General features: G+C 38.0%; 1 protein-coding gene and 1 pseudogene across 12 annotated transcripts; both read right to left on the bottom strand.

Moving 5' to 3' along the window:
* Window positions 1-28,417: 28,417 nt before the first annotated feature.
* LOC147499342 (SNARE-like superfamily protein) lies at window positions 28,418-67,943 on the bottom strand. Of its 11 annotated transcripts, XM_086561166.1 has the most exons (10): window positions 67,667-67,943; window positions 67,524-67,570; window positions 65,281-65,533; window positions 52,091-52,148; window positions 43,962-44,067; window positions 43,715-43,800; window positions 41,643-41,704; window positions 40,909-40,994; window positions 40,496-40,605; window positions 28,418-28,828 (listed from the first exon to the last, which is right to left on the bottom strand). In XM_086561166.1, the coding sequence occupies exons 5-9, from the start codon at window positions 44,040-44,042 to the stop codon at window positions 40,513-40,515; spliced, it is 408 nt and encodes a 135-aa protein (XP_086417292.1). In that variant the 5' UTR covers window positions 44,043-44,067; window positions 52,091-52,148; window positions 65,281-65,533; window positions 67,524-67,570; window positions 67,667-67,943; the 3' UTR covers window positions 28,418-28,828; window positions 40,496-40,512. The 11 variants fall into 11 exon arrangements, with proteins under 11 accessions (XP_086417292.1, XP_086417291.1, XP_086417296.1 ...); XM_086561165.1 differs by lacking the exons at window positions 65,281-65,533; window positions 67,524-67,570; window positions 67,667-67,943 and adding an exon at window positions 61,547-61,706; XM_086561170.1 differs by lacking the exons at window positions 65,281-65,533; window positions 67,524-67,570; window positions 67,667-67,943 and adding an exon at window positions 61,547-61,607 and having other exon boundaries at window positions 43,962-44,072.
* LOC147499343 (cytosolic sulfotransferase 12 pseudogene) lies at window positions 33,271-40,499 on the bottom strand (annotated as a pseudogene). The gene is made up of 2 exons (XR_015195823.1): window positions 40,293-40,499; window positions 33,271-40,162 (listed from the first exon to the last, which is right to left on the bottom strand). The product of XR_015195823.1 is annotated as a cytosolic sulfotransferase 12 pseudogene (transcript).
* Window positions 67,944-72,089: the final 4,146 nt, after the last annotated feature.

Genomic DNA, 72,089 nt, shown 5'->3' with positions numbered 1-72,089 from the left:
GAGTGTTTCTCTTCATCAAGTATTTTGGCAATGTAAATAATCGGTGACAAAGTTACAATCTGAGTTTGAAGTAGCCGATGCAAATCCGAGAAAGATTGTAAGCTTCTTCAAGACTTGGAAACTAAAGAAAGATGTTTAATCAATGCAGAATCAAATAGATTCCATGGCAACTATGTCCCAATTGAAATTCAATTACATTACTATTGAGACATCCGCACGGCTAAGCCATGAAAATCCATGAAAACCTATAATCAATCAATCATCATGTATGCTGAATTGTTCGATTCCCGAAGTTTGAAATGGAGAAGGTTGATCGACTTGGATTTCCTGAGTAGACTCAGCAGCTCGGTTAATAGACAAACTGGGGCTTGAGCTTGGCCGTCAGTTCGTTCCTTTGTTTTTGCTAAATGTATGTTTCTTCTTTTTGCTTGGTTTCCTGATGCTTTGAATGTGACATTCCTTATCTTGCTGTAATTGTCTGGCCTTGTATGCGACCCTTGATAAGAGTGGGTGAGGCTAAGTAATCTGTAAGCCTGAGTGAGCGTCTATAAGCTGAAGGGTCCTCTATTTTAGAACGTATGAAGTGTCCTCTATTTTAGAGCTGAGGGGACGTTAGTACGTTTCGTGCGTGCGTGGCACGTGTAGGAATATGAACGGCTGGTCTCTTTTTGATGCAGGCATATTGGTATTTAACATTGCCCTTGAATCTTGGACGAGGATTGGGCTACCACAGACTAAATCCCCACCAAAGTCGTACAAACTGTTTCAGTTTAGTGGTACTATTGCTATTATGTTCAGGTTCTGGGGTGAGGAGAACAATGCTACTGAGAAATTAGAACTTAGGGTTTTACATGATTACCACAACAGGTTGTGGAGTGAACCGAGGACGTATTCGTTGGACAAATTGTATTCACTACATTACCGTCACCCGTATTTAAATTCGACTACTCACGAGAAAATATTGCAGTTTTTGAATGTAACGGCGGATCCTTTGGTGCGATTTCAGTCTAGAGAAGTTGGTATTTGTCAAAAAATCCCAACCTTCGGCAATCACTCCATTCTCCCATTCATGTCGGACTTCACTCGCAACTTCGGTTTAACCCATAGTTGATGTCACCATTCATGTTATATTTATCGGAGCTTATATTTTTATTTAAAATTAAGTAATATCTTGTAATGTACTACATATATTTAGGGTGACATCAATCTTTCTAGTTTATGCAAGCGTTGATGTTCATGTTACCTTCGAATTTATTCTTTGTAGGTTTATGCTTGGTTTACGTATTAGATGGTAATGCTTATTACCTACTTCAACAACCTATTTCGACGAGAAAAACTTACAAAAACTTATCACCATAGTTAACACACAATAATTTAGGTTCGACAAAAAGTTCCTAAGAAGGACGATTACTACCCAAATGTAGTAATTCAACAAGAGTATGAACATTCAGGTGTTAAGTAGATCCATTGTATGAACACTGAATATTCATAGTCCAACAAAGTATGAACATTCAATGTTAGTAGTTCCATTATATGAACACTGAATGTTCATAGTCCAACAAGAGTATGAACTTAATTTCAGTGTTCACACTTGTAAGACATGAGTGAGAACAGATGATAAACATCAATAACTAGAATTTAACCCGTGGCTACGCCACTCGAGTCATAATTAAATGAATACACGTAAATTTAACTTTTACAGTAGAATTACCATTTTTTTTTTCTTTGACATTTAAATTGAACTTGTTAGTGTCATTGTGATACCCTTAATTGAATATGCCTTAGAAAATCATCTTAGCCGAGTATATGTATTGAGAACAATTTGTTCATCCAGAAGTGGAGTGTACGTAGACAACTTTAACTGTTTATTCATTGTGTAATCCATATTCAATTTATACACGTTTCTCAAACGGTAGGAGAAGCTATAGTGGTATTTAAACAATGAAATAATTATATAATTTAATATGTGAAATAACTACACCTGTTTACGTGAAGAAAAGGGGTTTTGGAGGTTTTTAGTCGGGGTTTTGGAGGTTTTTGTCTATTTTAGAGTATTAGGTAAATAGAACTCTTCAAGCAGACACTTTAGTATTAGGTAAATAGATTTTGGAGGTTTTTGTCTATTTTAGAGTATTAGGTAAATAGGACTCTTTAAGCATACTCTTTAGTATTAGGTAAATAGGACTCTTCAAGCATTAGCACAGATCCCGAGGAAATCAGGACCACTACTTAAGCCCTTATAACTCAATTTATACACGTTTTTCAAATGGTAGGAGAAGCTATAGGGGTATTTAAACAATGAAACAATTATATAATTTAATATGTGAAATAACTACACCTGTTTGGTGAAGAAAATGGGAATTTGCATGAAGAAAAGGTTTTGGAGGTTTTTTAGTTAGGGATTTTAGAGGTTCAAGTATGTTTTGGAGGTTTTGTCTATTTTAGAGTATTAGGTAAATATGACTCTTCAAAATCATTTACACTTTAGTATTAGGTAAATAGATTTTGGAGGTTTTTGTCTATTTTAGAGTATTAGATAAATAGGACTCTTTAAGCAAACTCTTTAGTATTATTTTAGTATTATGTAAATAGGACTCTTCAAACATTAGTATGGATCCCGAGAAAATGAGGACCATCACTTAAGCCTTTAAAAGCGGAGACTCTTTAGTATTAGGTAAATAGGACTCTTCAAGCATTAGCACGGATCCCGAGGAAATCAGAACCACCACTTAAGCCTTATAATTTTGCTTAAAAACTGAGTTGTTTTGTATTATAGATAGTACACTTTCATAACAACCGATATACAAATATCATGGATTTTTTTTTTGTCTTTCATAACAACTGATATATATACGAGAAATCTTGGCGCACTCACTCACTCACGATCAAATATCGGTTTCCAATGTTGAAAGTCATTGCCAAAATCTTCTTTTCCAAAACCTCAACAATCAAATTTGGGTGGGTAACCAAATGAGTTTTCTCACCGCCTTCCACATCAACTGAATTCATATCAAGGAGAAAACCAAATGGAAACTTTTTGAAATGTTTGGTTTCATCTTTGTCAAATGTGGAAAAATAGTTTGCTTTTCCAAATGAAAATTGAAGTCAACTTTTCAACCAACATTTCAACCCAAATTTATGTCGTTTAAATCGGATTTAAATTTTGGAAAATTGAAATCACGTTGTTCCAAAATTTAAACAATTGGACTCTGAACAATGATTGTTCATAGTCATCAGCTATGAACATTCTTTTCATAGTTCATATCGCGAATGGACTATGAGCGATGATTGTTCATAGTCCATACCGTACTGAACAATGAACAATCAATGTTCATAGTCATGAACTATGAATATTCTATGTTCATACCACAATTGGACTATGAACAATGATTGTTAAGTAGTCATGAGATATGAACATCCATTGTTCATAGCTCCAATAGGGATGAACACGCTTTGTTCATACTCTAGTAGGTACATTATGGACTATGAACAATCATTGTTCATAGTACGTCTGGTATGGACTATGAACACTCATTGTTCATAGCTCAACGACCATTTAGTTAAAAGACCCTAAATTATATGTCGTTTGAGACATAGTGGACTATGAACATTCAGTGTTCATACGTCTTTGCACCTGAACAGAGGAGGGTTGTCAATCTGGACTCCCTAACTAGTCGAGCACGAATATCGGTTGGGGAGCAATCAATGAAGAGAGTGGTACGATATATGCTAATGACTGTAGATGTTGCTTATTTTGGGACTACGACTATGATGTTACAAAGTAAATGTCTCCTTGATTGTTGCGTTGACTGAGCTCCCGGATTGGGTCGTTAGTACGATCGATGTTGTTGTGGGGCGAAATGGGAGTGAGACGTCCCGCTTTGTGGACACGTGCTCTGTAGTGTAGAAACGGAGGGTACTTACACAGCCCCCCTTATGTTCTTTTTTGGGCCGGTATTTGCGTGGAACAAGAACGGTTTAAAAAGTAAAGTTCAAAAGCACGTGTCTGACAGCTGTTTTGTTTTGAATTTAGGATTTAGGGAATGTGCGGGAACTGTTGGGCTGGATTCGTGGGCCTGGGCCCGGAGTTACGGCGATTTTTGGGCGTTAACCAGCAATTAGAGCATTCTCATTATTTTCTAATTAATAATTAAACGGCTTATTCAATTTAAAAAGTTTAAAATTAGTCCATCTTTTTCTCCACAATTATTTATAATGTAATGTTTACTCTATTTATAATGTAATGTTTACTCTTAAATATAAGGATCCGTAATTATAATTGCATTTGGGAAGTACATTATATAAACATAAATTACTTAAAAAAAAATTAAAAGTGCTCCACTTTTAAACAAATATTTTCGTTGTCGAAATCATCCGCGGTTGTCACATCATCATCAACCTTTTTTAACTTCTCCGTCCTATTAATAGATGAAGAAAATAAGGATACAATTAGTACAAATAAGTCGTTGAGTCAACACTACACACTCTAAATAGTGGAAAGTTTCAAACAAGTAACCTTATGTCAATCTAGAACTTTTCGTTAGCCAATGCTTCGTACTCACTTTCTTTAGCCAATCATTCATTGCTGCATACATAACCCTTTCTTTTCACGGGGAATATCGGGTTATTTTTCCTTTATACTCTTTACCCCATGCAATGTGCAAAGCGGTGTAAAACCTACTTTTAGTTATGGATTCATTCCTCACATGTTTAAAAGTTCACCTGCATACTCTTACACTGTTTTATTGCAGCATCGAAAATTGATGTAACAAGACATACTATCTCTACCCACACTTTCGGCTTAAGCCAATTTTGTAATGAGCACTCACGGTCCCGGGCGAATCGTTAGCGATATCCATGTGCGCATTCTACAAAATCAACATTTGAGCTTACAACAGTTTGAGGTCAAAACAATTGAATTTACACTTCATAACTTGTCAATATTTAAGACAAAAGTAGATAGAATCCTTCAAACACAATAAACCACCCACCCCTTCATCATAAATTGATGAGTGTTCATAGTCCATATTGAAACATGAGTGTTCATAGTCCGTCTTGAGCGTTTTATGAACAATCATTGTTCATAGTCCAATTGTGGTATGAACAAAGAATATCACAATGTCGTCATACATCAAAGGCGAGTCAAGAACGACTCAACTACAACAACCACGCGGTGGTTAGTTATCAAACAATTCAACCCAAGGTCCCCAAAAGGACCTAAATCAACTTAACACCAACGCTGGGTTAAGCATGATTCATCTGTAATTGCCACTCAAATGCCAATTATCAGACAAATACAATCCAGGGGTCCTCCAAAAGGACCCCAAGCCAGCTTAGGACCTCGTCATGGTTTAAGTTTAGACTCAAGTATAATGGTCGGTCAAAGGCTAATTATATCAACTAGTCAGTGGCACGTGCTATGCACGTGTCTCTCTTTCTCTCTCTGTTTTACGGTCTTTCTTTTTCTCTCTCACGTCTCTCTACTTTACGCAGCTACTGTTGACATTGGAAACAAAAAGACAAAAGGACGAAGTGATTGCCCCTGTGGTGGATGATATTAACGATTTTGCCATACCAAAAGACAAAAGGACGAAGTGATTGCCCCTGTAGTCGACGATATTAACAATTTTTGCCATACAAAAAGACAATGAGTTTTAGAGATACATTAAAAAATATTAAATCACTATTGCCTACTGTAGCTGAGGGTCGCGAGAATTAAAGTATTTTAGAATTTAGATAAGAAGTTCCCCCAAGAAGGAACGACTCAGCACAAATTAAACACCTGAGGGCATTAGAAAGCCTAGGTGTCAACTACGCAAATATATCAGGTCATACACGAATGCTCCACGACTGTTACAAATAGACGACCTAGCAAAGTCCAACAATCATCAAATTCAAACACGCAGTGTCGTCATACAACAAATCAAAAAGCAAAAGCGATCATCTACATGCAAACATCAAGCACAATCTCAGCAAGTAAGTAATTTAAATATTGCTACTTAAATACAAATTAGGATGGATACTAGAGGCCCCCAGATTATTCTGGGAAACCGACCTCAGTATCCCCATCAGTAGCAAAAACACAAGGCTCAAAACACAAATGTTTAAATATTGTTCAAACTTCAAAGAACCTGCAAACACAAACTCAAACCACTGCAACTCCACTTTCGACAGATCTTTTCAGGGCGTTGTACTTACGATCCAGCTCCATAAAATCATCTATCAGAACGTACTCATCCCCACTCTCCAGCAAATCAACCAGGTCGTTGTACTTTCGGCTGACCTTTTTCAAAGAACGGCTTGCCTTTCTGAACTCACCACCGATCTTTGAGTCTCTAGCTTTGAAGCATCGAGAGCAGGTCGCAACAAGGCCACATCCCCAGCCAGATCATGCACCTGAGCCCTCAGCCCAACAACCTCAGCCCTCTCCAACTTTTGCAGAGCCACCAGCTTGTCATAGGCCTCTTTGGCGGCATCCAGCTCCTTTTTGTACTGGTCGGAGATGGTTGCCATATCCCTCAACTTCCTGTACATGGCCACATTTGAATGGGCAATGGCCTCATAGTCTGACATGACCTCATTTGAATGGGCAATGGCTTGACCAAGGGTCTTCATCTCGGTGTCCCTCCGGTGAAGCTCCATTTGGACCTGGTCAAGTTTTGCTTGCAGGGTAGTGAACTGGGCGCTCAGTTCCAAGAACTTCACTTTCCAAGTGCCAGCATCAGCAGCTCCCTCGTGGGCTTTCTCCAGAGAGCTCCGAAGGTTGGAGATAGTATCTTTCATTTTCTTGAAGCCAGTATCAGATTTCTTCTTTTTTAGCCGAGTTTGTCAACCCGGATCTGCAACTCCATGACTCTCTTCTCGGCGAGTTTCTTTTGCCCGAACAGCATTTCACTCACGGTAGCCATGGCATCGGTGGATGTATCGGCGGTGGCGCAAAGATGGGATCTTTCATGGCCAAAAGTTATTCACTAACTGGAAAAGAATATAGGATGTGTAAGTAACCTGATAAGAGAAACCGAACATTGAACGAGAAGAAAAGTCTTACCTTGGCAAGGTGAACAATGAGATTGACAATAGGATGGTCCAAGGTCCCAGCTATGTTGGCTTCAACTTTGTCAGCGGAAGACGCGCGCACTTCGAAACTCAAAGCGATATCAACATCTTTAACAGAGTGCTTGTTGTTGGTAACGGTAGTTTATCGGTTAGTCCCCAACGCCGCATCTCCACAATCATCTCCCTCTCGGGGGGATCGGAGATCTTGGCGAAAAAGGAATGTCGTCACTCACCCCCCCCTATCAACGGATCGAGGAGGAGGAGAGCAACGATTCTGGCGATGGTCACAAAGCAATACCACGCCCCTTTATGATTATCGGGGAGGGAATGGTCAATGATTCTGAGGACATTCTCACCGTTTGACCCGAGAACACGTAGTAGGATCCGGGCTGGAAGGGGTACATCTATGTTCTTACAAGACTTAACAGTGGGGAATAGTAGCGGGAACCTTAAAAGGTGTTTCTTCATACACGATAAGAGGAGGAAATCTCATTTTCTTACCGATGGGGCAATATCGAGTAGAATCGGCTCTCTTCAAACTTATGACGATTGGGCGACGCACCTCCATTTTAAAATTACTAGAAGCCGTTTCCGTTCGAGGCGATTCGGGGCCTCTCCCACCGTGATTACACTATCATCACCGACAGCAGGCTCCTGAATTGGGCCCAATGCCGCAAAGATATCATCACCGAGGCGACCCGCGAGAACTCTTCTCCTTGCGGTTTCCTCCTCTTCTAGTAACTAAGGAGGAATCATCCTGAACTGGAGGAGGAAGAAATCCAGCACCCTGATCCACAGGAGGGGGAAGTATTGTTCGCCCAGAATGCACAGTACATATCCCAAAAGGGGAAAAGCCAGGAACAAGTTGCAGCAATTCTTCAGTAGACATGTTGAAGTATTCAGAAAGACGGGTGGGATCAGGAACTATCACCCAAGGCATCCGTTGTTCCCTGGGGATCTTCTTGATAAACTTCACCGTAGCATCGTCAGTTGCTTTTAATTGTTTCCAGGAAGAGTCATCTAAGGAATAATAGCAAAGAAGTTCAGGCAAAAGACTCTTATATCAAGTTATATAGTACCTGAGTAAGAAAACTTACTGGTTGGAGCATGGGTGTGTTTTCTGGGAACAGGAATTCCCACAGGCTCACCATCATCATCAGAAGGACGAACGTCCCACGCATTACCCAGCAACACACGGAGTAGGTGGTCAGTCCAGCCTTTGTCATACTGCTTTCCATCAAAAAAGACGATCGGAGAGTTCTTGTCTCTTGTCTTGAGGTAGTAGAAGGACTGACCTCGAATACGCCGGACCTCATAAAAATAACCAAACACCCAATGGTTCAGAGCGAATCCAAGTCTCTTGGCAAGAAGGGCAGAATACATAACAGTTCGGTAAAACAGGGGTGCTGCCTGACCAAGAGCAAGATTAAAGTGAATCAGACACTCTCGTAGCAATGGATGGGGGGGAAGAGTGAGTCCGGCCCTAAGTTGACCAATGGTGATGAGCGCCACTTCCTTGTAGGCCAACTCATCAGATAACCTCCCCCACTCCACACTAACATCTTCAGGGATGTGAAATTTTGAGCGGATCAAGTCCAGGGAGGAAAGATCTCCGAAGTTTACAAGTGACCAGCAGTGGTTCATGGTCAAGAAAGATGAAAAGTTTCAAGCTTTGGCCAAACCCTAACGGGAGATCAAAAGGTTCAGTATGCAGAAAAAAGTAGCAGAAGAGATAATGCAAGTTCTCTCACCAGATCTCTTATGTACAGGAGATAAGATTGAACTGCCATCATTACCTTTTTTGGGAAATGGCGTGACTGTTCGAGCCGTCTTCTCAGAGCCTTAATTAGTTGGATACGTCAGCAGTTCCCAACAACAGTTTTGGAAAAACGAGAACATAATCAATCTTTCTAGTTCTTACTATCGATGCTTGTTCTTTAAATAAACAATGTAGTTTGGTTATACGCCAATGTAGTATGGTTATACTGCAGTTAAAAGAGAACATAATCAATTTTTTTGTTTGTAGCAGTCCTAATCAAATAGCAGTCATAATGAAATAGCCTAATCAATTGTAGAGGTTTGGTGTTTAGGGGACAACGACCTGATGACTTGGTACGAACTGGTGGAACACGACCTGATGTGTGGACACGCGTGTCTTGGGTGTAGAACGGAGAGTACTTACACAAGCTCCCTTTATTTTAGGGCTAAATCTACTGTGCGCGAGATGTATGGTACGCCCTCACATCTGGGCCACTCATCCACAGGGGTTGCGTGTGTATTGCATCACGAAGTACTGATCCAAAGGCCCTCACATCCTGCGCATGATACATCTTAGAGATCATATCTAAGCTGTTGGCTAACAGATTAAAGGCTCACATAAATAAGATTGTCTCTCCTTTTCAAGGAGCTTTCATAAAAGGTAGGAATATAGGAGATAATATAGGCTTGGCTAGTGAGATTTTTCATAATATGAAACATATGAAATCTAAACAAGGTTTTGTAGCTCTTAAAATGGATATGCCTAAAGCATATGAATATATGATAGAGTAGAGTGGTCTTTTATTGATAAGATTTTCCAGTATTTAGGGTTTAATGACTTCTGACAGTATTCAGTATCAACAAGATAGAATTCTTAAATATAAGGATAAAAATTACAACAGTATAATATAAGATAAATGTGAGTTAGTTGCACATAGAATAGACCTTATACTACATTGTCGCACAGGTAAACTACATTGTCTCACAGGAAAACTACATTATCGCAGAAAAAAATAAATATTTGATCTGCATATACAATTGGTTTTGAGTTTTTCCCAAATTGTACAGAGATAGTATCACGTCCTAGTTCTTCAAGTGTAGCATTCCTTCACCTGTAGTACAAATCATCCATGAGAATAGCCTGTTGCTTTCCCCTCAACTGAGTCAACGGCTATGAAACGGTAGCTAGCGATAAAATAGCTTCATAACCAGCCTACACTACATTGTGGCATACATACAATCTGATGTCTCACTTAAAATTTACCCACCACTCCAAGTTTTGAAACCAAAAATGTAACATGCATAATGTTTACTCTTAAATATAAGGATCCATAATTATAATTGCATTTGGGAAGTACATTATCACATACTTAAAAGTTTAAACAAATATTTTTTTTTGTCGGCATCATCATCACGGTGGACTATGAACATTCGGTGTTCATACTCCTAGTGGACTATGAATCCCGAATGTTCTTACTCTTGTTGAACTATGAATATTCAGTGTTCATACTCCTAGTGGACTATGAACATTCAGTGTTCATACTCCTAGTGTTCATACGTCTTTGCACCTGAACAGAGGAGGGTTGTCATTCTGGACTCCCTAACTAGTCGAGCACGAATATCGGTTGGGGAGCAATCAATGAAGAGAGTGGTACGATATATGCTAATGACTAAACGAGAACATAATCAATTTTTTTGTTTGTAGCAGTCCTAATCAAATAGCAGTCATAATGAAATAGCCTAATCAATTGTAGAGGTTTGGTGTTTAGGGACAACGACGATGACTTGAATACGAATTGGTGGAACCACGACTGATGTGTGGACACGTGTACTGGGTGTAGAACGGAGGGTACTTACACAGCCCCCTTTTATCCGTTCTTTGGACAGCTGTTGTGGAAAAAAGGAAGGGTAAAATAAAGTTTTGGAACACGTGTTGGACAGCTGGTTTGTTTAATTAGGTTTTGAAAAATGTCGCGGGTTTGTGGGTGAGTTATCATTCTTTGTCATGGGAATCACGAAAGGTTTTGTCGGTTTTGAGGTTTGTGCGGTAAGGGTTTTGCAACATTCACTTGTTCATAGTCCAACAAAAGAGTATGAACATTCATTGTTCATAATTCAATGGTATGAACACTGAATGTTCATAGTCAAACAAGAAGAGTATGAACATTCATTTTTCGTAGTCCAATAGGATTATTGATGTTGAGAAGAACTTATAAGTTGCATTTTCACAACCTACACTAAAGCTGTTGATTTCTTGTGAAATACCAGGGATTAATGGCTTCAAGGTTTGTGGATTCACACACAAGGAATACCAAACAATGGAAACAAGAGAAGTAACTCTTAATATTATTAACTCTAACCAAAACGGAAAACCCTAATACGGACTACCAGCTTTTGTATAGGCGGAATACCACTAATTACCACAAAACTTCGAAATTTTCCAAAAATGGAAAGTTTTGGGATAACCACATATTAAGAAACTACTAATCAAAATAGAACTAACCCAACTGACCAAATCAAAAACGGACTCTCCTATCAAAAGATATAGAAAAAACAAAACTTTCCTAAAACGGCAAAAACGTGATTTTGAAGGCCTAAACGATGGATGCTTCACGTGGGTTATGCTTATTTTGACGTTTCCAATCAAATATGGCCGCGTCCATGTCTTTCCGACTTTGTTGCCCGCTTTTCCAGTTAATTATTGACATATGCATCATATGCCAAGTTCATTGACATATCGTTGGCAAAGCATGTTTGCGTCAACTATGAACACTAAATGTTCATAGTTCAACAAGATATGAACATTCAATTGTAAATAGTCCACTAGGAGTATGAACACTGAATGTTCATGGTCAATTTGAGATACCCCCTGTTTGAGCCACTAGGAGTATGAACACTTAAATTCCACTATGTAGTATGGAGGACAATAGAGTAGCATTGAAGATAAGATAATAAGAGTGAAGATAAGATAAGGGTATAGCCATAAAATATATTTCGACCCGCCACAAATTTTTGGCGAGAGAACAACAAATTCTAAGAACATTCAACAAGCATTAAAAATGTCATAACTAAATCAAAATGAAAGAGAGATGAACCTACTCTAAGCCTACGATGGTTGGCAATGAAATTTCTAGTGGAGGAGTTGTCAACAATGGGAATTGGTGGCACTTCGTTACATTTTCTTTTTCGGGTTTGGGTGCTTGATCCTCCTCGTGTTTGTGGAGGCATGTTTAAAATGACGGTTTAGAACATTGATAGTTAGGGTTTAATGATAATTGTAATCTCCATGAAGTCATTGCTACATATGATATCCCAAACTTTATAAAAAATGTTATAAGAGAATGTTTGAAAAACAAAAGTTTGTGCAAAACGTGATTAAGAAACATTTGTCAGAGATTAAGATGTGTATTGGACTCTGGGTTGCTCGTTCCATTGCCAATTCACTAAATTAATGCAAGTTCAAATAAGTCCAAAATTAGCTATAAAAATGGATTCAGAGAGTACACTGCAGAGCATCATAAACATATTCTCGACTTATGTTTACAAGAGAAAAAAAAAAATCTCTTTGCATTTCTTGTATGGCGGGGAATATCCTTGCTAGTTAAGCCGATCCTGAATTCTTATTACTTAATTAAGATAGCTTGTTCTAGAACCCATCAGTCCCTCGTTCACTTTGTCTTTGTAAAGGCAGGTGGTGTTCTTTTTGTCACAACACAAGTGATAAAGCTCACTTTTGAAGCTCGATCGCCTTTGGTTCCTACCTTAAACCGACAAAGCACTTACCATATTCTTGCATTTTAATGCTATTTACAGAGCACTTAACAAAAACTAGTTAATACCATTTCGACATATTCTAATACATTCTGCAATTTATGGCCGGTATATACACATACACAAAATAGATATTAAAGCCAAAAACCACAATCGATTACAAGGATAGTTATGAAAGGTCTAAATCCATAACATTTTTTGGAACCCTTTTATACCACTTCCACGATCCTTGGTTCCATTATAGTTGCCCAATCCCAAGCTTCTGTCCATGCAAATGACTCCCACCCTGGAGCAAGTGGCGGAATAGGACTATCATCTTCAAGCACGAGTTTCACAAAATGTGTGCCTCCTCCAATGTGGCCTATTGCCGCTATCTGGACCACGAGTTGGATCGGGAGGCGATCCCACAAAGGAAAGTATGACATACATTCTTTCTCTCCAATGACGACAGGGACACACTGAAAAGTATTAGCGGCTAAAAATCCCATTGAAGGAAGTTCAAACCATTCTTTGGGGTTCATCGTATATGGAACTGTACATCGTAGATTTGTCTTGATCGCTTCTTTTCGTTCTTCTCCACCCATCATTGAAGTATAATCTGCCTCATGGGAAATCATCTCTGTCAACATAAGAGCCCTCACAATAATCCATGCATCACCTCCATTAGACCCTAAGCATCGTGCAATCGCGCTAAATCCACAATGTCCATTCGGTTCAACATCTTGCCAATCCACAATGAAGTCTCGTATCAATGGATTTAAGTCCGTAGCCCATCATCCCATTAGACCCAATTTTAGGTAAATCTACAAACACTTGAATATGAGTTCTTCTTGGTTTTCTTTTGCATGGTACCAACTTCTTGGCTTTACTATTCTTGCTTTCTTGAGTTACAATTTGTTCCTCAACTTTGTTTGTGCATACTTTCGAAAAGTGAAGGCTCTCTCTTTGTGTCCCTTTTATCTTTACAAGTCTTCACACCAATTTTTATTCCGTGGCCTACCCCCTCACATTGGTGTTGACCGAGGCTCTCGCCGAAAGTTGCCTTTGGATCACCTAGTTCTACACACTTTTTCAGCATCAAAACCTTTTGTTCATCCGAGAGCGGTGAAACTTCTTCGAATGCACTGTGCAAGCTCGGGCTGAATATCAAAGGACCCATTAGGAAGATCAATCGAGTGCTACTAAGCTGTCTCCACCTAGGGTGTATCAAAGATAAGGGGATGCTTCCCTACCAATTAGAACAATTTCACATAACTCATGCGCACAAGGAAGCCCATACATACTCTTGTAAACACAACGACAACGAATTTCATCTTTCCCAACTCTAATAGACCTTATTAGCTCTTTTGCTATCAAATCCAATGCATCTCTAGAAATGTACCCTCTAAGTTGCACATATGTGTTTTTGTTTGTAACGATGATCCCGAGATTCAAGCTCCTATTAAAAGAACTTTCAATTTACGTCACTTGGTTTGTCGGAGATTACTAATCAAATTAAAGTTTTAAGCAGAAGTTACCATTATTGCTAGAACACAAATGCCTCTTCAAAGAGGAATGCATACTTTCAATTCGGTTCTTGCTCGAAGTACCAAAATGCATATGGAGATCTATCAAAGCGAGACAAACCTTTCTTTGTACTTGAAAAAGCCACTCGGTCTTCTATGTATTCCACAACACCATAATGATCTCCGTTACTCAAGTTTAAAACAACGTAGGTGTTCCAAGTACTCAACTTCAAGCGAAGCTGTTATCAACGTTTGAACATAAACATAAATTGTTCATACTCAACAAATTTCTCAAATGTTTTTTTGGCCTTTGTCTCGATGTTCCTCCTGATGTGAACTCGACACAAGAAGTGTGCAGCTTCAGGAAACACTATAGCTATCGCATTCATAAGTGCCAACTCACAATTAGTCGTAATTATCTTTACAGAAGTAGCTTTGTAGTCCAAAATATCACGCAACCTCTTCAAAACCCATAGGTAAGAACCTTCTTTCTCAATCTCCAAATACCCAAAAGCAATACAGTTATACAGAATGTCTTCATCGTGGATGTGAACCCAACAACTTCAAACAATGGCATCTTGAAGACATTCGTCTTGTACGTGCAATCCATGACAATGACCTCGGGAAAACACTTTGCCAAATGAATTGATTGGGGATGTGCAAACAACAAATCTCTACATTCACCTGTTACTGGATTATCCCTATGAAACTCTGTGTACCCAAATTCTTCTAAATTTCTTAGAAATTCTTGCATTTGGTTTCTTCTACTCAACCGAACCAACCGATTCTTGTGGCGATAATTGTATAAAGTGCTTTTGTTTGACAAATTATTGTCATCTCTCTTTTCAAGAGGGTAAAATTTCACGCGGTTTAACACCACTCAAAGACAAATCTGAACAATCAATTTTTCTTCACTTTTAACCTTCCCACCTAATGCACGACCTATAAGATGCTCCCCATAGTATGATTATGAGTTCCACACATAACACTCGGTATCCATCCACCTTCGTTTAAGTAATTCCCTTTTCAACACAAATGGATGACCACATTTCTTGAACTGGATTGCCTATATTCTTTGGTTTTTTGTCAATATTTTTTTTATTTCTTTTGGATAGTCTAAATTTTCCACTCCTTTCGCAACTCAAGAAAACTCTAGGTCTTATCCAAGTCGAATTATCAGACCTTGATATCACAACCACAACTCCAACATTCATACCAACCATGTCGAACACCATCGGATCAACAAGTGGCGATCTTGAAGACCTATAATAAACCCTTGATCTTAGATACTATTGATGAAAATTTTTGCTAAGTTATTGATAAAATAAATAAAAATACAAGCTTTCAAATTACATTATTACCTCAATTGTTGTAAATGATTGATTCGGTCATATCGGGATAGCTAATTTCAACATTGTTGTAAAGTTCATCATCGAATAATAATTTGATTCAGGTAGTGTTAAAAGCTGACTCCATGTCACTTTTAACACTAATCAAAGTTATCATTTTGATTTTGGCGGAGAATTTATCTTGAACGTTGCTTCCGAAAGACATGAGTCCATTCTTAAAGTGAAAATTTGGTGGGAATAACAACAATTTTGTAGGTAACTCAAGACTAACCTAAGAGAACAACAAAGGGAGGGGAGAAATTTTTCATGAGTGGTAGGAGTGTTCGTGGAGTAGTAAGTAATGGTGAAGAGCTATTTAAGTTTGAATTACAATGGGATGTGGAGAGAGTTATTTAAGGTTATAATGGTCATATTAACAAAAAATGGGGTGTGGAGAGAGCAGCACCAATTTTTTTTGGAATAAATTTGCCGTGTGTAGAGAGACAATCGGGTGTGACGAGTATTACTCATAAGTTAATATTTCATAGAGTACATAGTACGTGACCTACTACCCGGTATTGCATTGTAAAAAGCATGGATATATGTTATAAAAATGTCATATAGCAGTATATCATACTTTATGGTATATCGTACTCATGTTCTATAAACAGAAAGTATATCATACTTTATGGGTGGTACAATAAAACAATTGTTTAAGAGGATAGTATGTCAATAAGAGTTTTATACGTTTGGTAGTAGTATGTCATAAGCGCTACAATCACTGATATATATGACTATATGTCATACTCAAATGTTATGTCACTTTTTATAAGCTATGTCAATAAGAGTTTTATACGTTGGGTCTAGCAATCACAATTAGATATATGTCATACTCGAATATTATGTTACTTTTTATAATATATGCTAGTATGAGTTTTATACAGTTGGTAGTATGTCATAAGCGCTACAATCACTGATATATATGATACTATATGTCATACTCAAATGTTATGTGAATCGCTGATAGATATGACACTATATATGTCATACTCAAATGTTATGTCACTTTTTATAATATATTTGTTTGGTAGTATATCATAAGAATCACAGATAGATATAACACTATATTTGTCATACTAGAATGTTATGTTAACATATGACATATTCCTCTGCAAGCGCTCCAACCTTCTGTTATGTTCATAGTCCAATTGTGGTATGAACAAAGAATGTTCATAGCTCATGACTATGAACAATCATTGTTCATAGTCAGAACAATCAATTGTGGTATGAACACTCATTGTTCATAGCTCAACCCTCATTGTTCATAGCATTGAGTGTTCATAGCTACCGAACTATGAACAATCACTGTTCATAGCTACCGAACTATGAACAATCATTGTTCATAGTCGAATTGTGGTATGAACAAAGAATATTCATAGCTCATGACTATGAACATTGATTGTTAAGTAAATGCGTCTGATATCTGAAAACATACCGGAAAGTAGAATTGTTCATAGTTCGATAGCTATGAATAATGAGATGTTCATAGTCCCTTTCTCCCCCCGCATTACAATCAAGAATTGGTTTCTTAATCTCATTCTGTAATTAGTACTAATCGGGCAAGTCCTCATCATCACGAGGAGGAACCCGTGAGGTATATTCACAATAATTTTAGATCTTCCGACCTCCTAGGAGTTATGTCATATAATTTTAGATACTCACTGATAGATATGACACTATATATGTCATACTCGAATGTTATGTGACTTTTTATAATATATATACGTTTGGTAGTATACTACAATCCACGATAGATATGACACTATATTTGTCATACCAGAATATTATGTTATTGTTTATGGCATATTCCTCGTTATTTCGTAAACGAAGAACGAATGATCCATTTATGAACTGACATATGTCTGCTGATGGTCTTGTCTCATGGTGAGGGACAACCCAACATCCCAACAATAAGAAACAATAGAATATACAAACAATGTTTGTCAATATAGCATATAGAATATTGCTCTATTTCATTGAATAAACCAAAGAAAATAAGAAAATAACACCATAGATACCGCTACAAAATAATTTAGAAGCCAATCTTGAAATCTTCACCATTGTGCGATATTACAAAAATGCTTACAAAAATCTTGTTAGAAGATTAGCAACAACTGCTCTAAAGCTTAGCAGCATTGTACTCCTCTTTCCCTAACGTCAACCATCCGTAATCACGGAAAAAGACTCTCCGTCGTCACTATAAAACTTTCCAACATTGAATTTCTCCGAAACCTTCCTCCCAACCTCATCCATCGGGGGAAACGCTATAAGTTCAACAGGGAAAAAATAGTCACTCTAATGGTACAATCTAAGTTTAGTTTACTCCTACTAGAAAAATTACGTCCGGTAAAAATTGTGTCATACCTTCCAAATCGGGACACCTACACTTTGTGTGCTCCGTAGATCGACACTTGCTACATTGCTTGGTCTTTCAAGATCCTCCCCGCTTCATTACCAACTTCCACTAAACCCACCAAACAAGCAACATTACTTTGAACCCATGAAAATAACAAACAAGAAACATTTTCTTGCGTTTATAAAAAGAAGATAACGCGCAAAATTATCACTTACATCCAGTATCTCTATTTAACCCGTCATCATCCTCACTCACATCGGCAACTCCTGCAGCACGCTCGACATAGTTGCGCTTAGCACTTGGACTTGTAAAACAGTGCACCACAAGAAAGATATTGACGAATACAAATCAGAATCAACAAACTTTTGTAACTATTTAATGTTAACAGACAAGTGAAATATGGCAACGGTATAAGAAACTTACCCCCATCGTTTGGATGCAAAAGTGGACATGTGGGCCTTGTGTGCCCAACGATACCACAGTGGCCACACTTTTTCTTTCGTGTCTCATTCTGACCTTTCAATCTACTACGTTTATGCGGCCTACCCTTCGATTTTACGTGTGGTGGATCATTAACAAATGGACGATGGGCGGTTTTAGGTGGGGTGAAAGGCATCTCTACCTCGGCGGTGCCTTTAGAAGACGGAATGCCATCCATTGTACCACTTTCTGGTGGAATATAAGGCATTTCAAAGGGAACTTGTGGACTGCCTTCAAAAGCTCTAGAAAAAGATGATAACATGGATTTAAAAACTTCACTATTTTTGGCTGTTTGAGAAGCCCACAAACATATCTTCTTGCATTTCCCTATAAGCTCACTGTGATTAATAATGGAAGCAGCCTGCGAAGAAAAACTTGGATCGTTATTTGGAATGATAGATTTAGCAACTCGTGTCCATCTCCTTAAAAAACAGCTCTGGGGTATTTCACGAAGGTCCTCGTGTTTGTAAACTGAAATGATATGTCTACATGGAAATCCAAACGACTGAAATAGCCCACATGAACATCTAGCATCCTGCTCTAAAAGGTTGTATTCCACACTCGTCTTTTTTTGCCTGTTCAGATGACGGCTGATGGTGTATACACGAATATTGTCACCCACATCACGTTTATCTTCTGCAGTGTACATCGATTCCTCCTGTAACTACTTCATAAAAGCAAGAAAAGCAGCTCGAGTGTATAGATGGATTCTGCCTTTTGCATATTCAATCAAGTGGCTACCAATGAAAGGCCGTCATGGCGGTCCTTTTACCTCTTCTTCGTGCTCGGTGGCGGATATTTGCAACTGCCAATTCCATTTTCTCAAATAGCTCAAACAGCCGCATCCCGGCTTAACATGATGTCTTATAACAGAGTTAATAGACTTCATAGCGTTGGTTTATACGCAACCGCCAAAAGAACTCACCATGAAGATCTGATTCGCCCACCTCGCCCGTTTCTTACGTACCTTCATCACCCATGTGTTATGACTAACCGTCGTTTTTTTCCACTAGTTGTCTCCACCTTTCTTGAACTCTCCCGAGAACATTTCATAAACATAATAGAAATGAACTCTGTTGAAAATCCGGGGATTTTGACATTGGTGATGCAATTTTTCAATCGTGCCAAAAGCCGCGGCCGGTGTTTCGAATCTGGAAGAATAGATTTCAAAGCTTTACGAATCATTGCGTCACCATCAGTAATGACTGATTTAAGGTGTTCACCACACATTGCATCAATAAATGATTTCAATACCCACTTATAAGTGTCGTCGCACTCACTTATGATCAAAGCAAAACCAAAAGCTATAGTCTGTAGGTGGTTGTTGATTCCAAAGAAACACAACGATCGGCATCACGATGCGATTGCTCACATGCGTTGAATCAAACAACAACACATCACCAAAGCTACAGTAATCCAGGCGGGAGGTGCAATCCGCCCAAAACAGCCCAGCCAACTACCCACTCGCATTTAACTCATAGTTGTAATGAAATAAAGGATCTAACTTCACCTTGTCCTCTAAGTTGGCAAGCAGTGTGTTGGCGTCGCCATCAATCTGGCCGACTTCTCCTCTCTTTTCCCATTTTGTTATACAAGTCTTTTTTTGTCTAAAACCAACATTAAGGAAACCCCCAAACTATATGTGCATAGTGACCCATCACTTGGCATTTCACTTAACACCGACATCATTTAGGCATCGTAGCAAATTCAACGACTTCGACTCACATTTCTATGTGACCGAAGAAACATTGAACTTCGGATACCGTACAAGTGGATGTGTGTGTTCCCCAATAAACTCTTTCCGCAGTCAAAACTTTTGCTTCATAATCAAAACAACAACAATGCAGGCTTTACAATTGAACCTAGTGGCCTGTCTGGGTGTTCTTTTGGGTGTCATCGATTGGAGTTTATCTGCATGTCATTGACCTTGGGATGAACACACAAATCTCCGCTTAATAGCAACTCCATTTGGATGAATTCTATAAACATCCTTACGAACACCGAAGCCACCGATTTGGCATACTCATTATAAATAGTGTAGGCCTCGTCCGAGGTCTTGAACTGCATAGATAAAAATGTTGCTTTGTCTTCTATATAAGCCCTATATGTATCAGACTCTTCAGCATCGCTATCACTACTGTCAATATTTTCATTCTCCATCAGGGTTGATTCCACATCCAGAGAATCACTTTCATCATACCCAAAACTTTGAAACATAGACTTCTAAGAAACTCTTCGTCATCATCGAGCCTTATTTGATTCAATCATAAGAGCACCTACCTAAATAAAGAAAACTTTTTTAGTACAAACGACCTAAATATGAAAAATTCTAATGTACCTTAAAGAGAAGAGGAAAGATTAAATCGACTTGAAAGATTGGATGATAAACTAACCTCAAACGTATTCAAGCCGTGTAGTGTTGTTGGTTCTTTGTCACTCTTTTTGCTCTACTTCCTTGTTGTAAACTTTAGAGAGTGAAAGAAGTAAATGATTGACCATGAATTTAAGAAGAGGTGAAAGGGGAGAAGATTTGGTATGTTCAATTATTTACAATCTAATTGAGAAGAATAGAAAATCACGATAAATTGGGGATGAATGAAAATATGTGAAATGCCAACGCTACCCTTAGGTGGGCACTTCGGCTACCGGTTACGGGTTGGAAAATATGTGGTCAGGAATTGTGCGTAGCCATACATCACGCGCACTGAAGACATACTCAAATTTTTACTTATTTTTAATATATTTATTGAGAAGGTCCACTGTCAATATTTTTAAATGCTACTCTATACTCTATATAGTCCTACGTGTCGAGTGGGCACCTTACAAAGGTACACCGGCAATGGAGAATTGATGAGCAGTGTTTTGAAGTCACATTGAACAATCAAGATGACCAACTGAAAGCATTGTTTGAAGATCTGGAAAGTAAGTATCAACAATGGCCTATAAGCCAAAAGGATGCTACATTTAAACAATTGTCTGAGCTTATAAACAGTCCAAATCCACTAATGTTTAAGCCAATTGTTCAACCCCATAAAGGACGTCTAATAGGGTCGAAGTGTAAGAAAGCACTGAACAACACAACTAGAGATCCTTTATTATTCTAAATTGTGGAGAAATCACGAAAGTGTAGTATTTGCAGAGGAGTCGTTCATATAGTTGAACACATAATACAAAATATCAAGATATGGGTATTTATCGATATTCAATTTCTGGATATGTATCGTGGATATATCCCCCTCTTTGGGGATATTTGACACTGTTTCACATGCAAATATCATGGATATATCTAAAATATCGATAAATATCGTAAATATTGTGGATATTTCTTGATATATCATGATACATTATTTATATTTATTTGAAATATAATAGTAAATATTAAATAAAATTGTTATATACATAAAATATCGTAAAATATCTTTAAATATCCCCAAATATCGTTGAAATATTGCTGATATTTGTAGTCGTATATATCTCTAAACATATCGTGATATTTATATATCTTTCTCTGAAATATGGATAGATATCCCCAAATATCGCGATATATCGAGATATTTTGTACTATGGTTGAACATGTCTAGACAATGTTCAAGATGTAAGTTCAAACTCTCAATTTGTTGTGCACAACCCGGTTGAAAGCGGAAGTTCATATCGCTTAGATTTGAACTCATTGCCTAACGTCATTGGAAGATTCATATGAGTGAAAAACTAGTAAGATTTCATTTTTCCTATGTTCAATTATTTACATATAAAACAAGATATTCATGTTAGAATTATCATGTCATAGGTTGAGTCGTTGAGAAGGGATGAAAGATTTTGGGACACAGTATGACAGCTAGTAGGCTTTTCTTATGGTATTTAATAGCTTAACTCTTCTTCTGTTGTTGGTTTTTTTTTTGGTAACTACTATTGGTTGTTGTTGAATTCACCTCTATTTGTCATGTTGTTTAGTAATGTTTGGGTGGGTTTTTTTGTGCAGAGAACATTTTGGGAATAAAGAGAAGGAAGATTTGGATTATGTGTGGATAGTACTTTTGAATGATGAATGAGTGAATGCAAGAAACTTGTATGCCATAAAACGATTATGATGTACGAATCAAAAAGAATTATCACAAGCAGTGTTCTAAAAACGCTAAGTTTGATTTTGTATATGATTGTTTTCATCGGTGGTGGGGAGAAATTATATTAAAATCCTTCTAAAGCCTTCTAAAAGCGGGTTAGGCGGTTTTTTTTTCCTAATATATATAATAATACACACCTATACTAAAGAAAATTATTTACCCTAACTCAAAAAATAAATACAAATAAAAATACTTATTGCAAAAATACGTAATAGTTGAAGAATATCGACTTCATATAAAAACATACTCTTTGTTATAATGACATAATTTACATCAGACTTTAGTCTTTTTAACTCATTCAAATCTTAAGCCTACACAGACCTTTAATTTTTGACATTTAATCATTCAAAAAAAAAAAAAAAAACTTGACTAGATGAACATAGTTAGTAGAGGCCACCTAGGTCCTTCATCTTCTTTTGAACCATATATTAATTGGTGCTACCTAGACCACTAGTCGGTCCACCGATTTTTTAAATGACTTGGGCCTAAGAAAGTCAGTTGGACACTGCCTAGCACCTAGAGACCGCCTACTCGCCTAAGCCTAAGTGGCCGCCTAGACCGATTGGACTGATTTTTAGAACAGTGATCACAAATTTGGTAACGCACTAATGGTTGATTTTTTGTGTGGACTCTAGTTTAGATCATGTGCTGTAAGCCTGTAATGGCTCCGGCCTTGAAATATATTGAAAGCATATTTTTGTATCCCAATCATACTAGCTACAAGGACTTGTACATATAAATTCTAACCATACATATATATATTTAGCTCTACTTAATTAACCCATAAATGAAAAATCAAGTTTACTGCCTAATTGGTTCTCATTTAGTTGTTTAGATATAGGTAAGGACTTGACCAGGAGTTGAAAAAGGATTTGCTCGTCAAAGACTTGGGACAAAATTAACTAAAATGGCATTTAGGGTAATTTAGGAGAGAAGTTTGTTAGTAGACAGCTAGCTTTAGTGACATGAAAGGATAAGGGCAATTGAACAAGTCGGGGAAGTGTTCTCTTTATTTTATGAGTCTGTCAAATAACGAACCCGAATTATGATGACTCTTTAGCTTTACATTCCACGATCTCCCTCTCTGCAAATGGTGATTCTTTGCTAGTAGGAAATAGAGGCCCATGGCCCACTAACTAATATAAGCAAATCTTGGGCATAAGGGCTTGGGTTTGTGATTGGAAGTTTCTAACGGACCGCGTGCATGGTAGGAACTGGGAAGTAGGCAAGTAGCGAAAAGATAATAAAAGCGTGGTCGGTGGTTTGACTGGGAATGACTAGTGGTTACTTTTTTTTTGGTGAAGATAAAATGACTAGTGAGACTTGGAAACCGAATAAAAGACCAAAAAGAGAGTGAGCCAACCATGGTAGCACATCCGCTGGCTGACGGGTGAATTGGCATATTCGAGCATCTGAGTCAGACTGTCGGGACTTTTGTTCTGTTTTTACTAAATGTGCACTGCACTAGGAAAACCAAATGTCGTCTATTAGCAACCAAAACGAAATTACTAGTTGGTTGCAACTTGCAAATCAGCGAACATAATTAACAACCCTGCTCTGTAAGTGTATATATGTATATATAATATAGAAAAGCTAGTGTGCGCAGGCTGTATATGGGGTAGTCAATCGAGGCCACTCATAACAGCAAAAAGTACGTGTATATTTGCATCATAAGTACTGTGCAAAGGCCTAGATTCATACCTACCCGGTGCAGCAGGCATACTCTATTCTAGAACTGCTATATATATAATAAATCTTTGCTCGATCATCTTGTTGCACAACACATTATATTATTCCTACTTCCTAACCGAAACACAAACTTATACATGGCTGTTGTCAGTTACATTAAAACAGTTACTTTTCTATTTGTTTGTTGGCTCATTGATTTCTTCAATTTCCTAGAGAAATGTCTAAGCTCAAAAGAAGCAGCACCAAACCTATCTGTTTCCGAAGAAGAAATGCAATCCCCAAGCCCACACACCTACTCTCACCCAGAAGAAGACTGGGCAAAGATTGTTGTCAGCTACTCATTGCCAACTGTAGTTACGCTTCTGGCTCTATACTTCCAAATTAAGCCCCATGAAATTCCTCTCTATTTCTACTTCTTGTCTTTGGCCCTTTTGTTAGCCTTCTCGTTTTCACTGATTACGCTTGTTCTCCGTTTCAAATTCCCCAATACAGCAAAAGTTCTTGAACGAATGGGAGTTGGATTTGCCGTGTTTTCCTTCTTCACTGCCATAGCGATGACACTTCCAAACAACATCAAATGGGTAGCATGGCTCATTGGCGCCATTTATCTGTTTTTGCTTTCCATTATATTATCAACTCACAGCACCCGAGTGTCCATTTGATTCCAATAGTTTGACCCATCCAGAAAAATTGTCGGCCCACAAAGGTGGTTCCGAATTTCCGATCCTTCTTCTAGTGATGCCAGATATCATTTTCAAATTTTATCTAGTTTCTATATTTTATTAGCTTTCGGAAGTAACTTTTTTCCTTTCGTTGGGGATCTTGCTCGATATGCCCTTTTTATTGTATATATGTATGGCCTTTTTATCATATATATATATATACTTGTTTGCGTGCACCCCCCATTGTTTTTGGTTTGTGTTAATTTTTATCTTCTACCCAGCTATAATGTAATTCTATTTCGTTCATGGTGATTTTGTAACTATATTTCACCATAATGTTGGATAAAAATTCAATAGATTTTGTAATTGTATTAGTTTTTCTTCACCTAACAAATAAGTGAAATGGTGCATCAATTTTGATGGGCTTGTTCATACACCCAGTTACTATGTAAACGGACTAACTAGGATTTTGTTGACATGATCACAAGACTTGACTTCTTAGTCCTTTCTGTTGACGTGGAAGCTATGTCGATGCTAAGATGGCAACGACTAAATGATATGTAGCTTATGGGTCCAGGTTTCACTAGAGCCAAATAGTAGCCAATAATGGCTCCCTGTTTAGGCCGATGAGGACATTCTTCGGGCCTAGTAGTATTTTCTGTTATAAGCAGCTTTTGCACATTCTCAAATGCAATATCTTTCTTTTTTTTAACTCGATAATGATATCTTTCAGTTAACACTAAGACAGGGGACATTTTAGGCAATTGGGACGGTATGTTTAGGAGCTTGTAAAGGTTCTGTGTATGGGTGGTGTTTGTTTGTCATGGTTATGTATTTCATGGCCCAAAATATCGCCGAGATATCCGATATCTCGCCGATATATCTCGGTAAATTGGTACACCGATATCGATATTTCCGATATATATCCACCGAATATTGAACCCCTTTTTTTCCGAGATATATCGGAATTTCCGATATGAAAGTTTATATCGCCCGATATAATCGATATTTCGAGATAATCGATATATATCGATTGACTTTTTGACCAATTGTTAATAATTTAATATTGAAATTTCGAAATATCCTATATATATCCGAGATATATCGGAGATATCCGGATATATCGGTGAGATATCCGATATTTTAGAAACTTTAGACTGGTCACCAAAAAAACCGAAATATCCGATATATCCGATATATCTCGGTTTTTGGGTACACTGATATATTGACCGATATCGAAATTTTGGGCCTTGATGTACTTATGTCGTTTCAACTGTATTATATATATTAGTTAATTGCTGGGTATGGTGAAAAACTCCATCACCACTCTGTCGCAAGGGCTGGGCAGGCCCAAAGCCCGATTGAATCAAAACTAATAAGACAGACTTAGATTTTAAATATTGTTTGATAAGGCTATTGGGCGAATTGCCGAATGGACATACCCTGTCGGCCTGTCCGGTTTGATAATGGCCCAGTCTTGAAAACTAAAATAATTTTGCTAGTTTTTTCAATTAAATACTAGTACATTGTCAACTATTAGCTTACATAAAAAATTTGAGACTTGGTGGACTAGTGATGTAGTAGGCCCAAATCCGATCATGTCCAACGGGACCTAGGCCAGGCTTGGACCTTCTAAATGTGAATATGATTTGGTTAAAAAAAAAACAACAACAAAAAACTTTCCCTATGCTGAATGCTAGGGGTGGGAATTTGGCCCTAACGACCCTAACTCGGCTCTGACCGACTCGACCCTAAGCCCTATAAATCCCTCACAACTAAAGCCCTCACAGAGTTTAGGGCGGGGGGGCCTACCCTAATGCTAATGCCTTCTAGTATTTGGCTAGGGCTAAGATTAAAAACATAGGCCCGAATTTAATTCAAAATTTCATTAGCCCGACCCCTAACCAAGCCCTAACCTACTTATTTCACACTTTCACTATAAATACATATACCATAATTGTCCAACTCTTTTGTTAAATATTTTCAATTAAAATAACATTGTCGTTTGTAATTTATCACAAACACCCAAGGGTACTTCCAATAATTTGTCTTATATAACAAAACTTGTCAAAACTTAATGTAACGTAACAATTAGCACTAGACTAAAATTTAATAAAAAAAAGAGACTTTATTCCTTTTGATCATCAAGCCAAAGTCCATAACTTATTATTCTCAATTTCTTTTCCACTTATTTCTTATAAATTATATTTTTATTCACATCCAAGCCAAGTCTAAAACTAAATATTTCCTTCCACACCATTAAAAGAAAATACGAGCGGACATTTGTAACATAGAAACCAAAAACAACCTTTGTCGAAAAAATGACATTTGTAATCTCAAACCTTTCTCCATCACTTGTTCAAAAGCCAATATTTTAATTTCCATATACAAAGCTTGAATCACTTTTAAATTAGAAGAAAGGTAATATTATATTTGTTTAAATCTATTATAAAAATAATTTATGATATTACAAATAGTTTAACAACTTCCACGACCCTAACCAAAACTATTATGTTTCTTTTTATATCTTACTTCTTCCTTTAAAATGATAATATAATTATTTGTCTATGTATTTCAATTTAAAATGTAATTTTAGTGAGGTTTGAGTCTGAGGAAGAACAAATTCAACTCTCGATGTCTTGATTCGTTAGATTGTGGATGTGCATTTTAAATTTTGAACTTATACGCGATTATTACTTAGATTGGTTGGACTTTGAGTTTGTAGATTATTATGCATTTTGTAATATAAATGAGTTTTAAAACTGATGTAGTAAAATATATATATATATATATATATATATATATATATATATATATATATATAAAGCCCCCCTAAAGCCTTTAAAAGAGGGGTTAGGGTAGGGTAAGGGTTTGAGGTTTAGACTTGTGACCCGGCCCGACCCAACCCTATACTGACTTTAGGGCCGGGTCGACCCGGCCCTAATATTTAAAGGGCTTTAAATATTTAGGGTCGGGCTAGCCCGACCTGGCCCATTGCCCACCCCTACTGAATGCTGAAAATTTAGTTAGTTTTCAGCAGTGCTGAATTCCTAAAGAGGACAAAAAAAAAAAAAACAACAAACAACAAACAACAACAACCACAACCACAACCACAAAGACAGCAGAAAGGAAAACAGAATAAAAAAAAAACACCTAAAAGAATGCTCAGGATACCTGTTAGTACATAGGCGGAACTGGGTTGCAAGACAACAAGACTGATCTTCTCATTACTGATGTTGAGATTTCTCCCATTTCATTTATTGGGTCTGGCTGCAGATATTCAAAAAAGACCAATTTAAGAGAGTACAACATCGGGTGTTGGCCAATGATTGCAAAGAACCACGGGCATCGGTTGCACTTATCTTTAATCCAGACAAAAGAGGGGAAACAGATATCTACAGACCATTGCCTGAGCTGTTGTCACCAAAAAATTCAGCTCTACCATAACTTCACCATTCCAGAAATCCTTCAACAAGGACTAAAAAATAATTCCAGCAGCAACGCTATTGTAGATTTGTTCAGATAAAACGGTAATTATAATACAAAATAAACTAGCCAGCAACTTTAGTACATTGTTGCATGTTGATACCTATAGCATTTTGCGAGTTGAATTTGAGTTCAGGACTCTTCATTTTTTTTTTTGGTAAACCACGACCCTTCATTTATTCAATTATTATTCTAGCAACTGGAAAGGAGTCACATTTTACAAGAAGCTTTATTTTAATTTCCTGCAACTATATCAACTTCTACTGTATATAACTAAGTACACACACATAACCGCACACATACACAGATACGGCCAGGGTGTATCAAATACCATGCGATACCATATATTTTGAGGTTGCTGCTTACAACCCATGCGACTAGGTATTAAAAAATTAAAACATAACGTACGCCGTTGGCGACTAAGTAGTCTGATCGCCTTAACATCACGCAAAAGCCATTTCTATGAAGATTTGCTCTTGCGTTTCTCCACTTAATTAAGCACAAAAGCCATTAACATTCTTCTTTCTCATTTTTTTCTTTCTTTTTCTTGATAGCCCTACATATAAGAGGAAGACAAGTCTGTTAGACTATAAATGAAAACCAGGACTCAATGAAAATGAAAAAAGAGTACAAGAGTACAAGAGGAACACTTAGAAATTACCTATTGCATGACTACTTGATTCTCAAAAGAGATGGTCAAAGATGATTGAATGTCAAACCAGAGCCATGTAACTTTTGTTACATAAGTTGGTCTAGTTGTGCCACCATAGAAGGTGTCAAGTGATTTATCAGTCTCCTACCTACCCTTTCCTAAAGAAATCCTTGTTTTCAACAAATGGAATGGATTTTTTCCCATTCTTGTTCACTTCTAAATTACTCAAATTCTCGAAACTACACAAATTCATTATTTATTCAATCACCCCTTCATTCTCATCTACGAAAGAAAAAGGGCATCCCAAGAAGCTGCCTATTGGGGTTTATCCTATCGAAGCAGCAATACCCTGTTTCCTTATGAAGCTGGCTTTCTAGCTGCCTTGAAGTCCTGTCGAGTAGTTGCCAGAAGAAAGGCGAGTACCAGCTGACTTGCCTTTCCGGATGGGAAAGTGATGTCAGAAGGTAAAGGAGAAAGATAAGGGACAAAGGTATGGGACGGAAGTAGAGGTACGGGATGGGTTGATAAAAGGGAGAGGGACCGCCAGATTGAGGATGAGAAGGGTCTACACCATGAAAGTAGTTGAGCCCGTAAACATTAATTAGTGCAAAAGGAACGGTTCCTTGATCCTCGCTGACCCACGTAAGGCACAAAGACATAAGGATTAAGAAAGGCATTGGCACGGACGAGGAAGCTATTGACGGAGCAGCCTACCTCGTATAAGGGCAGACGGAAGTAAAGGATGGTCTCTGTATTACCCTGTTCAGCCACGGGCTAGCCATCACTCAAATCAGAATACGCTTGTCCGGACACAAGCAGCTGGGAACATACCTCGCCGTCTTTCACAAGACACAGAAGACAAGCTGGGGGCACTCACTCAATGCACCCGACCGGCCCATACAGTATAGGTCTCTGGGACACATAAATAAAGAGTAGGATCCTAGCGCTGACCCAGTTAGTAGGCTAGTTTAGAGCCTTAGGTAGCGAAGAGATGTGTGGAAGAGGGTAATGTCTTTCTATGTGGATAGAGGCAACACCTTTTGCATCTTGTTGGGCAAAGTCAGCTTAGCCACACCAGCCGTTCAGGAGTGCTATTCTGTCTTCTGTGCCACCAATAGGTGCTTTCTGGAACAACATGATTAAGAAAGTGATTAGATATACCTTACCTCTGCCCAGCCAGAACTGCACGTGCAAGTCCTAAGAACGGTTGTTTTGAAACCAGTACCATCTGAACAATCACACCCGAAAACCCCCTAACTCACGACCTCCTTTCGATCTCCCTCATCCTTAAAGCTAGCTTGACGAAGGGGAAAAGGAGAGAGAGGTTAGTGAGGGGGAACAGAATAAATAGGGTGGGCACGGGATTTGAAGATAGTGACGGAGAATAGAGCGGGAGCAAAAGGGGACTATAGGGACCTACAACACCTGACCAACACCCTAAAGACAGGGAGATCTCGGGGGACAGACTCACCCTTCCGTAGGGTTCCATGAAGCTGAAGGGAGTAAAAGCCATATAGGGTGCGGCGAAGCGCTTTTTCAAATAGACCTTGTTTTAGGGAAGGCAAGCCAGTCCCAGTGTTTCCTATTTGCTGTAAAATAGTCATTTTTATTGGCAAACATAGTAAGACGTTTGAGACCAGAGACCTCGCCTATAGGTTTTTGTATCCCCGGTGCACAGAAAACACCGAAAGCATTTGAAACCAGCCCGACGGGAAGACAGAGGTTCTCGCCTTTATTCACCCAGGTGGGAAGTAGGGAGCTCTTTGGAGATGGGAATACCAGACCAGGCACAAAGCGGGCAAAAGGGGACTCAGTCTTTATGGGTGGCGATGACGCGATGTACAGGCACGCTGGAAGCATTTGTCGTAGGAACGTGCTCGTTCTCTTGTGCAAAGGGAGGATTCTGGCAGCATTGTAGTAGGAATGTGTTCATTCTCTTGTCCGCTGTACTAGTGCGAGGGAGTAGGTGGCTCTAGGACTTATATCCTAACTTCTGCCTTTCACCTTCAGTAGGGAGGAAGAAGACTCCAACGCTTTACTTCAAGATAGGGGGGGAAACGGGCGCTAGCGCACAACCTAGGTTAGGGGTTGGTTGTCTTCGCTCCTTCCGGCATTCAGCTTCTAATAATAAAAAAGGTTTTTTGCTTTTGTCTCCGAGCTGAATAGATCTATCCAGTAACATGATGGATGATCGACCTTTCTTCTCTTCCCTCGCTTTCTTCTACAACCTTTAGCCCGTTCAGTCCCCTTACCTAAGCTCACTTCTTCAGCTACACACATTGGAAAACTCAATAACTGTTTTCTTTAGACAAGAACACGTTTTTTTACCTGAAATTACCAATCTATCGTTAGAGTTCTCAAACGTAAGATTTCTCGTTGTATAAATGGGCTTCTAGCTCGTTTCATGGGCTGCCTTGAGTTGACTATCGTTAGAGTCCTAAAACGAGAGAAAAGTCTAGGGAGAACAAGAAGAAACTCTCAATTACGAGTTCAAGGCAGCATCTTCTCTCTTTTCCTCCATTCCGGTGGCTGAAATGAGAAGGAGACTAGAGTTAGGATTAAGTTAAGGGGTAAAGGCTCTATCAAAGAAAGAAAAGCAAACCTGAAGCCCGTCTGATAACGATGACTTGCATGTCTTGGTAGAGGCAGATAACCAGAAATCGCTGGATGCGGCAGTGGGGATGGTTGCAAAGCTACTAATTCCAGTAGCTGATGGAATGAACGAGCACAAGCGTGCCCAGTTAAAGGAGCTCGCTGAACTGAATGACAACTAGTGCACCACATGCGGAGAAGAGGGGAATAAGGATTATGCTTGCCCTAGCATGAATTGTACTTTCAGTAGCCATCTCTCTTGTGACACATGTGGCAGCAGCCATTCTACTGCTAATTACCCCTTGACAATGTCAACTCCTGGTAACAACGTTGCCAACCAACAGGGTTGTTTTCTTGTCGGAGGATCGGGAGGCCTTGCTGTCCCCACCTGTTTCAAGTAGCATTCCCTGGGGGAGGTGAGGCTAGAATAGAAGAAAGGAGTAATCCGTCTCATATGCGGAATAGGCTAGCACATATCAAGCATCTCTAGCAGGCAGATAGGGTCAGAGGTCGAATTGGTCTTTGATCGCAGAGGGGCGGGCTGGCATTTCAAGCTGCCTTATTTTCATCCGGGGCTTGGCTGGTACAAAACAAAATAGCCCGGTTATGCTTTGATGAAACCCTATTTATAAATATAAGGATCCTTTGATGGTAGTTCAATGCTACCGCCTGGGTGGGATAACCTTGGGGAAAGCAGCTGATCATTGACTTGAATTCTCTTATTTCACCCCTCCTCGCATCCAGAGGAATTGAACCTTAGAAGGGTCCTCTCTAGGCACCGATTGATATCCGAGATTAGATGAAAGTATGGATGGCAGTAGCTGTCCCAAAAGATCAATCTTAAGGTCGGGTCGGTACCTATAAGGAGTGAGAGGCTTCAAGCAGATGATAAAAGTAGACCCTAGCCGCCCTTCCTTAACAAGATGGCTCGGAGCAAGCTAAGTCTTACGTTATATACTATAAGCGCAGGAGTGTAAACAGACAATGAAATAGGTGGAGTCTTCTTAATAATGCCAAAAAGCCCTATAGCCCTTCGGACTAAGGCGTGACCATAGGATCTCACAGTGTCGAAATGAGTTGAGGACGAGATGCGGAGTCGTATTGGTAGGGATCGCTATGCCACCTGTCTTTTTTCTCTTAGGCGTACTGCTTAGCAAAGCAAACGGTAGGTCATAGACTGGAGCAGACAGACCCTGCTACATTGTGATAACTATCTTCAACCAGATCAACAAAGGTGAGATCAGCTCACTTCCCCACCGACTCAATCAATCGGAGGAAACTCAAGCCTGACGCCTAAATTGGACTTTCTCTTTCTGCTGCTTGCCTCATTGGTATTATGTTAAATGCTTCTATTTTAAATAATATAAAAGATGATGATTTCTAAACTAAAGTGAAAAATATAGAAATATAAATAGAATAGAAAGATTACGCTTTGCACCCGCGTGAAGGTAAGAAGGTCTTACCCTCCCTCCACAAGCAAGTAAAACTCTATTGCAGTCGCTGAAGCAGCTATTGGACTGGAGATTATTGTGACATCTGGGTCTGCTTGTTCTCTTTCTCCCTCATTTCATGTTCTTTCTCTCAATGCTTTGAATAGCCCATATGTTCTAAGAAAGGAGTGAACAGACGTTCATGATTGTGTCAAACTTGATGCGTCATTGACTTTATTGGAAGTAGAAGGAAGGAGTTTGGTTTCGGTTGTCACGGTGCTACCGCATCACATGGCCCTTCCACTACTAGAATCTTTTAGAATCTTTTCTCTTTTTTATTGGTGAATCCCCGAAGCGTGCAGGGTTAATACCCCAAGCCTAAGGTTTTATTTCATAATCCAGCCTAGAGGGGCAAGAAAGAATAAAGACTTTGACTGGAGATCTTATATCAGCGGATATATGGGCTCTTCATTCTATCGATATCAACCGACCTACTATCGTACAAGAATAGGAGCCCCTCATAGGTATGTAGGCACCACCTTCTCTAGCTACTTTCAAATGATTTAGAGAGGAAATTCAATCTCAGAGTGGAGTAGTCCGGCCGTGGCCCCTTTCGGACGGAACCTTTAAGAATGGATAAGCAAAGAAGCATCAATAATCATGATGAAGACGATTAGCCATTATTAGATAGGAGCAAGAAAGTGAAAGAGAAATGGGATAAGTAAAATGATTCAAGTACTCAATATTTTTTTGCCCTGGAAAATATGAAAAAGATCAAGTCCATGATTACAGAGATGAGGAACAATGAGGGGGTGCTACTTAGATCACAAGATGGCATCAGCAATTTCATTGTGCATCACTACACAGAGAAATTAAGTAAAGTGGAACATGAACCAGACACAGAGCTTATCCAAAGAATTCCATCCATGATTACTGAAGCAGAAAACATTTTGTTGAGCAAGACGCCTGACAAGGAGGAAATTAGGAGAGCAGTGTTTGACCTAAACCCATCTAGTTCGGAAGGGCCAGATGGCTTTTTCTTTCAGCAATGTTGGAACATAGTGGGGCATGATCTGAGAAGTGCAGTTCTTTACTACTTCAAATATTTAAGACTCCTGAAAGGTTTCAATTCTAACTTCCTAGTCTCATTCAGAAGGATAAAAATGAAAAGAATCTGAATAAGACCTATCTGCCTCTCAAATTTTGTCTATAAGGTGATCACAAAGATTCTAGCAACCAGATTGAGTCCTATTGCACAGAGGGTTATTTCGAAAGAGCAGTATGGATTTTTCAGTCAAAGAAACTCTCAGCAAGCTATTGCACTAGCTTCTGAGCTTGTCAATGAGCTCAAAACTAAAAGATTTGGAGGGTATCAAGCTAGATATTTCTCAAGCATTTGATACCATGGACTGGGATTTCTTGTGGACTGTGTTGCAGCAGTTTGGATTTGGGAACTCATGGATCAACTGGATAAAGGGAGCCATCTCAAGCAACTGCATTTCCATTATGTTTAATGGGGGGCCTGTAGGCTACTTCTCCGCTCAAAGGGGGCTCAGACAAGGAGACCCCTTGTCACCTCTTCTCTTTGCTTTTGCTGAAGACTGTCTTAGTATCTGTATTCATCACATGATCATGGAAAGGAAAATACAACCAATGACTCTTTCTTAACTCAAGCATCTCTTGCCCATCACACCTCATGTTTGCTAATGACATATTCCTCTTCAGTAATGCTAATATTAGATGTGTCAAGAATCTGATAAAGCTTCTAGACAAATACCAAAGTGCTTCAGGCCAATGCATCAACAAGGACAAGGTTTTTCTCAGTCCAATGATCATAAAGAGAAAGCAGAACATTCAAGATACACTGGGGATCAAAGAAGGAGAGTGCCCAGAAAAAGCTTTTTTGGTTCCTATATTCATGGGGAGAGTAACTAAAGGAGCTCTGGCACCTCTAGTGGGTACTGGGTAGGTTTCATTGAGAGCTACCCACTGGAAGGTGCGTGAGATGTTTCTTGTTTTTTATTCTTTTTTACTTTTATAAATCATCATCATTTATATTATTTAATACATAAGCATTAAACATAATGCCAATGAGGCAACCAACCATAGCGAGTGCTATAGCTTTTTTAGCAATTTCTTTATTATCATCAGTGATTTTAACTTCTAAGGTAGATTCTACAAACATTCAACAAGCAACTACGGAGCAGCCGTCGAGAAAGCAGAGCTTACAGTTCAAGATACCGATTCGATCACTACTGCCTGAAAGTAGGAATTGCTTAGAAAGTAGCTAATTACAGTTATCGTATTGTAATACATATCGAATGCTGCTCTGCCCTATGGAAAGAGTAACGAATCGAAGGTCCCAGGCAAGCTAGCAAAAGGAGTCAGCCTGCAGGGAAGGGAATTCAAGCGAAAGGCAAGGTCTCATCTGACCGAAGAGCTTTTTGCTGACCAATTCAAACAGGCCTGCCCTTATTCGATTACTTTCCTTTCGTTTCGGGGCTACGACATCGATGCCATCGGTCTATGTAAAATGGGCCTCCTCCCATTCGGTTAGCGAGATCAGAAAGGGAAGACTGAGATTGATTGTTAACAAATAGTGAAGATAGGAAGCCCAACCGCTTATGTTTACTCAATTCCTGGAGAATCCATGGCGTTTGCGGCTAGCTTAAGCCGATCGTTCGATACTGTTTGTTTTAAAGGATACCTCTCGGTTCCGATCGTCAGGCTTTAGGCAACCAATGCTCATGCCTTCACCTGTAAGATTGAATGAAGGTGATACCATGAAACCCATATTGCAGTCTATAGGTCACGGTCTAGTCCCGAACTGACCATACCCAGCCATTCCTATCCTTATCATTACCTTCCGGCTGATTGGCCATGCCCCCCCTGGCTAGCTGCTATCATTGGGCAGATCTCTGATCGGGGCAGGATCTTCTTCACCAACGGAGCCGACCGAACCATCAGTACTGACCGATCGGAATACCAGCCCTTGGTTTGGATTGCCCAGCGGTTGTCAGACCGTTACCTCCGGCTTCTGCCGTTCACTCACTTGCTTTGATCTCCCCCTACGGCTTTCTTCCCCCTTACAGGTAGGATCTCCTTCCCCCACACCAATACTGAAAGCGGAACTACAGATGGGATGCTGACAGAAGCTACGGATAACCAAGAGACGGCTCAACGGAATGAGACAAAGGGATTCGCTCCCCATCCGAAGTCTTAGGCACGCATCATCCTTTCACTTCCTCACTGACTCTTCCCTGTCTGCCTCTACTGCCGTTCACTCACTTGCTGGGCATCTGACAATAAGAGCGCATGCCAGCCAAGATCGATGTGGAAAGCACACACACACGGTATGTTTGAACTGGTTGGGAACCTTATTTTAGTCTAGCTGAAAAGAAGGATCTGCCTATAAAAGGTGCATCAGTCATATCACTCCTCCCCGCGCTTTGCTCTTCATCAGCATTGGAAGCATTGGGATAAGGAGAAAAGGCGACACAAGACGTCATTCTATTCACTATTTCTCCCTTGCGAAAGAATGACTCCCCTATTCTATTTGTTGACTGGTCAAGACTTCAAGCTGGTGGATAGCATGGAAAAGACAAGTGCCAGTGCCATAAAGAAATGTCACGAAAGCCAAGTAAGGCTCCGCTGCAACAAGATCAGTTGTTTGAATTGGAGAGAGTCAGGGAAGCAAGGATAGATTCCTTAAAGAAGGGGTGGGCTCACCTGGACCTATATCAGTTTGATAGTTCCATCAGGCTTTACCGGACTGTTATCGAATCTATTTCATTGTTCTGGATACGGTTCGTATTCCCAAGGAAGGCCCTACTTCATAAGCCGGTTCTTCTGTTTGGATTTATGATTCGAGTCACCCTACCCTCATTTGCATTGATGATCTGAGAAATGGATCTGACCAGCGGTCATTTCAGAAAGAGATAGCGCACTTAAGCACTCCTAAAGTAGAGTGTAGTGATTATTCCTTGCTGGTGAACAAGATCCGTATTCCCAAGCCACATCACAGCCAACAGCATCAAAAGCCTTTTTTCGCAGCTTCCTTTCGTTTGAGTCCATATCCAGTGCTAGTCCCGACAAGAGTTCATCAGATCAGAAGGGACATTCCCAAAACACGTCATTCGCCTAAGTGTAGTACTGAACCGTATCTGATCTTGAATTGCTAAATTTAGATATAACTTCCACTATATTTACTATTGTAAGTTTCGCATTCCATTGAGAGTCTTTCAAGCTAGCTCTTGGAGCGATAAAGGTAGCTTCCGACATGCCCTATACGGGGAGCTAGGGTGACGACCCTACGAACGAATAAGAGCAAGACAGAAAGAAGGAAAAAACGGTAAAACTCTACTGGCAGGCACTTTCCAATATCTCTCTCTTGCACAAGCAAATAGGTAAGCCTCCATTACAATAGTGAGCTAACGGGCAGAGACCAGCTGGCAAGAGAGTAGGGAAGCCAATAGAGCAGGGGAGATTGATATGAGTGAGGGCACTTTTCAAGGGGCATTGATTTAACCACTCTGGCTTCTAGCAGCAAGTATACCATTTGAACTAACCGAATAATAGACTATTGAGCTAACCAAAGATAGAATACCATTGAGAGGGGATCATTGTGCTAAGCGAATGGATAAGACTAGCTCTCCCAACAACCGGACGAGCTCTGATCTGCAAATAAAGGGCAAAAAGCACAACCGGAGCATAAACAAAGAGCAGGGCCAGTAGTAGATCCATCGTTTCTGGAGGAAGTCACTGTTGGCCACCCTGGCACAGTATAGGGGCCGAACTCTGAAAAGAAGGCCACGCCATCCCGACTTACCAGCGTCAATGCCCTATCGTACGGAGGTAAGATAGAGCACAAGTGTTCCAGTTAGAGATCCCGCTCCACTCAGAATGCTTACCTGACAAGAGCGTGTCGGCACACAAGGGAAGGAACGTGCCTACACGAGTAGTTTCACTGCTTACATGACATAATAATCCGATCTGACATAATATACTTAAATTTGAATTCCCCTTTATTATCCATATACGAGGCTATAAGCACCAGAGCAAGCACCAATAGCAGTTGATCGGGAAGTATATCCAGTAGTAGATCCGGATGGATCTTCTGTTAGGTTCTTCTTAGTAGCAGCCCAAGAACTCTGCTATTTTCTTTATCTGAGAAATAGTGTCTCCCTTCATATCTTCATACTTCAAAAACAGCACCTTATTAGGCATTCTGAACTCAAGTTCCAGTAACCCAAGGATTGCCCATATTCAGTAAGACCTTTGCAAAACAACTCAAAAGCTTCTTCAAGTGGAATATGTTGCTCAACATTACTTTGTGGTATCAACTTGTTCATGAAATGCCATAATGAGAAAAGAGTATCTTTGGGATTTCAACATAGATAGATAATTCGACAATTAGACGTCCTGACAGATTCGGGCAACATACTATAATAAGCATTATGTGTCGAAAATAATCTAGGCGAATGAAGGTTCGAAAGATCTGACACATTGCTATCACCATACATAAATTCAAAGAAAGGGACTAGTGCATGAGAGTTAGTCATACGCAGGGGGTGATTTGGATCAGAAAGTGCATAGCGGGGCGGTTAGTGATAGCAAAAACTAGGGACTTCAATCTAGTTGTACCAGATTTTGGTGTAGTGACTAAAACTACATCTGTGTCTTGTGCTTGAAAGTGCTTTTGTGCGAGCAATATGGATTCAAGTTCTATGGGAAAATACCAAACGCCTTGGTACTGGTAGAGATGATCTCTCCATGCACTCTCTTTAGGAAGAGACTGGAGTAGTTCTTGGAACTCATGGCTTAATGGTACTTCTTCTCCTTGTGAATTAGTTTGGAATACTTGAGAGAAATTCATTGGTATGGTATGGAAGATTTATGCACACATGGCTCTAGAAGCTTATATAAGAAGATAAAAAGAAATAGCATCAAGAGTTATTTAGGTTTTGATCCTCCTAATAACGCTATATTTGAGATTTGGTACGCAAAAGTGTTTATTAGGTTTTGGTCTTCTTGACTAACAGTTGATTGTCCCAACCATATTGTACTTTTCGGAATACCCAACCTACCCATATGGACAACGTCAAACTTAAAAACTTCTTTCCCTTATATGCAACAAGGATTACAACTCCATTTCCACTCATTTTCTTTCCCATCACTTTTTATTTTTCATTTTGTGTTTTCATTTTCAACCTTACTTATAGAAAGAAGGAGATGACCATTGGGAGTTTTTCAATCTTGCAACGACTAGTTCACAGCCAAAAGACGGTCAACTCAATCAACTGTCAGTCAGAAGGACCAAAACCTGATAAACGGTCTTTTGCGTGCATAAGCTCAAATATGGCATTATTGGAAGGACCTAAACAGCCCAACAATTAATTTGGAATAGAAATGATAGAAGTGTCATGTGGCTGTAGGTGTAGCTGCCATAGATTTTGACATTAGAACAACACCTCTTCAGAAGAAGCAATTATGTTGTCCACTTAATGAAAGCTCTACATAGCGCAAGAGAGAGAAGCAACTAAATTGTCCATTTTACATCTATCCACCTAAACTCCGACGGCCAATTGAACTCTGTCCCTTCATCTCCTTTTTCTTTATTTTTTGAAGTGAGTTACGTGTCCAAATTCTAGAAACCATGGACTCAAAATTATCTTCCCAAGATTTGGCTCACCAGGCCGTTATAACCTATGATGCATGGATACCGGTACAGATACGGTGATAGCAGTACGAGGTGCGATACAACTTTTTCAAAATATTAGGATACGGGTACGGCCTATGGGTACAGCTAATTAATATGAATATTTTAAAATATGTGTATTCTAAAAATTATGTTAGTAGTTTTTTGAGTAAAGTTAGTCAGGAACATGTGAAAAACTATTATAACACATGTCAAAGTCAATACAGCTTGAAGCCTCAAGAACAATTTATATTTCCATGGAGTAGAACTATCAAATCAGGTCTATTTCAGGGATTCCAATACCCTAGAAGTATCCAGTACCCGTATCGTACCCGACCGATACGGGTGGAATGGCATTTTTGGAGTATCCGTGCATCATAGGTTATAACCCAATTGTGTTAGGCCTAAAGAATTGGAAATACAATAATTTGGTTTGTTGATCCGGTTTTAATATATCATGGGGCGCTCAGAGTGAAATATCATGGGGTTGGATCTAATTTTTTGAAAGTTACTTTACGTCTATTGTTAATAAGGTGAACAAGTTTGTTCAGAAACAGGGTCATCTAATAATAGTTGTCTAATGCTTAGAACAAAAATAACAGCCGGTTAATCAGAAAATCATTCAAGTTCAGCAAGAAAGGGGAATAACAACTTTTAAGTCTTTAAAAATGTAACAAGCAGGAATGTAGACCGGGGGCTTCAGCTTCAAACTATTACATATCTCATTCTAAACACCAATATTCTGAATTTCATTTAGTAGAAATAAAAAAAAGGTCAAACAATATAAAGACAAACATCTCAAGACTGCAAGTTGAATCATTCTTGGTAATGAAAAATGAAAAAGAACTCTACCTCCTTGAGAGACGGCTCTACAGATACTTTCTTGCAAGGGCTCGAACTTTTGTATCAAAATGTGATGATGGAATGCGCGAACCAGGTAAGTAAAGGGGATTGAGAAGAATCTGTCCATTCTCAAAAAGGAAAATGTATAAGTTAACAAATGAGACAGCAAGAACAGGTTGCTCATCAACAAAAAAAATTATTTTTCATGCAAATCAATTGAGAACAGGTTGTTCCAAGTTTTTAAGCTAACAAGAGTCTGTAATGTAGGGAGACATTTATCAATCACGGCCAACTTCATTCGAGTAAACTTTGCCTCCACATCTTTAAAATCAACTATTAGACCCTTTAGCGGCATTTTACAGCCTCTCCTTGCATTCTGGAACATATTGGAGATAAAATCATTACTTTTCCAAAAGAGGTACCTTTATATAGAGCTCATGGACCTCTTGAAAGAAGCTTTTGATTCCATCTTCATTGCGGGAGTCATGAAGTAGCATCAATCTTGTATGTGCAACGCCAAAGGGTCAAGGAAAATAAAGCCATGAAGTTAAAATGCATAGTGACAAAATATACAGGGAAAGTGGTGAACAAAATATTCAATAACCTATCGTGAAAAGCAACCAACTAAATAAGATGAGTTGACCTAATAATTATATTGCAAGTTAAACTAAGTACTAAAGCTAAAGGTTGGTCATGATAACTGCCTACTAATCCAAATTGGTCCATTATCAATATTAGGCCAGATTACAATTCCCCCAATAGTTTGCAATTGATATTATTAACCAGCTTTTCTGATTTAGTAGGATTCACATTGTCACGGATACGTGTGTCTGTATCTGACACAGTTCACAATACAATATGTGCATGTGCTGTGTCCGACATGTATATGTGGACACGTGTCCGACGAGGTTGTTTTTTGAAATCTGGCATGTCCATGTAACATAGGTTACTATCATTATAACCTGGACAGAGTCCCGGTTTTCATTTCTAAACTATAGATAACCAGCAACAAAGGCATAGCAAGTAGCCACTAGCCAGGTACCAAATATTGCAACATATAAGCTAATCTTGTTAATACCAAGAAAGTTCATCTCTAAATCACTTTGAAAATAAATACCGAGCAAAAAATAAACTACTTTGAAAATAGGTAGGATATGAGCTGCAGTAACATACACCGAGACCACCAAATCATTAAACCTGTCCACTGCCTTCAAGAACCTGTATCATGAATGTGGCAAGCAGAAGATTAGTAGGTCAGTATTTGAAGCAGGAAAGTTTAAATTGATAAACAATTATTAACTTATTTATTAGACATTGGTATGATACGGGCCGGCTAGGTCGACATACTATTCTAACATACCATCTTGACATACCCAGCCAACCGTCAGATCTTATATAATCTAACACCCAGATTTGTGTTTCTAATTAACAAACCAAACAAATAAAAAAGAGGGACAAAACTGACATTTCGCCTTTTCCACAAAAGAAAAACTCTTTTATTCTTCTTCTTCATTCACGTGGCTTTTCACATTTTTCTTCACTCACGTTTCTTTTTCCCATCAAGAGCACGACACCAAGGAGTTCGCTCTAGTTCTCTGTCACTCGAACTGGTGCGCCAAAGAACCAAATTTCTAGAAGATATCATAACTTCACGAAAAATGAATTATACTAGTGTGCGAAAATATACTTTGTGCACTTGGCTCATCCAAAACACCATTGGTTTTCTCCCTGTTTCCAAAAGCTCGTCAACATATATAAGGATGGCAGAGTCATCCAGTTTCAGAATTCAATAGTTCAAGCTTTAATTGTAGCAAACACTTGAGTTGTTAATGGCGACACTCCTCAGAAAAAGAAATCGCATGATATTTTCCTTTGGATCGTAAGGGAGCTTCTCAAGGGAGCTTTCTGAATATTGTTCTTTCCTTGTTTGCGTCTCCGTTCTCATAGTTGAATCAGTTAATTGTCATTTATTTTATTCACTCTCAATATTGTTTGTGCCGCAACAACAAGACCCAAAGGTTTCAGCCTCAACGTCATCCCAAATAGTTAAATTATCTTATGACCGTGCTTATCGATCATCATCAGAGTTCAATTATGACATTAAGAACAGAGAAACTACCACTGTATCAACATACCCTACGAGCTTCAACCTGACGTGCTAATGGCATTTGATTCATTGTATTTAGTTGAACTCAAAATTGGTACTATTTAGTTGAACAATTCTATTTAGATTTTGACACTGGCAATGATTTGACTTGGGCTCAATGTGCTGCATGTACTCAATGTTTCCAAGTTAGAAATGGTGACTATGAGTATCCACATTCTAGTACTTATGAATATGCCACTCATCATGGTGCCAAACAGGAAGTTCATTCGTGTTACACGTCCTGCTAGCCCACAACCTATAATACTTCAAAAGGTATTATTGGCCTGACCTTGTACCATCGGTTGTGAAGGAAACCAATCAATTATCGAAAAATAAAAAAAAGAAACCAACCAGAAAATATGATGGAAACGTGGAGGGAACATTTCATCAAACATTTGTAGCCATTTTCCTCATTTTTTAACTAGTTCTATCATAATCAAAAGGATGAATCCCCAAATGCATCAAGAAAGACATAAAAAATCAAATCATTTTTAACAAAAAATTGACTTTTACAATTAATCTTAACTAATTTTTTTACAGAAACCAGTTAAAAAAAACAGTAAAACGAAAAAAATAAGATTTCGGCCGCCCTTTAATGGGATTCTCCACAAAGCAGAAGTAAATGGGTCGGAATAGGCAATTTTCGACTTCGACAATCTTTGATTTCATTATTTTGTCTTCGAAAATGAGTCTCAAATCTGATCTTCACCTCCTCCATTGCTTGAAACGGAAATGAGAAAGATCACAACGTTTTTCTCGTTGTCTTTTAGAAAGAAATTTTTGGGACAATAAAATGAAAAGCCACGTAAATGAAGAAGAATGGAAAAGGCGAAAAGTCAGTTTTGTCCATCTTTTTTATTTGTTTGGTTTGTTAATTAGAAACACATATCTGGGCGTTAGATTATACAAGATCTGACGGTTGGCTAGGTATGTCAAGATGGTATGTTAGAATAGCATGTCAAGGTAGCCGGCCCGATATATATATATAAATATATATATATATATATATATATATATATATATATATATATATATATATATATATATATATATATATAAAGAAACAAGTGATGACAACTCACATAGCACTTGTAGTCCATGCAAGGTCCTGAACGATATCCAAGGCAGCATGCAATATAAACTGGTGTTGGTGAGCAGTTTCTTCTTTCTGTCACAGGATTACGGGGCCATAAATCAAACGCTCATTCGGAAGTCTAAATATATTTGAAAACATTAGGCATATAATCTGCAAGGAAGTATAACATGTTGTTGCGACCTTCACAAACAATAATTGGAATTCCACACCCAGTTAAGTGATTGATAACATACTTTAGGGGCGGAGCCGAGTTCGGCTTCGTAAATAGGAATATCATTTCTGCTGACAATTATAAAACATGCTGTACTTGCCATCACACCCAAACTGCACTGCACTGCACTGCACTACCATATAAATAAATAAATAAAATGATTTTGAAGAAATGGGTGCAATAAATTCCAAACATACATTTCTAATTCTTCAAAATGTTTTCAGTCAAAACATATTATTTTGAAAAGAAGACGTACATATTTATTTACGAGTCTGTCAAAATAGCGAACTTGAATAATGACGACTCTCTTTGACAGCAGCTACTTACCCGGAATAAGGATGCCTCCGAAATGATTTTGTTAAGAGATCTTTCCTCGGCTATTGTTTTTTCTTAGGGTGTGCTTGATAAAATTCCCACTTGCTAGGCAAATATGTAGTGGGAAAACAATTTCTCACTTGAAAATTTGCCAGGAAAATATAAATTTGCCGATGCTTGTTTCATCAACTGGCAAATGTTGGCAAATTTCATTTGCTAGGTTTGGCGGTGCTTGATAACACAAATTCGGCAAATAATTCATTCGGTAAATCTGCTTGGCAAATTCAGCAAATAATTCAACCCTAGTTTTGAATCATTCGTTTCTCTCACTCTCACTCTGTCAAGGCTGTCAAGGTTGGCTGCCTCAACTCTCCCTCTCTCTCTTTAAACAAAAATCAAAATTTTATTGACCTTGATTTGCTATGTCAATTTGACAGATTTCTAACGAAGTTTTGATTCATCTTTCTTCAATCAATATGAGAAATTTAATGGCTTTCACTCATTTTTTTCTTCATTATATTTTCTTTATTTAAGCCTTTACAAGTTCTGTTTCTTCTGTACTTTATTCTTTGCTGTTTTCCACTCTATAAAGTTGCCCAGAACCCCATTTTGATTGACATAGAGGTATACGAACTGTGTTGCATGGGTACGCCTCTCCTTCCGCTGTGTCCAGTGTTGTGTCGACACCGACACCGACACCGATATGTGGTCAGAGTACTTTGAGAAAAAAAAACAGTTTTTTTCATAGTCAAATTAGGAGGAAAGTTAGAAATTGTAAGTGGAGTTTTCAGTTACATACCTTTATTTTAATAATCTGTCTTTGGTTTCTTTCTCTTCAGGTTTTCCATTGACGACTTCGCAGCACCTGGTTTTGAGATCTACCCGATGAAGAAGAAACGGTTTTGACTTTAAAAAAATAACTTTCTGTTGTACCGAAGGACATCAATGTTTGTTGTCTTAACTCATCCAATTTAAGGCTGGGGCAGACTACAGTGGCCCAACTTTGGGCTAACTTTTGCTGTAGCAGGGACATCAATTTGGTGTTGTACTTTAAAAAAATAATTTTCTGTTTGTGCCTAAGGATATCAATTTTTGATGTCTTAAGGATATCAATTTTTCAGATGTCCCAACTTTGGGCATCAATGTTGCGTTGCCCAACTTTGGGCTAGTTTTTGATGTTGCGTTGCCCAACTTTGGGCTAGTTTTTGATGTTGCGTTGCCCAACTTGTTTTTGATGTTGCGTTGCCCAACTTTGGGCTAGTTTTTGATGTTGCGTTGCCCAACTTTGGGCTAGTTTTTGATGTTGCAGGGACCATCAATGTGGTGCTGTATTTTGGATATTTTTAAAGCCACATGTTGTGGAGGCAAATCAGCCACCTTTAGTTGATTGTTGGAGGAAAAGTGGAAAACCAATGACCCACATTTTTGTGGATGCAAACCAATCCACGTTTTTTTGGAGGCAAATCAGCCACGTTTTTGCTAACATTTTGATCTATTTTGCTCTTTTTTTTTTAAGAAACTATTTTGACTTGACCAAGGATTTAAGCGTTTATGGGTATACTTATTGGCTTGAATATATTTAGCTGCTTGTAAATATCAAAAATTGATGTAAGGTTTATGGCAATATTTTCGTTAAGGAAATTTGATGTGATTATAAAAAAAATTTATAGAAATTGTATGGAAATATATAATGTATATATTCTTTATGGAAATTTGACATAACTATAAAATTTTAAGCGAAAGTTGATATCATCTAATCCACTGAGATATTTAGCAAAATTCAAGTGAAGGTCAATATAGTTTCGAATTTCTATTTTACCAATTGTCTCATTTCTCTCAACCACTAATCTGATTTTTTTTCATTAGGGAATTGTTATAAGAACTGCACTAAAACGAACTCCAAAAAAACTAAAAATGATTATTTAGAAGTTTTGGTGTAGATGTTCTCCACATCATAGAGATCAACCTCACAATAATCCAATTCATTTGAAGATGTCTAATCTCGTTAAAAAATATTTAGTAAACTATGGAATTATCCACACTCCGAGATTCTTAAAATTTGAAATAGGTGCTGACAAAGTTAGACATACTCAATTATAGAATGACTAGCTCCGCCCAAATCAACCCTCAATTAATTTCGTAAGTAACCTTTGATAGCAGAGTTCATTTAAAGACATAATCAAGTTAAGTTATAGTATGTTCAAGCTTGACTAAGATATAAGTTGTAGCACAACCAAGAACGAGCAATATTATATTTTTGCTATCAATTTAGATCCGTGTTAGAGTTATATTGTAAGCCGTTAGATATTGTAAACAGACTATTTTCCTATATAATCTATCGTCCATGATCCATAATCACAAATACTATGTGTTAGAGTTACTATAAGTTGTTCCTATATAATATATGGTCCATGATCCATGATCACGAATACTATATGTTAGAGTTTTTGTGAGCTTTTGGACAGTTGGGACACTTCTAATTAAGCTATAAACAAATTATTTTCCTATATAAGAAAAAGCAATATCAAACATCAATGACCTAGAAAAACCAAATACAATCATTTGTTATTGGGTGTGCACAAAGATGAAATTAGTACTAGAAGGTGGGAGCATAGGATATCTCCACTTGTAAGTAAGTAAACAACTAATTTTTAGCCTTAGATGAATTATGATCCAATGGCTGCCCAAAGCCCATCTTGTTTTGCCCTAAATCCAGCCTCTTTTGTTTTGCCCCATAAAAGCGTAAAAGCCAAAGTAAGAAACAACAGATAGTATTTCATCTTTCTATTTGAAGCCGCCAAAAATGGAGACTAAAAACAACAACCAAAGATAAAGTTAAAGCCCTTTAATTTTCAATTGCAAACCGACCCTACCATTAACAAAGCTTAAGTAGTTCTTAAGGTATTTAATAACTAAACTCAAATAAATGTCAAGCTCAACAACACCCGCAGCCGAAGGAGGAGCAAGAGATGATAAGCTTATACTTTCTCCTCTTTGGAATCACGTTGAGAAGATAAGCAAGGCTCCAGGTGGAGGAGGAAATTACAAGGTTAGATGCAAGTTTTGTTCAAAAATGTGGAGTGGTTCATATTCAAGAGTGAAAAAGCATTTTCTTGAAGGAGGTTGTGGGGTTAAGGAATGCACTGCTGATTCACAAACACTAAAGATCTTCAAAGCAGATCATGAAAATGCTCTTAAACGCAAGGTTATGTCCGATGCAGCTAAATCAGCTTCAGTTCCATTACCGCAAGTCCATGATGGAAAGCGTAAGAAAAAAACAAGAATGTGCGACACTGCAATAGGGAAGTCATTCAATCTCACTGAAAGGGACATTTTGGACTGTATGATTGCTAGAATGTTCTATGCTTCAAGTCTACCATTCAATCTCGCCCGTTCTCCATATTTTCGAGATGTGATAATGTAAGCATGCTCACACGACCTGAAAAGTTACACTCCCCCTTCATATGATAGTCTTCGAACAACACATCTTACTAGAGAGAGAAAATATTGAAAGGAAGATGAGCAACATCAAAACTTCATGGAGTAAGACTGGGGTTAGTCTTGTCTCTGATGGCTGGACTGATGTGCAAAGAAGGCCACTTATAAACTTTATGGGCGTTTCTCCAAGTGGCCCTATGTTTTAAAAAAGAAAGATGCAAGTGGGGAGTATAAAGATACAGCATATATGGGTGCTTTGTTTATGAAAGAAATTACTGAAATTGGGGCGGAGAAGGTGGTTCAAATCATTACTAATAATGCACCTGTTTGTAGAGTTGTTGGATTAGTTGTTGAAGCACAACATCCAAGTATATTTTGGACGCCATGTGTGGTTCACACTTTGAACTTGGCACTCAAGAATACATGTGCGCCAACTAACACTACAGAAAATCACTGTGTTTGAATTATGTAAGTGGATTCCAGAGATTGATGAATAAGTGAGGACGAGGATTCGACACTTCATCAGTAACCATACACTAGCTCTCTCCATTTACAAACAATTTGCAAAGCTAAAGTTGTTGAGCGTGGCTGAAACACGATTTGCATCGACAATCCAGATGTTAGCAAGATTCGAGAAGGTCAAAGATGGGTTAGAGCAACTGGTTATGTCAGAGTTTTGGAAAGGATACAGGGGTGGTCCATATGTTGAGGAGGACAAGAATGGAAACATCCATCTCAGATTCTAATAAAGGTCCCGGGGTATGCCTAACCCTAAAAGCTTATTAAAAAAAAAAACATACCTAAAAAAGATTTTGAGTGGGCATGTGAAAACAAGAGTGACTCAATGTATGTTGGACTAAATGAGTTGGTACTTGAGTAACAAACAAGGAAAGAACAAAGGATTTGGGCTCTTTACAACAATTGACCAAATGACTCAAACTGAAATATACCCCACACTTTTAACTTAAACCTGAAAGTCATAAAATTACTAACAAGATGACTCATATGAACTGTGTTCAACGGAAGTAGGCAATGTGACAGCATAGCACTGACGAACTTTAGACTAGGCGTAAAACATTAACAGATTAACTAGTTTTATAGCGAACATCATTATATGCTTGGTCTGAGTTAAATGTCATCAAGATGGCTCATGGAATTAATTCAAATATTGCATGCAAATTACCCGAATCACAACCAAAACTAAACTCACATGGTTTGATTCTAAGAATAGATAAAAATAAGAGCTATAATAGGAGTAAAAGCAATGACCCATTTATCCCTACATTAAAGTATATTAAAGACCATGTGATCTTGATCATTGTGGATGATAATTTTACAGTTATAGTTACATTTAAGATATAGATATAAACAAAATTATATATTTACTTTTATTCTATTTTCAATTAGACAAAAGGACTCTTAATTTCAAATAAAATGAAGCAGTACTATGTAAATTCAAGCAAGTAAGCAAATAAAAATTTCACCTTTGAAGCAAGAAAAATCGAATTATATTGGTATCGACCCTAGTTTCGCAATGGATTCCCTACCGAAAATAGACAATTCGAAAGTGAGAGATGAGTGATAGTTGAAGAACGAAAATCCTAGAAAACGAAGAGGATGGTGAATGGATACTTACTAAATCGCGTGGCAGTGAGAGAGAATCAGAGAAGATTGAACAGTGGCATCAAGAGAGAAGATTGAGCAGCGGCAGACGAGAAGTGTTTTCCGGTTTGAGAAGATTGAGCAGGCGGCGGAAGTGAAGGAAACCCAAGTTTAGAGGAGGAGAGTGTTGTGTTTTCGGGTTTGAGGAAATAATAGATGAGCGCGATTTTTTGTTCTTTTCCCTCTCATGAAATTTCGAAGTGTTTTTGGTTTTTTGAATTTGCAACCTTTTTCACACGGTTTGGTCCAATTAGAAATCCTTTCGAAATAATTTTAGAAATCCTTTCAATTATTCTAAATGGTTATTCTTAATGGTTATAAGCGCTTACCAACGGCAAAAAAGTGTTACAAAGCAAAAAAGATGCGTGTTACAAATATCATATTATATATGGTGTAGTGCCAAATGCCGAGAAGTCAAGCAAGATAAAGGAAAATATATTGAGTGATCAGTGGTGTTGATTACATTCTCGAGTTCACTAATCCCATAGTTTCAGTGTTAAGAGAATGTGACACGGACCGCCCTACTTTGCATCTTGTGTACAAGATGTGGGATTCAATGATTGAGAAGGTGAAAAAAACAATTTTCCGACATGAACAAAAAGAGGTGATAAGAGATAAAAGTAATTTTTATGATGTCGTGGAGGAGGTGTTGATTAGTAGGTGGACAAAAAGTAACACCCCATTGCATTGTATGGCTCATAGCCTCAATCCAAAGTATTACAGTGATGAATGGTTGACTACAGGTGTTGGTAGAGAACCTCCTCATGTGGATAGAGAGGTTTCGATTAATCGTGAAGAATGCTTCCGAAAACTTTTTCCAAATGATGCCCAAAGAATTGTTGTTCGTAGCGAGTTTGGAAAGTTTTCTGCCAGGCTAGGAGACTATGGAACGTGGGAGGTTATGACCCAATGAAGTTCAGAGAATCCTTTAGTGTGGTGGTCAACAAATGGATCGAGTACTCCACTGTTGCAAGCTTTGGCAGCCAGGCTTCTTTCACAGTCATCTTCATCTTCGTGTTCCGAACGCAATTAGAGTACATTTTCTCATATTCATACATTGAAACGCAACACGATGGATTCTGAAAGAGTGGACAACTTAGTTTTTGTGCATTCCAATTTGCGACTATTATCAAGAAGCGGTGATGAGTACAAGACAGGACCATCAAAGTCGTGGGATTCATTGGGTCAGAACTTGATGCTTGATGGACCTTCTATTTTACAAGATGCAGAGTTGTACTTAGATGATGAAGACTTGGACCCCTCATCCTTTGAAGAAGGAGAGGCTGAACAACACATTTGAAGGTTTAAACCATGAACTTATCAAGTAAGTTACTTAATGTTTTATGATTTTATTATATAATATCAGTCTTTTATGGATTCTTTTGGTGATAATTTTGCTAATGTTTATTTTGTTTTTGATGATGTAGAGATGTCCGTATCTTACATGTTGGCGTTGAAGGCTTGATAAGTTGATATGTATTTTTTTGAAGGAGGTGGTTTTAGACTTTTTTTGGTTTTCTTGCTGAAGCACCATACTGCAAACACCTGGTCAAGTGGTTAGTCATTCTGGAATCTGGATAGTTTATTCAGTTTATTGTTTTTTGAAAAGGGAAGAGTGGAAGACAATTATGAATTATGTTAGTCTTCTGCTCCCCTTTACTTTTGAGCTGTGTTGCATACTTGCATGTAACAATTAACATACAACTAACAATGTTAGTCATTTAGTTGTTACATGCAAGTCTAACAACTACAAGTATGTAACATTGTAAATTTGTAAGTATTGTAACCCTTTTCTTTGTTCTTCTGATGTTGCAATGTCATGAATGTATCATTTTGTTATATAAAATCACTTGGTTTATTTTCTTATGATGAGGTGAACAACTGTCGAGAACTTTATGTATGAGAACGTTAAACAACCAAATGCAATACTGCATCCATGTTTCAGCCTTTCAGGTATGTGTTTTAATTCTTAACACTATGCTTTTTAAATTTCATTGTTTTTGAGGATTGAAATAAATATATTTAATAAAAAAATTCAAAATAAAATATAAGCCGTGTCCCCATGTATGATATTTTAGAGCTTGCCGTGTCCGAATTGTCGAACACGTGTCCAAATCGGACACTCGTACCGTACCCATGCAACATAGTATACGAAGAGGGAGAAATTAAGAAATCACGGAGAAGGGAGGATTAGTTGGACAATTTTGTTATTTCTTGTCAAATCTGAAAACAAAAACATTGAAAATGTGGAGGAGACAAAAGAATAACTATTTCGAACAAGGAGAATATATTTTGATGAGCACATGAGCCATCATGAGACTTGAGAGTACCTATTTTACTTCAGTAGTGGCCAAGTATTCAGTAGTACTTGCTAAGACTTGAGAGTACCTATTTTACTTCAGTAGTGGCCAAATATTCATTGTATAAACCTTTGTTATAGTTTTTAGTTTTTACAAAGTAAACATGGGGAACGTGTCCCAGGTCAAGCTAAGCATACCAATCAGCTGAAGTGCAAGAAGTTTGAGAAAAAGTCCATAAAATTCAAAATTGATATTACACATTCAGACTACATTACTGGGAAAAGTTCACACGAGATCCAATTCTACTTTGTGATATAAGAAATCCTAGCAATTATAATATTTAATTCAGGAACTTCAGTACCCTAACTTCACAACAAATACGCATATATAACTTTGCACAAACATATTCAAAAAATTCAAAGCTAGAGATCCTTACCGCTGAGTGTTTATCTAGTTTTGTCACCTTGAGTCACAGCAAGCCAGGCCATCCTGTCCTATATATCAATCAACAATAAGAAACCTTCAAACTAATAATACTATAACATGTAGAAAGTCTATACAATTAGATAATTCTATGATTATTGTGATTCTAGAGGGAAAAAAAGAAAATAAAAAATATTATCAGTCGTACAGAAGAACAGAGAGCCAAACAGGCAAGATAAAATTATCAATTTAATTTGTATTATCAGTAAGTGAATTGTGTGTGTGGCATTGAATAATCTGCAACTCAAGTCAGAAGCAATGGTCCCCTTTAAAGAGGACCAAATCTTATATCAGTGTCTTATTTACCAACCAAAGCGTAATAGATAAAGGTGACAAAAAATACTAACTGATTTCCTCTGCTTGGATGTGCGCCTTATGACACAACAATAAAGATCAAAGCCTTCACCCTTATGTTATCAGTTAGCTGAACTAAATTTCAATGGAATTTTTCACGCATGAATGTTCATTAACTAAATCAAATTCACCCAAGACTCAACTTCATTGATTAATATATTGGCAATGTTCTAAAAAACGCTAGGCGGTAGCAGTACGGTGAGGGACCACCTAGCGCCTAGGCCTTCTAAACGGCTAGGCGTGCTAGGCACTAGACGGTTTTATTTATCTATTTATTTATGTTTTAAATATATATATGTAATATTATAAATGTGTATATACATGTATTTTTTTATTACCCAAAATATATATTATCAGTATTACACTATTACTGTTGTAGTGTTGTAATTCTTTTCTAAGTTTTGAATTTTTAGTTCTTTACTTAGTGTGTTTTGTAGCAAATTCCAGGGTAGAAGCTGTGAAGATGATAGTTGCAGATGGAATCGCAAGTCGTTAGAAGTTAAGGCGTTTATAGGAGGTTTAGAGGAGTAATGTGTAGTATTAATGTAGTTAAGGCGTTCATGTAGTATTAATGACCTAATGTATTATTGATAACAAAGAGTTTTAGAAGTAAATAAAGGGTGATTCCAGTCAAGGTTAGCGAGTAGAGGATTAATTTCTTAAGAACTCAATCAAACAATCAAACATAGAGTGATACAAATAATTTCTTTGACCCGAACTCCGAATAGTTCGGTTCGGGTCGACAATCCGTTTAATTTATTCGGTCGGATTCGGTAGAGTTCAATTCGATATATTTTTGGGCTTTTTGAATTTTTGTGTTATCCGACGCGGTTAGTCGGATATAATCGGGTTGATATTAAATTTCGAATATAAATTCGGGTTCGGATATTATAAAACTATTCGATTCGGATTCGATATAGTATCCGACCGAACCCGACCCCATCCCCTCTTACAAAGTTTGGAGCTAGGCGAAGTTTGAAAAAGAAAAAAAAAATCTTACCAATGGGAATTTTTTTTTTTTTTTTTTGGTGGGAGTTTTTCTGGTGCGAGTTTGGAGTTCTCTGTGTTTTTTTTATTCAATTTGGTGCGAGTTCGATAGTTTGATGCCCTATTGGGCTTAATATTTCAATTGGGCTAATATTTGGGCTTAATAATTGAATTGGGCCGAACTAAAGTTTAGACTAAAAAACGGTCCAGCCCCGCCTAGACCGAATATCCACCGTTTTATACCGATTAATCTGTCGACCGTTTTATGCACCGATTAGGATGCTATACAGTACAGTGGAGGACCGCCTAGCGCCTAGCCACCGATTAATCAGCCGCCTAGCCCGTTTTTTTAGAACACTGTATATGGGTATCCGAATTCCTGCCTAACCTGAAACAAGAAAACTCAGGGCAATTATCTAAACAACAATAGTACTCGTGGGACTCACAAATATTTGTTTGTAAGATGACTTTTAAGAGGGGAATCACTTGTGCACTATAACGAACACACATTAGCACACCTAGGTGCGACCTTAACATGTCCAAACAAAGTACAACCATCGCCAGGCCACTACATGCCATCCTAGGCTACTACAAGCCACTACAGGGTGTTGCAGGCCACTAACGGTACTCGCATCAACTTCACTTGTTCTAAATACAGGTGGTCCCCAAGAAAAAAGATCCCAATATGTTCTATCTGCTCTCACAAGGAAGTCTCATATTTATAGAACAAGAATGAAAATAACCAGGGGCAGTCCTCAGTCCTCAAACCTTCGGCCCCTCTTCTGGTAAAATCCTCCCCTGAGTTCAGAAGAGGACTATCCTCCAGCGTTCTAATCTAGTCATGATGAATGTTTAATGCCGTCAGATCTAGGAAAAGCTCTCTGTTGGAATGAATTATACCTTCTTGGTTCTCGATAACGTGTTTAATTATGGTAATTTTGTGGGTCTCCAGGAGGATAAATATAATAACATGCAGAGTTTTTGGATTGGGCAGTTTGTCTGCGGTCTTGCTGCTACACCAGATTTACAAGTAACACAGTTACAAGTTGGTTATACTCACAGAGATTTAATCATGTTATGGATGCATGCGTATCGATTTTGGAATTTTTTCATCTATAAAGAGAGAAGGTTTAAGGAAATAACTCCACTATCAACTCATCCAGCCATTATATCGTTATATCCCAGTATGGCTTCATCTTCTAAAGGAAAGGGTGTGCAATCTGAAACCAGTATCCCTCCAATTGAAAAACTTTCTGCAGCTTTCGAAAAAAAGATTTCTTTACCTCCTAAACCTGCTCCAACAGTCACCTTAACTACACAGATGAAGGACAAGATCAAGGAATTCAACCAGCTGAGTTTGGTGGGTCGGGTGTTGCAATCAAGACTAAATTTCAAATCAGTTAAATAAGGACTGGAGAGTCTGTGGCCGAAGCAAGCAATATCAAAAATTCGTATGATGAATAATGATGTCTTCCAGATTTGGGTAACAAGCCAAGATATGATGAATTTTCTTATAAAGGAGCAGCCTTGGGTGATCTCGAATAATATCTTCCAAATCGTTCAATGGGAAGAGTATAATGAGAATTCGGATACTATTTTTGATAAAGTTGTTATATGGATGCATTTGATTCGATACCCGGAGATTTTCATGGTACCTGGAATTATTGAAGTGAATCTGGAAGAGGCTGGCTTTGTTCAAGATAATATCAAGGTTATTGAGATGTATAAAGCTGTTGATCAGGAGGAAGCCATTGCTAGAGCAAAAGTCCTGCTGGATGTGACAGAACAAGTACCACCTGGGTTGATGTTACCCATGGAGGTGGATGGCACTAGATGGATTCAGTTCGGTTATGAGAATATACCAACTTTCTGCTTTAAATGTGGATTTATTGGGCACTCTAATTCTGCTTGCTCTTTGTCTGATATTGAAGGAACATCTGGGGACTTGAATGTTGATAAAACAGAAAAGTTTGAACTTTATAACCCAAGAAGCAGACTTTTTAAAAAGATCATGCACCATCGAACTAATCATAAAATTAGCTTTGATCCAAATGAGAGGGTAGAGTCCTTCATTGATCAGCAGAGTATGCCGTTAGTTGAACATAATCAGTTTCAAACTTTCTCAACTAAGCATCACCCTACCCCACCTCACCTTTATACTAAACACTTCCTTGAACCCCAGAATACACATGTTGTGCATGTTGGCACCAATGTAAGAGCTCCTTTGATTATAGAAGATGCGTCACCTGATCATAATGATAAACATATGCGAGAGATTACAGGTGCTTGGAAAACTGATTTTCATGGGCATAATAAGCTCTCCTCTAATATGGTGTTACATCAAGAGGCTCAGGCAACAAATAACTATCAAGGCCCTATGCACATGGAACCAACTATGGGAGCTAATGCCTTTCTACACCGGGTGGAACCCGAATCTCGACTTTTCCATTTTGCCGCGATTGTAGAAGGTGGCGAACATAAGCATTCGAAGATGTTGGTGAGGTCACAATTTACAAAGGGACTTGCATGTAAAGGGTGGAGCTGCAGCGTTTGCGCCTGGAATGAGTTATTTCAAGAGATTGGAGGTTGAATGTGAGGATTTTTCAGCGAAAAAATTTAAGATTTATGGGCTGATGGAGTAGAGATTGAGGAGGCTTTTCTAGCTGATCGTGAGGAGAGGAGGAAGACCCCAATACTATGTAATGGAGTGGAGAACTCAAATGCTTCACATGCTTCTTCACAGTATCGTCCTCTCCCGACTAAGAAACGTGCTAAGAGGATGGCAAGGGTGGCTGGCCGTAAACAGCCACCAAGTGCACCATGAGTATTTTATGCTGGAACTGTCGAGGAGTTGGTCTTGACTCGACGGTTATGTGCTTGAAAGATCAAATCAGAAATGAGAGACCGGGCTTTATCTTTTTATGTGAAACTAAAGCTGGATGGTATAAATCGAATAAGATTATTAGGAAGTTAGGTGTATATAAGTCTTTCATTGTACCTGCTAGGGGTTTATCTGGAGGTCTTTGGCTACTGTGGGATAGTGATTGTGATGTCCAAGTCTTGTATTCAGATCAATGGATTATCCATGCAGTTATTAATGAAAGTAATGGTGTTGTTTGGTTTTTGTCTGGGATTTATGCAAGTACTAAAGCCCATATTCGTCGTGTTCAGTGGGATATGTTAAAACAGTTGCAACCTGTTAATTTAGAACCATGGATTTGTATGGGAGATTATAATGATATTAGTCATTATGAGGAGAAACGGGGTGGAAGACCATGTACTGGAACAAAAATGCAGATGTTCAATCAGATGTTGCATGACTGTTCGTTCATGGACATGGGTTTTAGTGGGCAAATGTTTACTTGGAGCAATAACCAAAAAGGTCGAAACAGGTTGTTAAAAAGATTAGACAGGGCTGTTTGTAACCCTAGCTGGAGAATATTGTTTCCTAATGCTTATGTTCAACATATTGCAAACAAGGAATCGGATCATAAGATATTATGTATCAAGCTGAACCCCCATATGAAGTGGTTTCGAAAACCTTTCAGATTCGAACAGATGTGGTTAACTGATGTATCTTGTAAGAAAGTTATTGAAGCAGGGATGGTTGGGAGGTTTCAAGGTTCTGCTTCTTTCTCTTTTTGCAGACATCTGGCTTTTTGTAGGAAATTATTAAGAAGTTGGAACGTTAAGACCTTCGGCCATTTGGATCACAAATTAAAAGCGGATCAAAAATCAGATTCGGTATTGGAAGATAAAACAACTCAACTGATCATACATCCGCTTCATGGGAGAATTTATTGGAGGCCGAGATGAAACTTTTACAACATCATGATCAGATGATACGAGGCATTTGCATTTGCATTAGGGACGTAGGCAGGTATGATTAGGATCATAAGGGTGACCTTGATACAAAATTCTTCCATGCCACAGTGGCAAGACGACAGCGTAGAGCCAATATCAAAAGTATTCATGATGGCCATGGGAAGATGCTCACTTAGGTGGGATGACATTGGTGAACATTTACAAGGATACTTCTCGATTTGTTTGCCTCTGATGAGCCAAATAATAATTCTAACTTTTAGAAGCAATACCTCTTAATCTGATTTGAATGATGATAATATATCTCTGCTGAAGCACATTACACATGACGAGATTTTTGAACCTTAAAATCAATTGGATCTTTGAAGTCCCCGGGACCTGATGGTTTTAATGCTTTGTTCTATAAGCATTTTTGGGACATTGTTGGTCCAAAGGTTGTAAGTGTTGTCACCCAGTTTTTTAAACATGGTTCATTTGCTAGGGAAATTAATCATACGAATATTGTTTTAATTCCGAAAACTGCTAATCCTTCTGCTGCTGAGCATTTCAGGCCTATTAGTCTCACTAATGTGATCTATCGGATAATTACAAAGATTATGGTGAGCGAGAATGAGGCCTATTCTCCAATCTATCATCACCCCTTATCGAGTCGTTCTTCTTACCGGTAGGTCTATCCAAGATAATGTGTTGATGGCACACGAAGCTTTCCACTTCATTGAAGGCAAAAGGAATTGTAAAAAGAGATTCTATGCTTTAAAGTTCGATATGAAGAAAGCATACGACAGGCTCGAATGGAAGTTTATAGAAAAAGTCTTGATTAGATTTGGCTTTCAACAAACATGGGTGGATCGAATCTTGTTTTGCATTTCTTCACCATCCTTTTCCATTCTTCTTAATGGATCTCCTTATGGTTTCTTCAGACCGTCTAGGGGTATTCGTCAGGGGGACCCTATCTCACCATATATTTTCATTTTGTGTGCGGAGGCTCTTTCACGGCAGTTTCAATATGCACAGGTTAATGGGAAGATTCAAGGGATTAGAGTGGCCAAATCTGCTCCAGCTCTATCGCATCTTATGTATGCGGATGATTTATTGGTTTTCTTAAAAGCGACGTGGCGGTTATGAGTTCTGAGAGAATTCGAAACAATATGAAAGGTTTACGGTCGAGCATTAACAGAGATAAATCCCAAATGATTCATAACAACCTATTGCAGATGGAACTGGTGACTTCTCTTCGGGCGATTCATCATGTTCAAACTACAACAACGTTTCCCACATATTTAGGTGTTCCTGCTGTTATTGGAAGAGCGAAACGGGAGCATTTCAAACCTTTGATTAAAAGGTTCCAAGATCGACTTGCGGGCTGGAAATCCTCGATTATTTCTCGAGGAGGTAGACTCACGTTGGTTAATTCCGTATTAACTGCGCTTCCAGTCTACTTGATGTCATGTATCCGATTGCCGGTGTATATTATTGAAGAGCTTGACCGGTATAGGAAAGCTTTTCTGTGGAATCATGAGAAAGGTCAAAACAAGCTTCATTATTTCTCATGGGAACTTGCTTGTAAACCAAAAGAGGATGGTGGGCTTGGGATTAAAGATTTAGAAATTCAGAATATCTCTACTTGGCAAAAAGCTTGGGAACTTATATCACCCACGCCTATGTGGGCTTAAATGCATGAAAGGTAAATACTTCCCAAGGACTGATTTTCTGAGCAAGATGTCCGAGGTCGACATCTAAGGTTTGGAAAACTATTTTGAAGATGAAACCTCTTCTCGCAATGGGTATCCGTTGGCATGTGGGCGATGGTCTTGCGATTCGTGCGTGGCTTGACTCTTGGGTGCCTGACACAACTTCCCCTTTGCAATTGCAGCCGGTAATTGCATCTTAAATCGTGGTCGATGATTTCATTGATCCGTCTACTCGAACGTGGAGGGTGGAGGAAATTCGAAGCTATTGGTCTCCTGAATATGCGGCTCGGATTCTTTCTATACCTTTATCTATTCATGCTCATCCAGACTATAGAATATGGGCTCCTGATAAATCTGGGCGTTATTCGGTTAAATCGGTATATCGTCAAGTGCACCATTGGTTACAAAATGACAATGTACAAAGCCGATCCTATATTTAAGAAAAATCTGGAGGGTCAACATTCCTTCTGAGAATCAGATTTTTCTTATGGCAATGTATTCGGGGAGGTGGTGCCAATCTCCGATTTTTCTCACAACGAAAGGTATTTATGTAAACTCGGCCGTTTCTCTTTGTGAGTATGGTAATGATCTGAAGGAGCACATTTTTATTGGATGTCCGTTCAGCTCGGCCGTGTGGTTTGGGGTTGGGTTTTCCCACTACATATGGATAACACCTTTGCTGATTGGGTGAGGAGCATGATGGCGGTGGCGTTACAACACGAGGATGATGTGGATTGGTCTTTATCAATTCTAGCTAGCTGTTATCCGGAATATATGGATAGCTTCGAAATAAAGCTAGATTTGAGGATGCCAAGGCATCACCTATCTATTATATGATGAAGGCCAAAAGCTAGTGGAGAATATGTGGTAGCGAGGACAACGGAGAGATAGTTTACGCATCTTCGTCAATGGAAAAGTGTAGGAGGTGGGTGGCCATTAGATGGATACCACCACCGTGGGTGTGTTTAAATTAAACATTGATGGTTCGTCTAGAGGAAATCCAGTCTTTGCGGGGGCGGGTTGTGTTCTCGAGAGATTGGGATGGAAGATTTATCTTCGGTTTAGCAGTACCAATATTACATGCGTCCACTATTATGGCTGAAGCGAGAGCGCTATTCTTTGGCTTGAGGATTTTATCTTTTACGCATTTAAATGGGGTTAGTGTTTCTAGTGGAAACGGACTCAAAGTTCATTCAACAATGCATTAGACATTCATCAATGGATACACCTTGGGAGGTGCTTCATGTTATTCAAGACTGCTTACATTTTTTCAGTTCAATGGCATGTACGGAACTGATTTGGAATTACAGGGAAACTAACTTCATGGCTGATGCATTAAGCCAATTTCGTGATCCGATCGTCGCGAGGATGATGCGTGGTTATCGAACCCAATGGGTATGAAAGTGAATGTTCCAACCGGTTTATTGGAATTGCTGGAAGATAGTTTTTTCTTTTGGTGGTTGAAACCGCCAAACTTTGTATGTAATCTTCTGTTGTTTGATATTACTGCTTCTTGTACAGAACGGTTTATTCGGCAATAATAAATAGCAGTTAACAAAAAAAAAATTTTATAGAACACATATAATAAATAAAGATGTATGTCAAACAAAAGGAAATCAGACCCATAGTTATTAAAAGGCCCAAAATTCAGCAACCCATTACAATCCTCAACTCATGAGATGCCAAGCATCAATCTGATCTCCATGTACTGATGGGTCTTCCTCTTTTCTTCCATCCACCACAAAACAAAATGTAGAGAAGGTGAGTTAAAAGATGAATTAAGGTCTTGCCAGATTTCATCTCCTTCCCTTAATAGCAAGAGGTGTTGATTGTTCCAGCACCATTCCCTTTAGATCCCAGCACCATGAGGTTTCAAAGCTATGCTATGTGTCTCCATTATAATTGACATGGGACCTCCTAATCCATGGTCATGTTTAACCCATTGGAAGCAAGGAGGAGGCGTGCTGTCCACAACTCATCTTATCTCCAATAAATCCTTAGGTGGCGGCAGAAACTTGAGCATATCTAACTAAACTTGAAGAGCCCAGCTAAAGTAATATGTGTTAGTGATTCTTGAATACTATCTATGCTCATACATTCTATAAGGTGGGCAGCTCGTGAAATTAGTATCTAGAAAGTGTTATTAATCTCCAAACGGTAAGCTTATAAATAATTAAATGAATTGGTAGTGCTACTCGAATATATATGACAATATGTGCTTAATGAAACAAATGACTCACCCTCAATCCTAAAACTAAACTAGGATCACAATCTAATTGAAAGTGTTCTCGTATTGGCAAAACACTAAACATAAGCAAATCCTATATAACATTAAAAGGCCTCAACCTTTGTATTAATCAACTCGTTCAATAATCAACCAAATAAATAATATGAGGCATTACTTGGACGTAAATATTCGGAAATAAAGGCTATGAGATAACCAAGTCCCCAGACATTAAAGCAAACACTAAGATCCTTGTGAAAGTGCAACCCAAGCAATTAATCTTTTTTCTAATTGTGCATTAAAAATTGAGAGAGAGGGAGTGAGAACTCACTGTCGAGAGAGAGAGATAGCAATTGTGATTTGCCAATGTTTTATATATATTTCGGCTGGTTAACTTGACTTGTAGATCTTGGTCTTCGGTCTCTCTAAATCTCCCACTGTTTTTTTTGTTTTTTTCAGTACGCACCACACGCTATATTACTTAATCTCCCACCTCACGTACTCACGAGGACACGTGATAAAACTAAGGCTGTGTTTGATAGCACCATTTGTGGGAAATGCAAAAAATCACCCATTTTGATTCGTTTTTCACTCGGTGGCGAATTTTATCAAAATTTGTCATATTCTTTGATTTGCCACCATTTTCATGGCAAAATTAGGGGGAGGTATGTAAATTTTGCCACGCCAAAACAACACACAAATTTGCCACCAACAGAAAAAAGAAAACCAAAACGAGCCCGATAACATATTTCTAAAACCCAACCCACCTTCGCCAGTTCGCTTGCCTTCAACATCAAACCATTGAGCTGCAATTCTGCCACGATGAGGAAATCTCCTCGTCTCCGTTAACAGGTTCGTTCCTCGATTTCTTCTCATCTCTTCTTGTATATAATTTTATAATAATAATTAAAAGTAAGAGTGGGGTTATGCGTTTCATCAAATTTCATTGTGTCACAACTCACTTGGAAGTTTAACATCGCCCCTTTTCAAAATTTGATATGTTTAGGGTTAGGGATTATCCAATTTGTTGAAATGGGCTTTTAAATTTGTTGACTTTTTAAATTTGAAACCATTGTAGGTTTCTTAGTTTTACTTTCTCTGCCTTTGGTTTTAATTTGTCGAGTGAGTCTTTGCGAAGTGAAAGCGGCCGATGGGTTTTCTTCTACTTGTACAATTCAGAGATAACTCAAATTTGTCAGTGAGTGCTGCTGCTACTAGATGACAAACCCTACTCTCTCTCTTTGGCCTTTCAAAGATTTTCTCGCTGCTTCTAACGAGGTAAAACAATTGATATAAATTTCTTTGTTTGCTGTATTATCACTCAATTTCTCTGTGCCATGTGGTCTATCATCATTTGAGAATTTCAATCTTGAAGCAATGGGTGAAGCAATTTATTAAAATTCAAGCTGCTTATGAGTTACTTATAGATGGGGAAAAACGAAGGCAGTACGATAATGAGCACCGTGTCAACCCAATGAAGGTAAATGTTGTATATAGTTCTTTGTCATAAATTGTTAAATATTTTGTAAGTAATCTTGTTAGTTTCTAGTGTTGGACCTTTGTTTCTGATTGATATATATATATATATATATATATATATATATATATATATATATATATATATATATATATATATATATATATATATATTATATGGATCGATTAGTTACTTAGCTAGTGAAGGACTCGTCGGACTTTTAATAAGTTATGAATAGAAAACTTGTTGCCTTGTTGGGCAAGATATTCAGGGGAAAAAAAATGAAGGGTTATGGTTTGTATGTTAAGGTGAGTTCTAGGTGGAGTGAAGGGTTATCCTCATCTCTAGCTTGTGCATCCTACCTAGTATATGAACACAATATATAAACCCGACCTTATCGGTTTAAGGAATAAAGTAGTTCCCCTACCCCTCACTACCGGATCATTTTCTTTCTGACATATATTGATGAGTATGTACTATATCTAACACATGGGCTTAATTTGTTTTTCTCATTATAGTCTACCGGATAATTGTAGAAGTCGGGGAGACAAATGAAATTTGGTTGAGAGGATCACTCAATTACACCTCCTCTCCTGGTTGCACTTCTTGTAGTTATTTATATGTTGTATTTCTATCTTCATGTGTGCAGCGTCTACCAAATGACTTTGCCAAGACATATCTAAAAGAAGGGGTTCAGCATCTCACAATTGAAACTTCAGATGGGCGGACGTGGCCTGCCGTGTCCCCCTCCAAAAGATATCTGAAGTAGGCTAATCAAGGGCTGGAAGGAATTTGTTTTAGATAATCACTTGGAAGAAGACGATAAATGCATCTTTGAGCTTGTTGACAAGACACATAAGATTCTAAAAGTTTTTATTGATTATCTCGGAATCCCAAACAGAGTAAAAGAATTTCAGTTGACTCAAAAAGTCAAAGCTACAAGTCTAGCTCTCTTGTTACAAACAGAGGGAAGCAAAATGATGATCTTTGAAAGAAAAGAAACCTATTTGACTCTAAGAAAAAGAATGGCGACAGATTGAAAATGGAGAAGTTGATGATAAAGTTGGTTTTGCTCGGTTATGGTTGTCATTGCACACATATGCCTTGCCAAGTTCACATCCGAATGGGTTGACGAGGAATACTAGAATAGGGACAACAGAATCGACAAGGAACAAGAAGTTGATCCACGTTTTTATGACGAGAAACGGCTAACGAGTGTGGTGAGGACCGGAGGAAGGGCAAACACCGTACTAAAGGATTGAAACTGCATTGTTCACTTCACTCCACCGCAAAGAAAGAGAGGCGAAAAATTTCTGATTACGCCTTCGGATATAACAAATAGAGAAAAAGGAATTTATCTCCATCTAAGAGACCAAGCAAATTCCGTGGAGAAACACAACGAAGCACGATAATCACACTGGGAAAAGTAGGAAGGTGTATGATGGTAATGAAAAAAACGGAAATGAACGAGTGAATAAAAGTCACTTGATGTTTGATAAGAATGCTAAAGAGGGTTCAACAGTTTGCTTGAAGCAACGAGCTGAGCTTGGTAATTATATTTCCCGATCTTGTGCTTTTATGATCCATCAATCACATTTCTTTTTAAAAGGAATTGTGTTATCGTGATTGACACCAGTAGTTGTTTGCATCCCACGAAGTCTCCGACTAGAAGATCGATCTCATTCCGAAAAGAAAGAGACGTTTTAGAGGCCACAAATTTCACATCTAAAACCCCTTCATTGGTTATAATCGCGCCTTCATATGTCCGTGGGTGGCTTAAGCTGGTGAGCTCCGTAAAATCAAATAATCGATTGAGTCCCATCTTTGAGGCGGTGCCACTTGACCAAATTGACGCAAAGCCGTTTCGAAAGGATCATGAATTCAACCGTAAGTTTGAGCTTCGGCCCTCAACCGATTTAGAAAAGCTAAAGCTCAAATTGGTGTGGATGTTCATAGTGCACTCAACTTTGCACTATCGGGCTAGTGGTAGTCATGTTACACCTTCCCCAAAGCAGTTTATTTTATTTTCGTGTTTCAGCTTTTTTCTGCATAGTTGAACTATAAAGGTTCTTCCGACTCTTGAGCCGAAAATTGAGTCTTTTCTTCTTTCATTGATGTGAGGGCTATGTATCTTACTTTTTTTAGACCATCATCTTGATTTTGAAAATAAATACCTAAAAATGTCGGACTCAAGAGCATTTCCTTCATGTTCACTTGTCTTAATTAAAAGTATTATGTTCTAGGAATGAGCTTGTTTTGAGTGAACGCATTACATTTGAGTATGTCCCCATGAATACGGTTCAGATTTATTGTCTCATTTGAGGTTAAGCGTCTTCAAATTGCAGAGACAAAAGACAGTTATCATGGCAACATTTTATCATCCGCCGGGATTTATATGCCATTCATTAAACAACTTTCCAAAGAAACAAAACAAGCTAGCAAAGTTATGATTTGTATGTTAGGGTGAGTTCTAGGTGAATGTGAACAGATGGTATGGCAAGAATTGAGTATATATCTCTTCTTATCTGCTATTACTTCTATTCCAAAGACTATTAATAAGCGTATGGATTCTATGTATCAGAATAGACCTGGACTTGAATGTGTTGCCCATATAGCAGTCTTTTTTTTAAAGGTTGATGCTCTTGAGATGTATCAGAATATATTTGCTGCACTGCTTGCATTATATCCCCCTGCTCCAATTAAAGTGTGAACCTCCTCTATGAATAGGATTATAGCACCATTGCTTTCTCTGACTTCATCCACAACGCCCATTAACCATTCCTCAAAGTCTCCACGATAATTTGTACCCACAAGGAGACGTCCCATATCTATAGAAAAAACCTGAAATGCAGTAGATATTAGAGTAATAACTTTTGAACCTGATGCTTCAGTCTCCAGTTGTATTTCAAGCTTAAGGTTCTCAAGGCAAAGATGTTTTGGTTCAAGACGCAGAAATTTCTCTAGACTCTCAATTAATAATTTCTCAAACAGGAAAACTTCTCTTCCCGTGCATCCTTGTAACCATAGCACCCTCAACTCGAAAGTTCAACTCATTTACAACACATGAGATTTGAATTTGGTGAAGTCAGGAGAGTGACTATAATTTTTAAATCTTAAATATTTTAAAAGCATAAAAAATGAAAAAAATGAAATATTTGCCGCAGCAAATGGTTGCAAATCAGGACAAATGATATTTACCACAGTATCATCAAACAGTGACAAATTTAAATTTGCCACAAATTATTTGTAATTGTCACATAGCAAATTTGCCAGTGGCAAATGGTGACAAAATCTGCATTTGCCACAGCTCCTATCAAACATAGCCTAACATTCCACCACTGTCTCATTCACTCACTGAGAAGTCGGAAAACTATGCTAAAAACGATATATATCGTACGGTTTCTCCGTCACAGACTTACAGGGTCAAAGTGCGTGACTGTTCGGGGTGAATCTGCGCCTCTTTGTATATACCTTGCCTTCAGGGCGTAGCTGTGCATGTGAAATTTCTAAGCACATGGAACTGATTGAAGTGCCCTAATCTAACAATAGATTACGTTAATTATTTTGTTGCTAGTTGTGAAGGGTAGGAAATCTACTTAATAAATGGAAGAATCATAAGCAAATAAGCACCGATCTATAACTGATCTAGCTATATCTAAACTTGCCTCATGGACAACATACATATCTAAGTGAATATAGTCAATGAACTGAATCTCATACTAAGAACCATTTGTAGATAAATCAAATCCTAATAAAACCATTTGTCAAACAGCACCAAATAAACCAGTTGCTAGAAAACCAGGCAATTAATAGCAAGGTAAAAAAAATCAATTCAAATATATTAAAAATTCTAGGAATGTTCACAAAAAAATCAGATGTACTAGTTGCTAAAAATCAATTTATATAGACGAAAATCACGAGACTAACTTATTGGTAACAATTGTTTTATACTTTAGTTTTTTGTTCACAAGTGTAAAAAATGTCTTTTTGTAAGCGTTACAAGAAACATTTGTAAATTCATCAGCAAAGTTACAATCTTAGAGTATGACATGACCCACAGTTACAACAAAAACAAGTTTTTGAAAATATTAAGTTACTCTTATTATATATTTTAATAGACTTGAGCAATATATTAAGTTGTCCCAACATCTTTAACTATAGGTTTATGAAGTCCTAGCTAACTCAGAGGTCTATAGGAGTTGTTATGGCAAACTTACATTTCATTATAAAAAACTATTTAAGTATGGGTCAAAATCCAAAATAAAAAACTAGAGCCAAGAAATAGACTTGTACTCTTTTCTGCCTAAACAAAAAAAATAGCAGAGATTCATAAAACAACAAGCATGGCAACAGACTCACCTAGATCTGATGCTGATTCAGCAAAGTCTTATATAGGATGTTTAATTAGTATAACATTAAAGTCTGAAATCCGTTATGAAGGTGATATTTACAACGTACATCAAAGCTAAAGAATCCAGCATCAGTTTGATAAACGGTCTGTTTCTAAACTTTTTTTTTTTTTTTTTTGGTTATTTGCGTTCTGAATTTGATATATAAGATAAACAAAATACATTATTGAGGCCTTGATAGGTTTTCATGTGAAGGGGATGCTTTAAAAATCTTTACATTTTGTTTACTTGGCTTATACATGGTTTGTTATTTGAAACTAAGGAAATACCCATCCCCTTATTTCCTTAGAAATGCAAGACTTGAGAAACAGAAAATTCTGAACCATTATTAACAGGAAAGAAACCAATAAAATCAAGCACATCAATTAAAACAAATAATCAATTTTATTATAATAAACGAAATTAAGAAGTGAGAAAGTTACATTGTGCAGAGAGAGAAGGTCCTGGTCAATTGAATAATCACTCTAACCTAGACAGAAAATAAGTTGCGGAATATTAGAATAGCAAAACCAAATTACAAACAAAAATGAAAGTTTGTATTTGAGATTGAAGCTTTAAAAAGTACCGTCTTCAACCTCACAAAGGAACCGCCGTCTTAACTTTTCACCTTGAAAGTCGACGGTTTACTGAAAATTTTTATTGCCTAAATTAACAATAGAGCCACCGAGAAGAAATCCATCACCGGGTTGGAATATGTAAAAACGTTGGTTGTGACGGGCATGGGTTTTATTGTGCATCAGAAATGTCAATTTTTTAGTAGTGTTTGTGGATTCCGTATATCTAAACGAGTAATTGTTTGCTCCCATCTTGGAGCGTTGGTTCCTCCAAGCGCTCCAAGGGAATTATCAGCCACACATGTCTCATTTTTTCCACAAAAACAAAATCCTCAAAATTCCCAATTTTACTAGTTAGTCCCTCATAAATAATAACTAGAAAGTAAAGAAAAAGGAAAAGGAAACAAAACAAAAAATAGGAATCAAAATATGAATAATACGATGTATGCATTAAGAACAAGCTAACAAAAAGATAATATTATTGTTATTAACATGCACGTTTTTGCAGGAAGAAGATGAAAAAGAAATACACACCGACACACAGTTTGTTGGTTTATTCCACTTTATATTTTTTTTATTTTTTATTTTTATTTTCTTTACGAGGGACAAACTAGTAAAATTGGAAAGGGATTTTGTGCCGATTATAACTTTCGATTTTTTTGTGGAAAAGATGAGACGTGTATGGCTAAAAATTCCCTTGTAGCGCTCGGAGGAACCAAGCTGGGAGCAAAAAAATCACTCTATCTAAACGACTTGAAGGAACATCACTTAAAGAAGAATAGAGCCAGAACGAAGACCAACTGCAGTTGCAGTTGCAATGAGTAGCTTACAACAATCTTCGATCTTCTGGGATTGGGATTGCATTTCTTCTTCCGAAACAGATTAGTTTGGTGCTGCTTCTTTTGAGCTTACACATTTTTCTATGAAATTGAAGATCGAACTCAATCAGCTTACAAACAAACAGAAAAGTAGCTGATTTAATGGAACTGACAACATCCATCTTAGCTCGCTTCCTCCCTCTAGCTCCTTCTTCAACCCAATGACATAATTTTAAGCAACTGCTAGTAACGTCTGATTTAAGCTACCAATATCATATCAATCAAATCCCAACCTATAGCCCAGATCGAGTCATCAGATGATCGAAGAGAACACCTCGAAATAGCCAACGTTTTGCCTAGCTAGCTAGCCTGAACTTTTCGAAGTAAATGAAACTAGCTAGATATTAGGTTAAACTCGCCGGAAACCCATGAAATCACTGTCACTACTTTTCACCAGAAATCGCCACAGAAGAACTAAACCACGTACAGTTTGCCTAAACATCACATAAGATTGATTCTCACTCATTAAAACGGAGTTAATGTGGTTACAAAGTCATAGAGATGATGTTGAAAAGAGGGAAATGAAGAAAGTAGTCCTTAAAACTCAGAATCCATGAGCAGAATCAGCATGCAAGTATATATAAACAGAATTAGATGATCAAAAACATCGAGAAATTAGGTTCTGATCAAGAAAAACAGTTGTTTTGGAAGGGCGATCGAAGAGAGAAGGTGGTTTGAAGAGAGAGAAAGTAGCCCCCGTATCAAACACTTACTTCCTTGCTGGCCGGAATCCTTATTTCCTACTAACCCTAGATTACGTTATATACTTTGTTACTAGTTGTGAAATGTATGCAAGCAAATCGTATTTCACATAAAATCATATGAAAGCACCAAGTGAAAATCAATAAACATGACCTACCACTGATCGATCAAGTTCAGATTTCAGACTTCAGTTACACGTACGCTCCCCATCTAAGAAAATCGATCACAAACACAGTACAGACTACAGAGTACCTAGATCTTCTCTTTTCACATAATCATAATATAGTACAATATAGTACAGAGAAACTATATTGTACATTTGCTATGTGCCTAATCTAAAAAGTGAAACGATTAAACATAATAATAGGCAAAATAAGCACCACTCTTTGTAGTATACCTAAACGACTTCTGGCATCACCATCGGAAGGTTCTGCTTCTGAACCATATTCGTGGGCCGCATCATCACCGGAAGGTTCGGAACCGCATTTGTTGGCCGCATCACCTGAAGGATCATCAGAACATGCACATTCGTGGGCTGCATCACCTGAGTGTTCTCCACATTCTGGATAGGTCGAACTATTGGAAGCAAACTGCCGCGCTGGTGCTGTGTTCGAGTTGATAATATAATAGAAAGCAAGAACATAAAAATAGCGCCAACAAGCCATGCCACCCATTTAATATTGCTTGGAAGTGTCATCTCTATGGCAATGAAGACAGAAAACGCTGTAAATCCAACTCCCATTCGTCCAAGAACTTTTGCTGTATTGGGGAATTTCAAACGGACAACAAGTCCAATTAGTGAAAACGAGAAGGCAAGCAAAATGGCCAAAGACAAGAAGTAGAAATAGGGAGGAGGAATGCCATTTGACTTAATTTGGAAGTATAGAGCCAGTAGCCCAATTGCTGCTTGCAATGAGTAGCTAACAACAATCTTGGCCCAATCTTCTTCTGGGTGAGAGTAGGCGGGTGGGTTTGGGTTTTGCATTTCTTCTTCGGAAAAAGATTGGTTTGGTGCTGCTTCTTTTGAGGTTAGACATTTCTTTACGAAATCGAAGAACTCGATCAGCTTATTACAAACAAATAGGAAAGGCCAAAGGAAAGTAACTGATTTAATGGAACTGACAACATCCATGTTAGCTTGCTTCCTCCCTCTCCTTCAAGCAAAGACTTCGTTAATTTGTTAGAGAGAGAGAGTTAGGGGGTGTTTGTTTTTTCTACTTATAAGTCTTTGAAATTTATAAAACAACCAAACTTGTTTTTACCCGATTTGTTTTTCCTTAAGAAATAACGAGTCAAAAAACTTATAAGTAGGGCCGAAAGTTGTAACTCCTACTTACACCAAACAGATAAGTTGGGATTATACATAAAATTGCATAACTACCCATGAGCGAATAAAATTACATAACTAACCAAATAAAGAAATGAGTTGATGCAAATGAGAAGAAGTTAATGTCTTTCCAATAACACTTCTTGATTATCATAATAAACAAGCAACTGTCTATTGGATTGTTTAATTCATGGTCTATATGAATTTATTTCTACTTCCATTAAATTGATTTCTTATATGATCGCCATTAACCTCGACAAAAAATACATGTGTTATTAAAATATAGGTAAAATTGTAATGTCGACACTTATAAACTTGAAAAAACAAACACCCCTACCACTTATAAGTACTTATAAGTAGCAAAACAAAAAAGTTTTTTAGGACACAAGAGATATAAGTTTGACTTATAAAATGTTTCGAATCACACAGTTATATAAGAAGAAATCAAAAACACTTATAAGTAGGAAAAACAAACACCCCCTTAATGGAGAAGACAAAGATAAGGGAATCAAAACTCAAAACACACGGGATTGTTAATTTGTATTTCTTGGTATTTGGATCTGTATACACTTACTATTACTTTCCAAGCTCACAACTAAGATGAGGAGTCCCAATTCTTTTCACACAATGTGTATCCGGCCACGATTGCTAAAGATCGCTAAAGAAAAAAATGTTTTCCAAGCTCACAAGTCACAAGATGAGGATTCTATATTATTACTCGCTTTGCTAATATATAAAGAAAAAACTGTTTTCCAAGCTCGGACAAGAGGATTCTAGCTTTTTACTCGCTTTTTCCTGGTCCATTGTTATGTACTAGCTCTGTAGGCCCTAATGCCCGGCCTAGACAATCACACTCCTTTCCGAATTCCTCTGTACTCTCTCCCAATAGCTCAGTCAAATCACGTACGTTTCTCTCTTGTCGCCAACCGCGCGCCTTACATAAAAACTAGCATATCTGTACATGCTCTGCGTGTGTACTATCCATATTCCATAGAACCAAGCAGAAATTGTTGACTCGAAAGAATTACATTTTAATGACATTTATATCCCTTTTAAATACCAGAATTTACATCTTAAACCTAATATAAGAGGCCGTAAATATAAAATAGCAATGAGGATAATTTAGGAAAATGAAAAATCCAATCGACCCCCAATTGATACTGTTACGCGAGCAGTTTTCTTTACTAGACAGAGAAAGATACTGTTACGCAAGAGAAAGATACTGTTTAGGCGAGCAGTTTTCTTTATAGAGAAAAGATATAAAATAGAAAAATATATAAAGGGTACGGATAGAGCCACATTCAATGTAGCCACATTGTATACAAATCTAAGTAAAATCGTAGACTTAAAAGTTGAATTAAATGCTGATTTTTTGTAGATATGATCTCTCCATAATGGAAAACATGCTCACAAAAATTCAGCTTATTCAATAAATCTAAGGGGGTGTTTGGATCCTATTTATTTATTGCTAAAAAGTGTTTATTAGTGAAAAAATATTTTTTGAAAAAATAAATGTGTTTGGTTTCT

This window comes from Coptis chinensis, chromosome 5 (assembly GCF_015680905.1).
Source record: "Coptis chinensis isolate HL-2020 chromosome 5, ASM1568090v1, whole genome shotgun sequence".
Classification (NCBI taxonomy): Eukaryota; Viridiplantae; Streptophyta; class Magnoliopsida; order Ranunculales; family Ranunculaceae; genus Coptis; species Coptis chinensis.
This window is presented reverse-complemented; position numbering and strand designations above follow the sequence as displayed.

What these genes read in the sequence shown, in the direction of transcription:
- LOC147499342 (XM_086561166.1), bottom strand. Translation starts at nt 44,042, where the DNA reads ATGGCAAGTACAGCATGTTTTATAATTGTCAGCAGAAATGATATTCCT. An exon ending in GGTGTATGTTACTGCAGCTC is followed by an intron (nt 40,995 to 41,642) that starts ATATCCTACCTA and finishes TTGGCGTTGCAC; the next exon opens with ATACAAGATTGATGCTACTT. An exon ending in TCCATGAGCTCTATATAAAG is followed by an intron (nt 40,606 to 40,908) that starts GTACCTCTTTTG and finishes GAGAATGGACAG; the next exon opens with ATTCTTCTCAATCCCCTTTA.